This window comes from Apium graveolens, chromosome 7 (genome assembly GCF_009905375.1).
Source record: "Apium graveolens cultivar Ventura chromosome 7, ASM990537v1, whole genome shotgun sequence".
Classification (NCBI taxonomy): domain Eukaryota; kingdom Viridiplantae; phylum Streptophyta; class Magnoliopsida; order Apiales; family Apiaceae; genus Apium; species Apium graveolens.
In genome coordinates, this window is record NC_133653.1 from 90983263 (window position 1) to 91055351 (window position 72089).

The 72089-nt window shown below is 35.8% G+C and overlaps 2 protein-coding genes and 1 non-coding gene across 3 annotated transcripts; 2 read left to right on the forward strand and 1 right to left on the reverse strand.

Moving 5' to 3' along the window:
• Positions 1-31587: 31587 nt before the first annotated feature.
• Positions 31588-31694, forward strand: LOC141675695 (small nucleolar RNA R71). The gene has a single exon (XR_012556335.1). It is a non-coding gene; the product is annotated as a small nucleolar RNA R71 (small nucleolar RNA).
• Positions 31695-42013: 10319 nt separating this feature from the next.
• Positions 42014-43201, reverse strand: LOC141673860 (uncharacterized). Its single transcript, XM_074480589.1, has one exon. It carries the CDS (start codon positions 43199-43201, stop codon positions 42014-42016), a length of 1188 nt encoding a protein of 395 aa, XP_074336690.1.
• Positions 43202-45267: 2066 nt separating this feature from the next.
• On the forward strand, positions 45268-47166 carry LOC141673861 (protein JINGUBANG-like). The gene is made up of 2 exons (XM_074480590.1): positions 45268-45843; positions 46173-47166. The coding sequence occupies exons 1-2, from the start codon at positions 45268-45270 to the stop codon at positions 46917-46919; spliced, it is 1323 nt and encodes a 440-aa protein (XP_074336691.1). The 3' UTR covers positions 46920-47166.
• The last annotated feature ends 24923 nt before the right edge of the window (positions 47167-72089 follow it).

The window sequence follows — 72089 nt, forward strand, 5'->3', positions numbered from 1 at the left end:
GATCTTTTATTTCATAAGTTATATTGTGAAATTCAACTGTTGGATGAAACGTTAATTATAAAGTTAGCAAATGATGATCAAATTGCTGTAGACCGAGTGTGTCCAGGGTGCGATTCGAAATAACAGGACATTATTTCTCAGTTGACTTGATACCTTTCAAGTTAGGAGAATTTGATATTATTTTAGGAATGGATTGCTTAGCCGGTAATATTGCCCAGATCGATTGCGCAAACAAGAAAGAGAATTCGCAAATTGGAGAAAATGCAATGGTAACATTTAAAGGCGAGAAACAAAACAAAATTTTTTAACGATGATATAGATGAAACGATTATTACATTAAGGATGTAAAGCTTATCTAGCCTATGTGTTGGACATGAAAAAAGAAAGTATAAAGATCGAAGATATTCCTGTGGTATGTGAATTTCCCGATGTCTTTCCATATGAACTTCCAGGACTACCTCCGGATCGAGAAATCGAGTTTAACATTAATTTGGCATCAGGTACTGAATCAGTTTCGAAAGCTCCGTATCGGATGACACCTGTTGAGATGAAAAAGCTGGAAACGCAATTGCAAGATCTTCTCGATAGAGGAATCATAAGGCCTAGTGTATCCCCATGGGGTGCACCGGTATTGTTCGTGAAAAAGAAAGATGAAAGTATGCGACTATGTATCGATTATCGTAAACTGAACAAATTAACTATCAAGAATAAATACTCTTTGCCACGGTTCGATGATTTATTTGATCAACTGAAACGAGCGACATGGTTTTCAAAAATCGATTTGAGATCGGGATATCACCAGTTGAAGATCAAGACGGGAGATATTCCTAAGACTGCTTTTCGAATGAGATACAGACATTACGAATTTGTTGTGATGGCGTTTGGACTGACCAATGCACCAGCGGCGTTCATGGATTTAATGAACAGGGTGTTCAAAAAGTACTTAAATAAATTTATCATTGTATTTATTGATGACATCTGGATTTACTCAAAGACTGAAGAAGAGCATACAGAGCACCTGAGAATCACTTTAGAAACCTTGAGGAAGGAATAACTTTATGCGAAGTTTTCATAATGTGAATTCTGGCTAAATGAAGTGAAATTTCTAGGTCACATAATCAGTGTTGAGGGAATTCAAGTCGACCTAGCAAAGATATAAGCTTTTTTAAATTGGGAAAGACCAAAGACCCTGACGGAAGTTAGGAGTTTCTTGGGATTAGCTGGTTACTACAGAAAATTTATTAAAGACTTTATGAAAATAGTTACGCCATTACCAAGCTGACTCGGAAGAATGAAAAGTTTATATGGAAGGAAAAATGTGAAGAGAGTTTTCAGAAATTGAAGAATCGACTAGTAACCGCACATGTACTTGTATTACTAGATGATCAAGGAGACTTCATAATTTATAGCAACGCTTCCTATCGAGGACTTGGATGTGTTTTAATGCAGCACGACAATGTAATCGCATATGCTTCTAGACAACTAAAGCCTCATGAACAAAAATACCCGACGCATAATTTGGGACTAGCAGCTATTGTGTTCGCTGAAACTCTGGAGACAGTATCTTTATGGAAAAAAATATGAAATCTACACGGATCATAAGAATCTAAAATATATTTTCAAGGAGAAAGAACTCAACATGAGACAGCGGCGTTGGCTAGAGCTAATTAAAAACTACGACGTATCAATCAACTATCATCCGGGAAAAGCAAATGTTGTAGCAGACGCACTAAGTCGAAAGGAAAGACTGAATATGTTAACCTCTTCAAAAGAATTGATCAGTGAATTCGATAAATTGGAAATTGAAGTTCGTATTCCAGAAAGCTCTATCGAAATGAACTACGCAATGACATTCCAACTAGAATTGTTAGAAAAGATTAGTAGGTGTCAGGAGGAAATAATGGATCATGAAATTGACAATTTGACAGGAGACGAAATTACAAGCCAGAAAGTTGACAAGGGAATCTTATGAGTTGCTTCAAGAATCTGGATACCCAATGTACTGGAACTAAAAGCAGAAATTTTGTAAGACGCTCATAATTCAAGATATTCAATTCATCCCGGCAACACGAAGATGTACAGAGATTTGAAGGAAAACTTTTGGTGGCTAGACATGAAGAAAGAAATAGCGGAATGGGTCAGTAAATGTTATACGTACCAACGAGTGAAAGCAGAACATCAACGTCCGAGCAGATTACTACAACCACTCGATATTCCAGAATGGAAATGGGAGCATTTAGCATGGATTTCGTAGCAGGAATTCCGAGAACCAGAGCAAACCATAATGCGATTTGAGTCATTATAGATAGGTTGATAAAGTCAGCACATTTTCTCCCAATAAATGAGAGGTTTTCGCTTGACAAGTTAATAAACCTATATCTTAAGGAAATAGTGATGCGCCATAGAGTGCCTGTATCCATTGTATCTGATCGAGGTCCACGTTTTAATTCGAGATTCTGGAGACAATTTCAGGAATGCCTAGGTACTAAACTAAACATGAGCACCACTTATCATCCACAGACGGACGAGCAAAGCAAAAGGATGATTCAGACAATTGAAGACATGCTACGTGTATGTGCAATAGATTTTGAAGGCAGTTGGGACGAAATTTACCGCTAGTGGAATTCTCTTACAACAACAACTATCATGCTAGCATTGGAATGCCACCTTACGAAGCCTTATACGGAAGAAAGTGTAGATCACCTACATGTTGGGAGGAAGTTGGAGAACGCAAGATTCTAGGTCAGAATTGATCCAGCAGACCAAGGAAAAATAGAGCTTATCCAAAAGTGACTCGAAGCAGCACAAAATCGAAAACACAAATATGCAGATCCAACCAGGATGGATGTAGATTATCAAGAAGGAGAACATGTATTGCTAAAAATATCACCATGGAAAGGATTGACTAGGTTTGGTAAGAAGGGAAAGCTAAAGCCATGATACATTGGTCCATTTGAAATTTTGAAGAAAGTCGGAAAGGTTGCATACGAGTTAGCCTTACCGCCCTATATGCAGCATATCCTTAATGTGTTCCATGTATCAATGCTTAAGAAGTATAACCCTGATACGAGACATGTAATAGATTATGAGCCAATAGAGCTTCAGGCTGATTTATCATATATAAAATAACCAGTAAGGATTGTAGATCGGCAATACAGAGTATTGAGAAATAAGTCTGTATCATTAGTAAAAGTCTGATGGAAAAATTCCGTGGTTGAAGAGTCAACCTGGGAGCTTGAAAGTGAAATGATAGAAAAGTATCCCCAATTATTTTCCTAGCGAGATTCTGAGGACAAAATCCTAATAAGGGGGGAGGATGTAACGACCGAGAAATGATGCTTGTATTATATCTTAATAAAGATGATTTATATGTTTTATTATATCATTAATTGTGTTGAGTCATAAAACCCTAGCTGTTATGTGCTACGTGTATTCTGTTTCGGTCAGAATGTGTTCTGGATAATTACCGGGTGTTTTACTGTTAAGTAAATGTCTTTATATTAAAGGACATACGGCCCAAATAGTTTTTTAATAGCCTATAATTCAAACAAAATCATTGGCCTTATTTTTCCAAGTATGACCTACATCACATCGATATTCTAAACATCAAGGTATTTTACAAATTTTTTTTGTTTCGCGAAAAATGATTTTTCCGGGCCCCTTCGGGTGTCAAAAACCCCATAAAAATCACATTTTTATTTTTGTAGGATCATGAAATTATCAAATATCATGTATCTTTGCATTTTTGTAATATTCACATTTTTTGGAAATTTTTGGCATATATTTTGTATTTATTGGATATTTGATATTTAAAATTAATACCCAAAAATTATAAAAATTGGGGCCAATTAATTTTATTAGATGTATAAGTAAGGCCTTAATTTTATTTTGGGGTATTATCTGTACTAATATAAAAACCTAATTAGTTATTAATTAATAATTAAATAATCATAAAAAAATAAGAAAATTCAAGAAAATCCCCAATTTCTCTACAATTAGGGTTTGGAGTTCTTGGAATCAATCAACAATTTCATCGTGTTTCTGTACACCAAATCGAACATGTAAGTACTCGTTGTAAAGCTTATTGAATCTAGTTTTCATTTCTGTAATCAATTTCATCGTTTGAATAGTCGATTTTAAAGTCGATATTTCGGGTTTGATTCTTGAATTCGGGTTGCTCGATCCGTTATTTGCTAGATGATTTTGATAATATAAATGATTAGATCGTGTAATTCCCAGTCGATTCATGACAGTTCCGATAATTTTTTTTCTTCGATTTCGTGCTCGCCGGAAACCGCCACTATTGGCGGCGTTTCCCTGTTTTTCCAGCTTCAACGACGACGAGGAAGGAGGGGGAGTTGTCCCGGGAGTACCGTTGATCGAAAACACAGAAGAACGGGACCAAAACCACGTGTTTTTGCTGTGATTTCTCCCCGGAATGACCACCGGCAGCGGAGCCGCGGTTGTGTTCTTCGCGACCTGGGTTCGACCCGGTTCCAACCCGAAAATCGACCCGGGTTTGATCCAATAAACCCCCAATTTTGTTTCTAGATTGTGTTTCTGATTTTTGTAAATTAATTTAATATTATAAAATCAGAAAAACATTTTTTCTTAATTAGAAAATCAAATAATAAATTAATTAAAAATCTGAAGAATTTTGTAAATAATTTCTAAATTATTTTATTAGTTTAGAAATTCAAAAATCTATTTATTTATTTATTTATTTATCTATTTATTTATTTATTATTTAAGGATTAATTATGTAGATCGATTAGTTGTTTGATAATTGATTGGTTTAAGCGAATAACTCGTAATAATTCGAGTTGTGTTCCAATTTTAGGAAATCGGGATATAACTATTTATTTATTTATTTGATTACTCATTTCCAAATTACTTATTATTTATTTGAATTGATTAATTATTTATAGTTAATCAATTTAATTTGATAATTTGTAATAATTTGTAATTAATTCCAAAAATTAGGGAATAATTATTTTAAAATATGGAAATTCCTAAATAATTATTTAAAAATATGATTAAGGTTTAATTAATTGTGAATAATTAATTATAATTGATTAATTCTTGTTAGTGCGAAATAATTAGACTGTTTATCCGATTTAATCAAAACAAAAACCCTTAGACTCAGAAAAATGACTCGATTCTATTAATAATAATTATAAATCATAATTTCTTTCAAAAGCGAGTCAGCTTATGATACTTATTTGTTTGTAGACCCTATTATTAATAAATACGAGTCCAATAAATCCCAGAAAAATAGGAATCAAATCAGATACTGTTTATTATTGCGGATATAGGTCTAGTATCGATTCTAAAATTATTTATAAGCCTAAATAAATTATGTGCCCTACATGATATGTGATTTACGTGATTACTTGAGCTCTATGTGTTAGATAATTATATACGAGTCAGATAAAATCATATGGGTAGACGATGAGGGCTACGTGGTTTCAGTCTGAGATACGCGTACGATGTAAGTCAACTAAACAAGTATCTTTCCTTGATAGATTCAACTCCGACAAGGCAAATCAAGACGGAAATAGAGAGCCGTGAGCTACTCGAGGAAAAGCGCATACCATGCAAGTTTTTCCCCTATTCTAAGTTTAGAATTGTGAATCACTTCCAACTTTCCATGATAGCTATACCTTGATAATTCTTGTTCACAAACACTGATACACAATTGTTGTTCCTTTATTCCTTTTTCATTTCGATTCTTGATTTCTCCTAATTTAATGAATCCTTTATTCATGTTTCAGTTGTTACATATACACATATACATATACTCTGATATATTCCACTATTGGGATACATCGAAAGCATACCGATTGTTCTGGATGCTAAGCTATGGACTGGATGGTTACGATACGGTCTGGGTATGAACCGAACCCTTGATTATTAGGACATAGTGCCTTGGTACCTATATGTTGGTGGGTCTATACAGTTGGGTATAGATCCGCATTATATCCTGACTGATCAACAGGTTATAGTGCATATATTGGTTTTTGTGTCCAGTCTAATTCATTTGATACTCCCCAGTAATGGCTTTCATTGTTCATTACAGAAACATATGGTTGTTCAAACCGGCAGATTACCGAATCATTTATCTTTCTCTCTTTACACTATATATATATATATATGTCGCAGGCTTGCTGAGCAATTATGGCTTACCCCTATTATTATTATTCACCTTATTTTTCAGTGAAAGTTGAGAATGAAACCCATCCGAACCCGAGTAGTCAAGAAGCGGATCAAGCAGTGGGACCCTCTCGCACCGAGAGTGTTTATTCCAATTCGAGAAGAGAGTTTTGAAATACCAGAGCAGGTGTAGCAGGATAAGTTATAGTTATGGTTTAAATAAAAAGAAACTTAGTTTAAAATTATGTAGATAACTGGTTTGTAATAGAGAAAGGTTGTAAGATAGGTTATTTGAGTTGTTGTAATAAAGTTGGTAAGTTGTTCTTGTTTTCACCCCTTAACCTTGAAAAGATCCTGAGTAGTAGTAAGAATGAGTAATTATATATTTATATTACTGTTCTACATGTTCAATAAGGTAGTTGGTGTTAGTAATACCCCATCTCTATACCCCGGATTTCGAGGGTGTTATAATACGGACTTCTGGTTCGTATTGGAGGTGAAATCTATCACCCAAGAGAGACAATCATAGAATGAGTCTGGAACTGCATGTCTTCACCGGCAAAGTTCTTCTTAAAGAAGAACTACGTGCTGAAGTGGCAGAACGTTTCCGCCAGACAACTCTTTTTCTGCAAGAGAATATCATTTCTCTTGCAAGGACAATGAGTAGGATATATCATCGCAGGGAGATGAGGGCAGAGCAGGCTGCAAAAAGATAGAAGAAGTCCGAGTACTTAGATTAAGTTAAGTTTTTATGTTTAGAAATCTAAATCTTGTACTCTACTTCAGAAATATTAATGAAAATATCTTTTTCTTTCTTTGATTCCTTAAGTGAATAAATATTTACAGTCCTGTTTGTGCTTGAATGATTATGACTGTTAATATTCTAATTAGTACTGCATTCTTAATTTCAGAAATTTTTCGATAGTGCATGTGAGAAACTAATCTCTGTTTGAGTTCATATGATCGCTACAGTACAGATTGAGCACATGACAAGAAGAAACTGGTTTCACAGAAGAAATTTATGAAAGATTTAATTCTGATCTTATGAGAATTATAATCTTTGAGTGTTATGTTCTATCAAAATTCTTAGAAACTTTCTTTTTCTTACCAAGAAAGTTGTCCACCCTCAATCTCAACATCATAAATCTTATATCTTCAATTTCTTCTTACAACTGAAACACTTAAATTCATTTCTCAAATGTTACCAAAATCAAGTGACATAGTTTTTGAACTTATGCTCACCACTCAGAAACAACATTAAGTTGGTTAGAGACTACATGCTGAGGTAGATCTTAATGATACTAATAGAGACACAGGGGTTTCATCATTTTTTACTGAAGACCCTGTGAAAGCTTTCAATAAACACATTCAAGTGTTAGTTCTTTGCAAGAAGAAAAAGGTTTAAGGTCATGGTACATGACAGTAACCTGATCAAATCATCTCCAATTCAAATGAAGGTTCCCATAATTGGTGAACAACAACTGTCATAACCACAGTGTTAACTGTGAGTTCAATTGTGACTTCAGATTCATAAGGTATAAATATTATGATTACTTTATCAACATTTATTCTATACACTGATTTGGTATTTTCAGCATTTATTTTTCATGTTATAAATCCTGTTGGTATGATTATTTCTAGACCTTATTTAATGAACACCTCTAGTTGTATGACCACAGACCACCCTTCTTTAGCCACCTCTTATTTCTGTAGGACTAAATTTATGAGCTTTTCTATGAGTTGTGTGAAAAGATTAAGAGAAAAATAGAATTAAAGAGAGGCAGGATCCTTCCTGGAAAAAGAAGAGGTAGATAAGATATAGGATTCAGTAATCCTTGTGAGGAAACTCTGACTATTAAAAGTCATGAGATGTGTGGTGTGAGGAGCAGTGTGACTACTTTAAAAGAATAGAGAGATTAAGTGTTACTTGTTATATTTTTACAGGTGCACAAAGTACTAAAGAAACAGATACTGAACCACAGTCTGATGTACCAAGTGCTGTTAATCTCCCTGCAGGTCTAAGTATTGATACTTTCTTGTAGGCCATTCACTATACTATTCTACCACATGAAACAATCCCTATATTTGCTGAAAAATAGTCCATTCACTCTACTATTTCACCACATGAAGTAATCCATGTTGTTGCTGAAGATGTAGTAGCACAACAATCAATTCATAAAGTTTCATCCATTTCAGGGTCACCACAACAATCTACAGGAACTGAGGTTTTGGAAGTAAATTTAGAAGCTCTAGTTCATTTATCTACAATACTTGAAGATGTGGAGTTTACTACTGCTGGTAGTGAAGCTTCTAAAGCTGCTAGATCACATACTGCACCAATTTCTGATTTTATCTTAAATGTTGAAGCTGGTAATTAAGTTCAGCAGATAGTGCAAAATCCAGTTGCAAAGGGAGAACCTAATGATGGTGAAGAAGCTAATATTTCTAATGTTCTTATAGATCCTGAGGATGATCTTTTCTTCCCTGATGATATGCCTATACATGTAAGACAACAGAAATTGAAAGAGTTAAATTCCAAGAAAATGCAGGATTATTTTGATGCTATCTGGAATGCTAAATGGAAAGATGATACATATCTTATTTCCAGAGCAAATGTTGTTGAGCATCTGGAAATAGCTGAACATAAAATTCAAAATCCTGATATGTTGACTGATCTGAAAGCATCTACTCTGGTTGTCAGATTCTGGCATACAGCTCAAGAAGCAACTACTTCTCAAATCAATCAGATCAAAGAATCATTGATTGCTTCAAGGATGACTACTCATTAGGAAATTCGGAAACAAAATTGCACTAATAGTTTCCAGAAAAACTGCAATTCAAGTTAATCAAGCTAGATTGGAAGCTAAACAAGTTCGAATGTTTGATCGACTTATAGAGGTACATAATTTAATGGAGCCGATTCTTTCTCTGCTGCTTGCTGATGATGCCAAAAAGGGGGAGAAAATTATTAAATCTAAATACAAACAGCTGACATTGACAAATACTGATGATGAAAATCTTGATGGAGGTAATAAAGGGGGACATAAGGATAGTGAAAGGAGAAGTGATGAAGAGCTAGTTAGAATTAGTGTTTCATTAAAAGCAACCACTAGGTCTCAATCTAGACAAGGTGGAGAGATTAAGTAAGTGAAAGAAGAGTTAGAGAATTAACTGTGACTACAACAACTCAACAAACTTTACAAGTCACAACTGCTGATGAAGACCAAGGTATTTTGGAGATAGAAGCTGGTGCAGAAGCAAGTCAATATCTTCAAACTCTGAAAGTAAAAGGAATAAAGACAACTCTATTTTATAAGGATCCAAAGATTCAATCATTTGACTCTGAGGTGAGTAGAAGAATCTTTGAAAGAGAAAATCCTGGAGTTGATCTAGAACAGCTAAGGCAAATGGAGGAAGACTTCAAGAATTTCATGAAGACAACAAATGCTAATATTGCTATTATCTCTCAAGAACTTTATGAAGATGATCCTTCTAAGAGACCAACCAAAGGTGTAGTTATAAAGGAGGTAAGTCAGGCAGAGGATGAAAGATCTCTCAGATCTGGAGCTATCTTAACTGCTGACAGGAAGCATAAAGGGAAACAGAAGATAGGAGAAAAGTCGAAGTTTTCAAAGCCTAAAGCCAAAGCTGTTGCAAAGAAGAAATCAGTATCTAAAGCAACTAAATCACAAATACTGATAGATCCAATCTATACAGTTGCTAGATCTTTGATATTGATGAAATTACTGAAGAAGAACAAGTCAGTCAAGCTCACCAAAGAAGGAAGATTTATGGAGCTGACTGGGCTGAAAAATTGAAATTAACCTATGACATTGCTCAAGTTAAAGAAGTTGTTATTAATCCAATCAAAACCTCTGATTTTACTCATGTTGTTGATTTCTCAAACCCAATTCAAGCTGAATTATCAAATTCTGATTCTGAAAACATAGTCTCTAATAAGCCAGACTCTACTTTTGAAGAAAGAAAAAAGCTACTATGGGGAAGCAAGAAACCAGCACCTAGGAGATATTTTTCTGAAACATTAAAGACGATTTATAGTGGAAGTTCTCAATCTAGAAAACCTAGAATCACAAGTGGTCTTGGAAGATTAAATGTTGATGATCCATTTGTAGGATATGCTTTGACTTTAAGAAAGCATTCTAACTTGAAAAAAATTGGAGACAATGTGATGCTTGAAAACTTATAGAAGATTATATTAGTGCAAATTGTTACTGATCATAGTAAAGAGAAAATAATTTATTTTCTGGAGTCTGGGAGAAGCTTAAAGTTGAATCAAGAATAATTAAGAGACAAACCATGGCATGAATTGGAAGTTATTGCTGCAATTCTCAAGGTAACTAATTCCGTAACTGCCAGATGGTCTGCATTCATAAAGAATCTGATACAGTTAAAGCGGAAGGGAATGCCTGAAAAATCTAACTATATTCCAAAGTACATTGATCAAACTGGATATGTTGTTGATATGCCTATTGGAGGATCCAAGTTAGAAATGAGTCTAGGGACTAAATTTTTAACCTTTAATCCCGATGGAAGGAAAATTGGGTTTGTGGAGCTGGATGATCTATCTGTTGGAAATTCAAAGTTACATAATCTCAGGGATGCCATCTATTAAAATGATGAATCAGCAGATGAACTGAAGGAACAAAAATAGAGGATGCAATGGTATTTGGATGTAATGGAAGAAAATCTGCTGAGTAAGTTTCTTGAATTTTTTTTCAGACTGTGTTAGAGTTCAGAATGAAGAGTAAATTCTAATATTCACTGAAGTAAGAAAGAATATGCTTACTTGATTTTTGCATATAGATAGTTTTGACATCATCAATAGGAACTTTTACATATTGCCATAATGCACAAGTTTGGGGAGATTGTTAGATATAATTGATGATATCTGGATAGAAACTATCAAAAGTCCTTATCAGGACTTATATCAGCATTTACTGAAGAGTGACGTCATCAGTACTTATATCAGTACTTGATGATAAACATATGATGTCACCAGGATTCGTCACTTCAGTAGATATTCAAGGAGGAAAAGGAAATCAAGAATTTAAGGCGGTGAAGGACTCTATCTCAGAAGCAATCATACATGGATTGGTTTCCTTATTATAATAGAATATGATCCCTTATTTAATTGTGTGGATGTGCTCTCTATAAAGCACAGATTAGGTGCATGCTATATGCATTGCGAACATTGTTATATCATTCGCATAACCTAGCAACTCTCAAGGATATTTGTTCATCCTTTTGAGAGAGTACATTTGTAATCAGTTTTTATCTGTTATTATAAAAACTGTTGATTCTATAGAAGTTTTGTTGAATTGATTCAATAAACTGTATTCACCCCCCCCCCTCTATAGTTGATTACGGACCTAACAGTTCCAAATGGGAAACTCCACCTGAAGATGTTAGTGTTGAACCTAGGCATGTTGTAAGAAGTCTCGTAGGTGAACCATCTACACTTGACTCGATATTGCCTCGCTCCAATTTTGACAAAAGTACCCTAGAAGAGTATGGACTTGTTTCTTATGTCACTCATAGTGTTTTGAACCATGATCAAGTATCAAATATCTTCAATTTTCTTAAACAAAATGAATAAATCATAAGTTGGCTTAGGTAAAACATTAGTGATACTTTTCCAGTAGGTTGAATGATTGCACTTTGCTAGAGAAAGTCCTTTCTAATCGAAATTTTCAAAAATGTCTTGACTCTTTCTCGAAGCTTCATCACATCTTTCCTTCCGCTATTGGTTAATTAGTCTCGGTTTGTTACCCCCCCCCCCCCCGCGATATTTAGGTTTAGGAGAGGAAATATGTGTCTGAGTTGTGTTAGTTATTAGTTTTTTCAGTATGTCGCTTCTCTTTCGTCCCTTATCAGGTATCTTCTCACCTTTCTCCATTGCATATTTCTCTCTTTTACATACATTGAAGACAATACATGATTTAGGTATGAGGGTGGGTCTTAGTGTAATTATTAAAAAAATTCAAATCCAAAAAACTTGAAAAATTAAAAAATTCAATAATAGATATATTTTATCTAAGTTGTCTTACCCTCTCTTAAACTTTAGTAGTAGTTAGTGTTACTATGTAATCAAAAAACTTATATATATAGTGCCTTTTAAATAATTGAAACGTAGTTGAGTAATGTGTCTTTTTGAAACTTTTGTCGAACTGTTTTCACTTTAGATTTCAAGACGTCACTTTTGCACAACACCTTAGTTGGAGAGATTGTGTAGAAATGTTATTTGATACTTGAGCAAGAACCCACATGTTGAAACAATGTCGAATCAAGCCTTTTCCAAAAAAAAAGAAGAAAAAAATGATGAATAAACTATTCAACACCCATTGCTCTTATAAAAAATTATTTTAGATGATGGGCACAAGTATAATTGACTAGTTTTGTTTTGTGGCCTTTGTTACCCGAGTTATTAAGTTCGTCGGGGGATTTCAAAACCTAGTGCCCTAAAACCATCTGATTTGGGAGTCACTGACCTAAAACTCGCTACATAGGTAATATGGAAAGCTTAAGAAAATAGATATCGTAAAGTCAATTGAAAAAAAAAAGAAAAAAAAGAAGGAAAGAAAAGAATAATTTTGTGAAGTTCGGCTAGATACTTGTTTTGATAGAGATTGGGTCAGTTTAATATTAGTTGAAAAAGAGGAAATGTTCTTTGACAATCATATCCATCAAGGCCTTAAATTCACTACACATCTTGAGGTCTTTTGTAAAAATTCTAAGTCGATGTAAGCAGATTTAAGTCACCTACATCTTGGCTATTACTACAGGAGTCATTAAGGCACGTATTCTCCTTAGAATTTTTTTTCTTGATACCAATGAACATTAGAGTAAAATTGAGGTAAATGCTTATTAGAGTGTCTCAAAGATTTTATGGGTATATCTTCTATAAACCCTTAGGAGACAACAATCCTCCTATGGAGACCGTCTATGGGTTTAACGGGTTGGTAAACCAAATATTTCCCGTCACTCGTACAAAAATGAGCATAGGATATTTCTTAGTTAGCATTTTTATTTTTGATTTTACTCGAGGACGATTAAAATATAGGTATGGGGGCATATGATAATCACATATTTTTGCATAATTTTATACATATTTGTTGCTTGCTTTGTATTTTAAATAATTAATTTGTTTTATTCTCATCATTTTGTAGATATTTGGAAAACTGAGAAATATGGAGAAAATAATAGAAAAGGGCAAAAATGGAAGAAATATAATGTCACCAAGAAACTTGGAGAAAAATCCTAAAGAAGGAGTTGGTAGAAATCAAGGGTCAAGATCAACACAACACATCTCTCACTTGGATGGCCAAGATTCACCCAACTCTATCATAAACCCTACTTTTTAACTATAAATACCCAATTTCCCCCTTGTATTCAACACCTTAGTTTTATCTTAGTTTAACCTAAATTTTGTAGTAGCCCCTCTTTTGAATTTCTAGATCTAGTTTTTATTTTCTTTATAGTTGGTCTCTTGTAAACACTCTCTTCAATTAATGTCATTTAAGACCTTTTGTTACATCTTTACCTCTACTTTTATGTCCTTCTATTTTTATATTGGCTGCTAATATAATCTGATATCTCACAAGTTACAAATTTGGAGATTTGGAAGGAGCCTTATAGATTTAGTTTAATTGGTGATTTAATATTCTAGATTTACTTTTGCCTTGTGCTAAAATTGTTAGTTTAATTTCTAGATCTACTTTTAGTACTTGGTCTTGTTAAATTTTTCGGCAAAAATTAATTTTTCGGCGAGATTCATATTTTTCGGCAAAGGATTTATTTGGGTACAAACTTGTTTTGTATCTGGGTGTTCCTTTGCAATTTTCAGTTGAAGTTGTTAATCTGTAAAATACTAGTTGACTAGTTGTCTGCGCTTTCATATCTCGTTATTAACTTTTCTTCATTGTATATTTTTTAATGGTGTTGCGTACATGTTTCTGTAATTTCATTTTTAAAAGAGTAGTACAATATCTTATGGGCCAACCATGTTCTAGTATTTTGCATTAGTGTTAAGGTTTACCAGTAGTTTAAGTAAGTATGTTAGCCCATTTCCTTTCCGGGCCTATGTGCATTTTCTAGCCCATTTGAGTTCTCATTTTCTGGCCCGTGTGTTTCTATTTAATTATTAAGTAATCATGCTCATTTACATCATCTTGAGTTTACAATTTACATGTCTTAAATTCTGGTGTAAATTTATTTAGTGAGATTCATTTAGTGATAAGTCATTAAATCATCTTTATTTCTGTTCATGTATTACCTAGTTGTTACTCCAAGCTCCATATGCATTCATGTGTAGAGTAATATAAGTTCATACTATAAATCATGTTAATTACGTTAGCCATTTACATGTGTAGCCCATATTCTTTAGCTGGCCCATTTCATTTTTATAGCCCAAAGTAACTTCTGAATTCTTGTATACGTAACCTTCATTTTAAATTATCACCATTAGTTAATAACAATTAATCTCATCATTATTAGTTAGTCATTACACTAATCATTAGTCTATCTCCTTTATTACACTCATTTAGTTCCGATTTTCATATCTTAGTTTCTAATCCGCATCTTATACTCAAATAAATTTGTAGTTATTTTTGTTAAGATCAATCCTTTCCCTCAAAATTAATTGTTCTATTTCGCCTAAGTTAAAAATTAAGATTGCAGAAAATTTATAGTCCTTGTCGAACGAATCTCAAAATATTAAAACGAAAATTGTGCGCTTGCAATTAAAATGTTTCTTTTTGGAACATTAGTAGTACTTTGCTTTATAAACTAAACAAATGATAATCTTTATTAAAATTAAAATTAAAATCTTAGAGAATTTTCTCTTATCTTTCATGTGGATTCAAGGTAGGTCTTGTGGATTCAAGGTATTAAAATATTTCTCGTGTAAGAGTCCCTGCGAGGATTAACGCTTGCTTCTCCTATACTCTCGTGCTGTGTCAGTTGGTATCAAAGCAGGCTTTATTTTATCTTTTCATTAATTGATTCAAACTGGGAAAACCGGTTACAAAAAAGATCTTCTAGAGGTTATGTCAGCTTTTATCGCGACTCTCAAGTCTTTGACAAACGGGACGACTACGTTGACGGGGAAATTGAATAACAACAAGAACAACGTAAAGGTGAAAGAGAATATAGGAATCGAGTCCCTCGAGGCAAATATCACGTTAGTGAGAATTCTGGCTAAAAGTTGAATATTGTTAATCGGATCAATGATAGTGTAATGGCTAATATATCATTATTTTATGGGTCTCCTGGAGTTGATAAATTCAAAAATTGGTAGTTGATGTCGATAAATTCTTTGATGTTATGAGTGTTTCTGAAATAAGAAGTTAAGATGGTAGCAGTTCGATTGAAGAATGTTGCTTCTCTATGGTGAGATAAAATTGTTATACAGAGAGAGAAATAATTGAAAATACCAGTTAAAACATGGTGGAAGATGAAACAAGTGATGATGGAGATATTTTTACCAGAAGGCTATAAGGCTAGTATGCATATTGTGGTTAAAAATGATGATGATACTGTGGAAAATTGTGAACCTGATTATGTAGACAATATGTTTGATGATTGTTCTCAACCAAAATTGGATAGCTTGTTGGGTGAGGGAGAGATATAAGAGCCTGGTTAAGTATATACAAACCTTTCTTTGGAAGATTTGAAAGGAGTCAAGACAGTGAGAGAAGGGTGTGAGATAATGGCATCTAAAATTTGTATGTCTACTGATTCGGTAAGAGTGGATGCGGTCAACAAAGAAGATAAAGATATGGATAAAGCAATTATTGAGGATGTCTACGAAGATGAGAACAGTGACGACAATGAGCGTCGTGTTACAAGCGTGCAAAATTTATCATTAACTCCTTATAAGTCATTGGATGGTTCACATCATGAGAGCTTAATTCAGATATTATGCAAGGTGAGTCCCCAAATTTTTGAGATTGTGGTAGATTGTCAATATCATGATAGATTTAATTTTAGGGATATGGTTAATAGAATCAAGTTGTCTCCGCAAATTTATGTCACACCAAATATGTTATTTGGAGTAACCTAATGGTTGTCACTATCATAAGTAAAAAGTATGTGGCTGATATTGCAGGTTTGAAGTATAAAGATGTTGTGGTTTTTTACAATTCTCATGTGGATTTATATGAGTTGGTAATGGGTAGGCCAAATCTGTTTGATTTGAATTGGTGTCGGATGTGTTATTTATATATACCGCAAGTGCACGGTGTCTATTGTTAGCAGATACTAGCAAGTACGGGTTGAATCCACGAGGAGACGTGTTCTATCAATTTCGACTCAATTACTATAGATTGTTTCAAGAGAAAAATGATTGTGTGAATAATATTTTACTAGCTAAAAACTAAAACTAAATTAACACAAAATTAATATATTGTAAACAAAGAATTAAAAATTTAGGACAATTAGGTCCACCATCTCACACAATAATCGGCTTCTAAGCTAAAGTCACTAAAGTGGTCACATAACTAGAGTTTGTCAATCTCTCTTGAGTATTAACACTCTCGTAACATGCTTACACATTAACAACTTTTGGTAATTCAATTAATCAGGAAATTAAAGAAATATTAATCTCTCCTGAGCATTAACACTCTTAGAAATCCAATGATGCTTTCGCTCTTAGATTCAATTTTGCTAATCGTATGTGTGCCTCTAGTGAGTAAAATATCCCGATCTATTACTTCTATTGTATTCAATTAATTCATGATATTGGCCGATTACACAAATTCATAATAAAATATAATGAATTAGAATTAACCATAATAAATCGAACTATTGTGAAAATTATGCCAAATTATAGTGCAAACATGGCTTCCCCTTCTATGCCAAGAACATGACTACTTGCTAATAATTAAACAAGTAAAACAACTAAGAGAAGAAAGAAGAATAATTGAACTAATAAGAACACGTAAGAAAATTAGATAAGAAAACCTGTAACATTCAATCTTGTCACAAGAACAAAAAACATAGCTTTCATCTCTGTATATATATAACACTAACTATTTTATCTGTCTAGACTTTTATAATTTGTATCTACGTGTAAGGTAATAAAATCTGAAGTCTGTTCTAATAATACAGGTATTTTATTGTTCTAGAAAAATTACAAGTCATACATCTAAACCGGGTAGGATTCTTTAATAAAAAATTCGTAGCTATCTGTTCACTGCAGTTTCTAGACTACTCTAGTTGGATTCTCCTTAACGGACCATCTATGAATTAAATAAAATTTCATGGGCTTCTCGTGGACTGTAAGATCGTCAAAATAGGACTTTTGGAACTCAAGATAGGCCTGAACAGTGTTGGTAGCCCATGTAGCCCAATAATAAGAATTTTCTTTTGTTTTTACTCCAAAATAGAACTTTTTGCTCCAAATCCTTTCAAGTCTATAATTTCCTTGTAAACTACAATAAAACATCAAAATCTATTAAATAAATATTCAAATCAATGCAAAACAGAATAAATTTGAGGACAAAATCATCTAAAATATATATTAAAATATACTCTATCAAATATCCCCACACTAAGCATTTGCACATGCTCGGGAAAATAAGTGAAATAAAATCTAAGTTCTAACTAACTAATATTATTTTCGTAGATGATATGATTGCATTGAGCATATGCAACAAGTCGTTAAACCCCTAGACAGCCCCCAGTAGGACGAGTGTTATCTCGTGCCGGTTTATAGTGAATCTACCCACAAAATCCATTTATTTCTGCCAAGTCTCATGTATGCAACAAATCATAGCACTCCACAAATGTAAACCACAATTACACAATTTTGACAGTCTTTCTAATTCACACATCATTCGTACACATATATCCAAGTACGTACACATTGTCGAGATACACAAAATTAACAATAAATAGACATCGAAATCACCTTTAGTAAGTAACATGATATGGATAGAAAAAGTCATACAACTCTCAAATCACACAAGTGTCTAGGCTAAGTGTATTCACTTAAGTACAATCAATGAAGTAATGTGCTACCATAAGATTGGTTGTCTACCAAATCTCCACTACTTTGAATATAAGCATGCATAAATCAAAAGTTCTTTGTTAAAGGTTGTTGCAAGAGGTTAAGGTTAAGGGTAGAAATTAAGAAACAGGCTCACAAGTGGCTAACTTGACAAACTAATAGAGCAAAATGTCCATTCTTAATTAAATCACCAAATTTGAAACAAGATCATATAAAAAGTGATCAGTCTCTCAAAAAAATTAAACTCCAAGTACATATTACCATGTACTTTCCACTTCTTATTTTACATATCAATGAACACAGACTCTTTTTGATATTTTTTTTTCAAAGTTCAAGTATTTCTCCAGTAACCAAGGGCAGTGAAAAGTCACCAAAAAAATAAGAGATATTAATTTAATCCCTCATAATTTCTACTACAATATACTTAATACCAGCACATGCACATGGATCATCCCTTTCATATAAAATTACATTTACCACCCATTAGTCTCAAAAAAGTACTTAACCTTCTCTTTTCTTTTTTCTTTTTTTTTATTCAAGTTTATACCCACCAAATTATTCACACTTCAACAAATAAATCCCACACTATGTATCACCAACCCTCAAATGAATCAAAATGATCTACCAGTAAATCAAGACGAGAATAAAGAAGTAGGTTTCAAGCATTTAAATAGGTGTTATATCAAAAGAAAGGAAAAAAGCTCAAAGGGGTTCACTATGAATATAATTTATGGGTACTGTTTAAGATACAATGTGGTTAAATCCTAGTGCCTTTATCTTTTTTATGCAAACACATACCATGTAGTCTCAATAAGGTTTAAAATATGTTCTAGAACGCCATACTTAATGATGAATAACATACAACAATAAAAATTTAATTGACATAAAATATACCAATCACAAATTAGGTTCAAATTCTCACAAGGTGAAAGCATGCTTAGTATTTACTAACATTGACAAAGACGTATCTCAAGTTTTAAGATTTTGCAAGCACATACAAGGAATCATCATGCAACAAATGCTTTTTAGTAGATATGACATATAACTAATCATGCAAAAGAGGCTCACAAGATGTGCACTTATCCTTGTTAACACACTAAGAGACACGACAGTAGACAAGATTTTTAAATTTCCTATATTTTAAATATATATGATTTTTTTTTTGAATTTTTAATACTGAGAACTCATTCCTACACTTAAGTGGTTCATTGTCCCCAATGAATTAATTAAAAAAATATAAAAAAAACACAAAAATCTATGCTAAAAAAAAAAAGAAAACCCCCCTCAGATTAAGGTGTATTATGAACGCGATAAGTTGGAAGCAAGATTCTCGTGGTCACTGTGATGGAACCAGAAAGAAATAAAGAATAGTCTGGAACAGCGGGCTGTTAAAAACGGAGAGTTACACCCCGCCATGATACCCCTGGATAGTATATATATATATATACATATATATATATATATATTAACATACCTAATATGAATATTACAAATAAATTTTTTTGTTTCTTTTTTTTGGTACGACAAGAAAATACAAATTTACATATATGTTAGAAATTACACATCTCACATATATAATAATATAGGCTATATTTAAATATAGATAGAGTATTAAATATATTACATAAATAAATAATTTTAAACAAATTAAAAAGAAGCAAAAATATATTACGATTTTCAATAATTAAATAAAAAAATCAATTATAATAATATATTAAGTTTCACAATAATAAAGATAATATTAATTATAATAATAATATAATAATAATAATAATAATAATAATAATAATAATAATAATATGTACATAAGTAAGAATAATAATACAAATAAAAAGAGAATATAAATAATATGTACAAATAATAATCGTTATATAATACTAATTTTAATAATAATAACAATAATAACAATAACAATAATAATAATAATATGATATTAATAAAAAATAATAAGAATGATATAATTACAAAACAAGAATATTATAAAAAGAAGAATACAAAATTAACAAAAAAAAATAATACACAGTGGAGGGGTGTTGCTCGGGGGTTGGTTGATAACATGTGAGAGACATGTTACTTCAGGGGAATGGGTTTACTGTGGGTAGCTACACAACACTGCAGTCCCATTTTTTTTAACATGTTAGTTTAACAAGTCAAAAACAAGGAGTTTGCACACCGTAGTTCGTCAAAATTAATCCGCGGTCATTTTTCTTTTTCTTCTTCTAATGTAGGTAGTAAGGACGCTAGAAAATAAAGTAAAAAAATTTCTTTTTTTTAATAATCCTAAAACACTTCACACAATATTCATCAAAAAATTTTGAGAGAGTAAAAATTAAATATACAAAAACGCTACCCAAAAAAATTTAAAGAAAGAAAAAGAAAAAAATATAATTAATTAACCATGTCTAATATAACCTTGGATTGTCTCCCAATAAGCACTTTTTAAGAGTCATTAGCCTGATGTCTAACCTCGATTTAAAGCTCAGTAGCGAGATATTCATATTCTTGATCATAAACTCACCATCACGAAAAGTATCAAGTGCATTATTAGTAGTTGTTTTAATCCTGCAAAAAGTCTCCAAACAAGCACAAGTAAAATAAAATATGACATTAATAAGCAACAATCGATAAAATGCTTGTGCAGTTTTGGAAAATTTTGTGATAAAAAATGAAAAAAGTCAACACCACTAAAAGATCGAACTTCATTGATATTCACATGAGGTGGAGGCTTAGTTAGTGGTTTGTCTACACTCCTCACTTTCTCAGGAGCCATTCGATCATCTTGACTTATCACATCAATAATTAAAGAGATACATCCATCTTCTCCCTCATCTTCGGTTTGAAACTTAAGAGCCCTTATAAATGGATAATCGGTCAAAGTTTGAAAAACATCTTGGAAAATCGGTAAAATCATATTAACGATGTATAAAGTATTCTCAAGTATAGGAGCCTTGTAAGTTGAGGATAAAGTGAAATTTCTTTTAACAAAACCCAATTGTCGCTCCATAAAGGTTATGTCTCGATTTAGGAATGGTAGCTTAGGCTCAAGTTGCGGAAGAGAAACAACCACCATCTTAGTATTGCTTTCTCTGATTTCTTCCTCCTCACTCACAATGTCTTCAATAACAACATCATTGATCTCATAATCAGTGGCATGCTAATTCTTAGAAATAGTATTCATATTAGTACCGAACATCAACAAATTATCATCCTCCAAATAGTTATTAAGAATCGTAACATTCTCGTCCTCTTCTAGTTGGATAGGTTGTGATGGTAAAACGTCGAGTTGCCTTGTAGTTAAAGAGTTAACCAGCTCTGCAATTTGAGCCACCATTGATAAAGTTTGAGTTTTTAGCTCATTTATCTCATGCATCAATTATTTTAACATCTCGTTAGTTCGTTCAACTTCCACAACCATATCAGTTAGAGAAAATTGTGGCTCTTTCCGTAGAGAATATTCATAATGTTGCAATGGCTCATATTGCTCATCATAATATTGTTATTGGTATTGTTGTTCATATAAGATTGAAAATTCTGAACGCCATTATCCATGTAAGAGAAATCTGGCTGATCCACTCTTTATTGATCAAATGTATTAGCGTACTGGCTGTACCCATATCCATTTTCAAATGAATTCATTTGTCCACACTGAGCATTCTGAGAATTATAGACATTATACGACCATTCATAATCATAGTGACCTGAGGCAATATCCTTAGTATGTACCTCGACTAAGGAAGAAAGGTATGCAAACCTATCATCTTTATCAATTGCAAACCTGTAAAAATTCAACAAAGCCAAGAAAAGTAGTAGAACTTGCCTCAATCAGAACAAAGTCTAAAAGAGACAACATAAACAATGTAAACAACCAAAATTAAAATTAACGAAAACTAATTGTCTCCCCGGCAGCGGCGCCAAAAATTTGATGTGTTATTTTATATATACCGCAAGTGCACATTGTCTGTTGTTAGCAGACACTAGAAAGTACGGGTCGAATCCACAAGGAGACATGTTCTATCAATTTTGACTCAATTACTATTTATTATTTCAAGAGCAAAACAATAGTGTGAATAATATTTTGCTAGCTAAGAACTAAAACTAATTTAACATTAAACTAATATATTCTAAACAAAGGATTAAAAATCTAAGGCAATTAGGTCCACCATAGTTAGGGTTAGAGCACGCGCTAATATTCATGCAAGTATACGCGATCGCAAGTAATATAGAATAAATTCTAGTTCATTCCCAGAGGGACTGGTTTAGGTTAATTTCAATCAATGTATTTATGCAACAATTATATGGTTATTATCCAATGCTAAAACGAATAATAAATTGAGGTTGTTTTTAACTATAATTAACTAAGAGATTATTCTAAAGAACATTAACTAAGAGATTAAAGAGAGTTGAATAATATATGACACCAACATAGGATTTTAACTTCATTTAATACTTCATTCAATAGCCTTTTCGTTCTTAACCTTAGCATGTAATGGTGATGACACTAATCAGATAACACGAAACTGATAAACGCCAACTTTCATTGTACGAATACCATACTACCAGATATCCACAAAATAGATAGAATCTGAATAGACACCAATTATATTGAGACCCTGTATGTCTATAGAATTTTCCAATATAACGGTTTAATGCACAAGTTATCTATTGTGATTACATAGGGCAAGTAAGATGGTTAAAATTACCTACGAATCATGCATATCAAATACATGAACCTATGCTAGCATGACAAGTTCTAAAACCTTAAATTCACTTTCGCTTCATTAAAGATTAATACACTATCTTATAAGTTCGCGATGCTCGTAAGATGAATAAGCACAACCAATACTAGGTTATCATACAATCACCACACACTAAGGCATCGAAACAAATTAAATAAAATAATTCATAAATAAATCCGTTAGAACCCCACGATAATGATTAGCCCATAATCGGACTCATCATCAACGTGGGTTCCGATGAAAGCATGGTATAATAAACGTAGTGTTTATACTGAATAAATAATAAATCAAGTATGAAATAAGAGTATAGGTTCACAAGCAAGAAAACTAGCATCCAAAGTTACAACTTAAAACAAAGAATCACAAGAATAAACTAGATCATCTTCGCCTAGGTTGAATTGTGCTCTACGGTCTTCTTATGCCTTCTCCTTAAGCTCTGGTACGTCTTGTTATGAAAAATGACCTTAAGTAATGTTTATATAGCAGCCCATGCAGAGTAGAAGTCCATCAATTAGAATCACAAAAGAATCAGGAATCTTTTATCTCGACCTGCGTGCGGTCGCACGCTTGACCAACGTGGGCGCGCTGAGTTTTGTTCTTTGGGCGCGGCCGCGCGCTATCACAGCGCGGGTGCACTGACTCTCTGGAGAATTTTCTGACTTCTTCTTTTCTTGCTGATTTGAGTTGGTCTTTTCATGAGCTTTTATTCTGGACATTATCCTAACACCATATTAACATCAAGACAATGCCAATTCACCTGCATTCCTGTTAAATGCCTGAAATGCAAAAACACTACAAAACACGCTAAAAATACTAAGAACTCGAGTACAAAAGACCAAGTCAAAGCTTTACGGAGCGTTATAAAGTGACATAAATACCACTCAACATACCCCCAAACTTGAATCGATGTTTGTCCTCAAGAATAAACAGTCTCAAAGAATAAAAAATAAAAATGCATGAATGCAAACTATATGAATGCAACGATCCACATAGAATAACTAAACCGACCAACAAGCAACATCTCAACAAATGTAGTTATTCCCACAAAGATCAATCAAGCCCCACAAATCAACTTACAAGCCAGAAACGTGCGTGTGTGCAAATGCTTACAGATATACTATCATGACTAGATCAATAATCATGACTCACTACTCATCAAAGCAATCACAAGGTTATAAATAGAATAAAAGCTAAACTCAAATTAACTTATAACACTTCAATTCTTATATCGGAGTTTTACATGGATTCATGCTTTTATTCTCAACACAAAAACAACACATATATCCTTATTTGACCGTGCAATGAGTGAGGTCCACAAAAGACTTATACAATAATACCCATGTAGCAAGCGTTAGTTTAGTGGATCTCAGACTATAAAAAGCCATAGGTCACTAGGCACAAAGTCCCCTAAGAAATTAATAACTCGAGTATTAAAGAGCTCACTCGTGATAAATTATGCATAAACACATAGTTTTTTCTTTTTCTTTTTTTTTTCTTCTCTTGTTCTTCTTCTTTTTTTTCCACAAATTTTTGAATGAGTGCCTTTCGCTCCATCTCGTTCAACCCTAGACTACTCATATAAAATGAGCCGGCTACTAGCCATTTGATACCTAGCCACAAAAACTAGCAATGAAATCCAATTTTTTCCAATTTTTAAATATCCATGTTATTTTATCATTAAGAGAATATCCTAGATTCTAAATATAAACAAGCGATTAAACTTCGACAACCAAATAAAGCATGACCCAGATCTAGCCCTCAAGCAACCTATAAGACTTAGTCAATTATAATTGTCTCTATCATGCAAATCAACTCAATAAGTCTTAACATCACTAAGCTCGACATCACGACACTAGCATCAATATCACAAATCAATTAGCAAAATCATCTAAGGGATCATGTTATTATGCAAATGCATGAAACTATATGAAATAAACAAAAAATAAAAAAAACTACAAAAATAATAAAAAAACTACTACATGGCAAATATGCAACTATATGAACTAAATTATCATGAATATGCAAACTATATGCGACTCACACAAAACATATAATCCTTAACTACTACCCCCAAACTTAAAATATTCACTATCCCCGGTGAAGATAATAGCAAGGAATCAGACATACCTAATCAGAAATAGGGTCATCACCCTCAAGGGGTGGAGTGTCAGGAGTGTATGGAGGTGAATACACAGAGTCCTCACCAAATACTGGTTACTGGATGTCAACTCCTATGGCTCTGAATGCAGTCCCCAATGCCTGTGTGAGGTAATGTGCAAACCTTCTATGGATGTCATGCATCGCCTCCATCCTCCTAGCTAAATGCCTATACCGCGTCGTACTCAAACCAGCACTGCCCCGTGCTTCCTCCTGCTGCTGCTACTGTTGCGATCCTGAAGGACCAGCCTCCTCTCCCAACTGAGATCTCTAAGCTGCTCAACGAGCCTGCGAAGTCCCACCAGCATAAGTCTGATCCGCTGGCCTTCCACCTGGAAGATGATCATAAGAATATCCAAGCCCCTTAGGATCGGGCTTTCCACCATAAAATTCTGTCATATTCAACAATGTCGAACTATCAATCGGAACACTAGGGAGCTGCAGTTGCACATGTGTGGGCCAATAAACGCCTACCGCCACACACAACTTCGTCACAATAGACGCATAGTATTGAACCCATAGTACTCCCTCACAAGAACCTCAGAATACCCTGATGGATAACCATCCCAAGATCCACATAGTCTCCTTGAAAATCCCCCCACAACAAACGCGCACGCTCCACAGTAATCTCATGCACGTGAGAAGATGGCATGATGTTAGCACAAATAAGAGAATTTCATGCACGTGCAAACCTGTTCATGCATGAAGCAGGAAACGTGGCATACTCATTCGTTCCCTTCTTGAACTTCAAATGAATCTCAGGCACACACAGGGTAGCAACAATCAAATCCAAGTTAAACTCCTCCGGAGTCTTTTTTGTTCCAGTTCTCCTAATCAGGCCTCCTCTCGGGCTGCTCAATCTCCCTACGAATAACCTCAACACTGTACTCCACCGTCATCCCCCTAACCACCGTGAACCCGATCTTCTCCGCCTCAGCATTAAGATAAAACTCACGCACCACACTCATGGGCACAGTAGCGGGTGTCTCGCAAAAAGTAACCCAGCCTATCTCCAAGACCATCTCCAATAACTTACAATCTTTCCCCGGTGGCAGAAAACCATGCTCCTTGGCTATAGGCTTCGAAAGAAGCCTCACATACTCTACATTAGCCTCGGAAGTTGAAAGTCGAGGCCTCACACCACCTGCACTTGAAGAATCAGTGGCGCTACTTCTTACTTGAGTTCGCTGTCTTTTTGGTGCCTTTGAGATTGCATAAGTTTGAGAAAACAGAAGTTGTAAGAGAGATTTGTGTATTTGAGAGTTTGAGAAGTGATGGAGAAGTTTGTGTATAAGTGTATGTATATATAGGAGATTGGGAGAGAATTAGTTATGGACAAGGAGTGGGAATTGATTATGGGAATAATGGGAATAATGGGTTTGATTTGGAGAAGGAAATTTGGGATGTGGAAGAGTAAAAATCGGGTGGGAATTGATTTTGGAATAAAGTCCCCGAATTTTTCTTATTTTCTGCTATTTTTTTTTCAAACACAGGGACTCAGCGCCGCCGCGCGCTACCTTGGCATGAATGCACCGTGCTTCTGAATTTCAGTGCGGCCGCCCCGCCAGGCAGCGCGGACGCGCATAATTTCTAGAAAAATAGCGCGGCCGCCCCGCTCCACAGCGCGGGAGCGCTGTGCTACTGTAGTTGGCCCTGAAATTTTCTATTTTTTTTGATTTTTTTGTGTTTTCTCTTTTTTTCTGCTTCCTCTACCTACTAATGTACAACAAACTTGGGTTGCCTCCCAAGAAGCATTTGGTTTACATCATTAGCTTGACGTAGAATGTCGAGATCAAGTAGACAATAAAACGGAACTAACCACCTCACGGTTTGCCGTATCTCCATAATAGTGCTTCAACCTCTGACCATTTACTTTGAATGCTTGGCCTGGATCATTCTCAAAAATCTCCACAGCTCCATACGGAAACACATTTTTGATTATGAAAGACCCAGACCATCTCGACTTCAATTTTCTAGGAAAAAGACAGAGACGAGAGTTAAATATTAGAACTTGTTTTCCCTGCATAAATGACTGGAGCACTAGACCCCTATCGTGCCACCTCTTGACTTTCTCCTTGTACATTTTGTTATTTTCATATGCTTAAAGCTGAAATTCGTCGAGTTCATTCAATTGAAGCATTCTTTTCTTATCAGCTGCATCCAGATCAAGGTTCAACTTCTTCAAAGCCCAATATGCTTTATGTCAAGCTCCACAGGCAAATGACACCCCTTACCATAAACCAAGTGAAACGGCGACATTCCTAATGGAGTCTTGTATGCTTTTTATATGCCCAAAAATCTTCATCAAGCTTCAAAGACCAATCCTTCCTTGATGGACACACCAGTTTCTCTAGAATACGCTTGATCTCTCTATTAGACACCTCAGCTTGCCCATTATTCTGAGGATGGTAGGCTGTAGCAATGCGATGATTCACATTATACCTTTGAAACATGGAAGTGAAATTGCGATTGCAGAAATGTTATCCCTCGTCACTGATTATGACTCTTGGAGTCCCAAATCATGTGAATATCTGCTTATAAAGAAAATTAAGCACTACCTTCATATCATTTATTGGCAAAGCCTTGACTTCAACCCATTTTGACACATAATCGACCGCCAGCAAGATATACTGATTATTGTAAGATGAGACAAACGGCCCCATGAAGTCGATTCCCCAAACATCGAAGACCTCAACCTCGAGAAGCACATTAAGAGGCATCTCATCCCTCTTGGACATATTACCCACATGCTGGCATCGATCACACTTTAAATCAAAGTGATGTGCATCCTTAAACAATGTAGGCCAAAAGAATCTCGCTTGAAGGACACGAGTTGCTGTCTTCTCTCCACCATAGTGGCCTCCATAAATAGTCCAATGATAGTCTTGCAAGACCCCCCCCCCCCGTTTCACTGTACGGAATACATCTCCTGATAATTTGGTCAGCTCTTTGCCTAAATAGATATGGTTCATCCCACATGTACCACTTCACCTCATGAAGAAACTTCTTCCTTTAAGCGTACGACAAGCCTGGAGGCATGATATTACTCACAGGGTAGTTCATAATGTCTGCAAACCATAGTTCTTCCTTTTGCACTCCAAACAGCTGCTCATCACGAAAAGACTCATTTATTAATGTCTTATCCTGTGAAGTTGCACCTGGATCTTCCAAATGAGAGAGATGATCATCGACTTGATTCTCAGTACCCTTTCTGTCCTTGATCACTAATTCAAACTCCTGAAGCAAAAGAACCCATCTAATCAATCTAGGCTTCGAGTCCTTCTCTGAGATGAGATATCGAATTGCAGCGTGATCAGTGAAAACTGTCACCTTCGTCCCAAGCAAATAAGATCGAAACTTCTCAAAACCGTAGATGATGGCCAAAAGTTCTTTCTCAATAGTAGTATAATTCAGTTGAGCACCATTGAGGGTCTTACTAGCATAGTAAACCACATGAAATATGTTGTTCTTTCTCTGCTCAAGAACTGCTCCAACTGCATAGTCACTTACATCGCACATTATCTCAAAAGGTTCATTCCAATCAGGTACAGTTATGACAGGTGCCGTGATCAAACTCTTATTCAAGAACTCAAAAGTAGCTAGGCACTCGTCATCAAACTTGAACGGGACATCCTTCTCCAGAAGATTGCACAAAGGTTTAGATATTTTTGAGAAATCCTTGATGAACCGCCTATAGAAACCCGCATGACTAAGGAAGTTGTAAACTTCCCTAAAAGAAATTGGTGGAGAAAGATTTTCAATGACCCCCACCTTGGCTTTGTCCACCTCAAAACCCTTACTAGAGACCTTGTGACCAAGAATAATGCCCTGTTGCACCATAAAGTGACATTTCTCCCAGTTGAGAACCAGATTGGTCTCAACACACCTTTTAAGAACATCATCAAGATTTTGCAAGCATTCGTCAAATGAATCGCCAAACACAGAGAAGTCATCCATGAACACCTCCATATTCTGACCAATCATGTCAGAGAAGATATCCATCATGCATCTCTGAAATGTGGCTGGTGCCCCACACAGACCAAAAGAAACTCTTCTAAAGGCGAAAGTACCAAATGGACAAGTGAAAGTAGACTTTTCTTGATCTTCCGGAGAAATGCAAATCTAATTATAACCCGAATAGCCATCCAGAAGACAGTAGTAGTCATGCCCAACGAACCTGTCAATCATCTGATTAAAAAAAGGCAGAGGGAAGTGATCTTTTCTCGTAGCTTTGTTCAGCTTCCTATAATCCATGCAAACTCTCCATCCTATGACTGTTCGAGTAGGAATGAGCTTATTCTTCTCATTACCTATAACCGTGATACCTCCGTTCTTCGGCACACATTGAACTGGACTCACCCAAAAACTGTCAAAAATGGGATAGATGATCCCTGCATCCATCCATTTAAGAATTTCCTTCTTCACAACTTCTTTCATGATCAGATTGAGCCTTCTTTATTTCTCAACAGTAGGCTTGCTACCTTCCTCTAGCAGAATTTTATGCATGCAATAAGAAGGGCCGATTCCTTTGATATCTGATATAGTCCATCCTATTTCCATTTTGAACTCTCTTAAAATTCTTAGGAGTTTTTCCTCATCATTACCTGAAAGGTCAGATGCAATAATAACAGGAAAAGTAGATGCATCACCTAAAAATGCATACCTTAAGTGTTCAGGCAATGGTTTAAGCTCAAGTGTAGGAGCTTCCTCAATAGATGTCTTGAGGTGCTTTAAAGATTTTTTCAGCTCCTCCATTCCAAGAGATTCAAAAGGCATATCCATCTTCCACTTCCATGGAGAAGCATTCAGATATTGCAACTGCTCATCACCTTCATAATCTTCACTATCAGAATTCCCCAATAAGGCCTTTTCTAAGGCATCAGACCTTAGCAATTGATCAAGTTCTGAAGTAACCATAGAATCGACCAACTCCACCTTTAAGCACTTCTCATTTTCCGTAGGGAATTTCATGGCATTGAAAACATTAAAAGTTACATCCAACACTCGCATGATGAGCTCACCCTTCTACACATCTATCAAGGTTCGACCAGTAGCCAAGAAAGGTCTTCCCAATAGTATGGGAATCTTTTTATCCTCCTCGAAATCAAGAAATACAAAATCAGCAAGAAAGATGAGTTTATCCACCTTGACCAAGACATCCTCAACAATACCTCGTGGATATGTAATAAAACGATCGGCCAACTGCAAGGTCATATAAGTAGGCTTTGGATAAGGTAAGTCCAACTTCTTGAAGATTGACAAAGGCATCAGATTGATGCTGGCTCCCAAGTCACATAAACATTTTTCAAATGACATTTTTCCAATGGTGCAAGGAATAGTGAAACTTTTAGGATCTTTAAGCTTCGGAGGCAACTTCTGTTGCAGCACAAAACCGCATTCCTCCGTGAGAGCAACTGCCTCTAAGTCATCAAGCTTCACTTTCTGAGAAAGTATACCTTTCATAAACTTCGCATAACTAGGCATCCGTTTAAGAGTTTCAGCGAAAGGTATGTTGATATAAAGTTTTTTGAACACCTCTAGAAACTTCTCAAACTGCTTATCCAGCTTTTTCTTCTGCAGCCTCTTAGGAAAGGGAGGTGGAGGATAGATCTATTTCTCCCATGTAGTACCCTCAGGAGGAGTGTGTTCAACAGTAGTCTTCCTTGGTTTCACTTCTTCTTCCTTTTGTACTTCTTCTTTAGCTACAACTTCTTCATCCGAAACTTGAGAGTGTTCAGGATTTGCAACCTTCCCAGACCTCAATGTATTTGCCTTTACCTGCACCTTAGCTTCCCTCTTTCCTGGTATTTCAGTGTCACTAGGGAGTGTACCAGGTTGACGATCTAAGCAAGGCATTGGCAATTTGTCCAATTTGATTTTCCAAGGTCTTGATAGAAATCGCTTGGCTCTTGCACATGAGCCTCAACTCCTTCAATTCAGATTTTCTAATTAGACCGTTGTAGATGGAGTTGCTACCTTGGTGCATATTGCGGTTGCTAAAAACCAGGAGGGTTGTACTGTTTTGCTGGATAGTACTGATAAGGCTGCTGAACTGTATTTTGAGTATTGCTCCAGCTAAAGTTAGGATGATTTCAGTTGTTAGGATGATAGGTGGCTGGCACAGGTTGCTGCGACCTCTGAAAGTTGCTCACGAATTGAGATGATTCACTAGAAATAGCACACTGCTTCGTCTCATGGGCACCAACACAAAGCTCACAGACACTAGTGATCTGATTAACTCCATAATTAGCCAAAGAATCCACCTTCATCGTCAAAGCCTTAAGCTGAGCAACTATAGCAGTAGCTATATATAACTCCAGAATTCATGCTAACTTACCCTGAGATAGTCTCTGAGTAGGATTCTGGTATTCATTAGCAGCTATCAGTTTAATCAATTCATAAGCTTTATCGTAGCTTTTAGCCCATAAGGCTCCTCCTGATGATGCATCAAGCATGGATCTAGAAGTAGCACCCAATCCATTAAATAAATAATTAATGATCATCTAGTCAGGCATCCCATGGTAAGGGCACTCCCTAAGCATCTCCTTATAACGATCCTAAGCCTCACATAGAGATTCTCCAGAATGCAGAGCAAATTGAGTAAGTGCGTTTCTGATCGCAGCAGTCTTCGTCATAGGAAAGAATTCAGTTAAGAATTTTTGAGCAAGATCCTCCCATTTGGTGATAGATTCTGATGGTAGAGAATGTAACCAGCACTTCGCTTTATCCCGCAGGGAGAATGGGAAAAGCCTCAACTTAATAGCATCTTCAGAAACTCCATTGAACTTGAAAGTGTCGCAGATTTCGATGAAATCTCTGATGTGCATGTTGGGGTCTTATGTCGGAGAACCCCCAAACTGAACTAAGTTATGTATCATCTAAATCGTGCTCGACTTGATCTCAAAGGTTTTAGCCGAGATGGCTAGTCGAACAATGCTAGACTGAATATCATTGATCTTCGGTTGAGAGATGTATATCAAAATCTTTGGATTTGCATCTGGTTCTCCCATTGCAATAAGAACCTCTTTTTCTTTCTCAACTAAGATCCGTTCTTCAACTTTCTCCTCGACTACAACTTCTTCCTCAGCTTGATCCGGTGTTCTCTTACGAGACCGAGAACGCATATGCATACACGATCGCTAGAGTACCTGAAACACGACAAGGAATTTAGTAAGTAACAATGTCCGAGTCAGTGAACTTTAACGACCAATGATGAAAAACACATAAACTAAAAATTAATACTGAAGTCCTTGGTAGCGGTGCCAAAAACTTGTTAGGGCTAGAACACGCGCTAAAATTCACGCAAGTATACGCGATCACAAGTAATATAGAATAAATTCTAGTTCATTCCCACAGGGACTGGCTTAGGTTAATTTTAATCAATGTATTTATGCAACAATGGTATGGTTATTACCCAAAGCTAAGACGAATAACAAATTGAGGTTGTTTATAACTATAATTAACTAAGATATTATACTAAAGAACATTAACTAAGAGATTAAAGAGAGTTGAATACTATGTGACACAAACATGGGATTCTAACTTCATTAAATACTTCATTAAATACTTCATTCAATAGCCTTTTCGTTCTTAACCTTAGCATGTAATGGTGATGACACTAATCAAATAACACGAAACTGATAAACGCCAACTTTCATTGTACGAATACCATTCTACCAGACATCCATAAAAGAGATAGAAGCTGAATAAATACCAATTATATTGAGACCCTATATGTCTATAGAATTTGACAACATAACGGTTTAATGCACAAGTTATCTATCGTGATTACATAGGGAAAGTAAGATGGTTAAAATTACCTACGAATCATGCATATCAAATACATGAACCTATGATAGTATGGCAAGTTCTAAACCCTTAAATTCACTTTCGCTTTATTAAAGATTAACACACTATCCTATAAGTTCGCGACGCTCATAAGACGAATAAGCACAACCAATACTAGGTTATCATACAATAACCACACACTAAGGCATCAAAAAAAATTAACTAAAGTAATCCATAAATAAATCCGTTAGAACCCCACGATAACGATTAGCCCATAGTCGGACTCATCATCAACGTGGGTTCCGATGAAAGCATGGTATAACAAACGTAGACTTTATACTGAATAAATAATAAATCAAGCACGAAACAAGAGTATAGGTTCACAAGCAAGAAAACTAGCATCCAAACTTACAACTTAAAATAAAGAATCACAAAAATAAACTAAATCCTCTTCGCTTTAGTTGAATTATGCTCTAAGGTCTTCTTACGCCTTCTCTTTAAGCTCTGGTACATCTTGTTAGGAAAACGACCTTAAGTTATGTTTATATAGCAGCCCATGCAGAGTAGAAGTCCATCAATCAGAATCACAAGAGAATCAAGGTTCTTTTATCTCGACCTAGCGCGGCCGCGCGCTTGACCAGCCCGGGCGCGCTGAGTTTCTGTTCTTTGGGTGCGGGCGCGCGCTATCACAGTGCGGGCGCGTTGACCCTCTGGAGTATTTTCTGACTTCTTTTTTTCTTGCTGATTTGAGTTGGTCTTTTCACGAGCTTTTATTCTGGACATCATCCTAACATCATATTAGCATCAAGACAATGCTAATTCACCTGCATTCCTGTTAAATGCCTGAAATACAAAAACACTACAAAATACGTTAAAAATACTAACAACTCGAGTACAAAACACCAATTCAAAGTTTTACGGAGTGTTATAAAGTGGCATAAATGCCACTCAACAACCATTCTCATACAATAATCGGTCTTCAAGCTAAAGCCACTAAAGTTGTCACATAACTAGAGGTTTTCAATCTCTTTAGAGTATTAACACTTTCGAAATATGCTTACACATTAACAACTTTTGGTAATTTAATTAATTAGGATTTTAAAGAAATGGTAATCTCTCCCGAGTATTAATGCTCTAAAAAATTCAATGATGCTCCCGCTCTCAAATTCAATTCTGCTATTTGATGTGTTTATTTTATTCTAACAAACCGCAAGCGCACGGTGTCTATTGCTAGTACAATGTGGCAAATGGGTCATATCCACAAGGAGACATGTTTTATCAATTTTGATTCAGATACCATCAATTGTTTCAAGGATAAATCGATTATAAAGATTTTAACTAACTAATAAGTATGACTAAATTAACACAAATTAATTAGACGCTAAACAAGGAATTAAAAACCTAGGGCAATCAGGTCCACCATGCTTACAAATAACCGGCTTGTAAGCTGCAGCAATAAATGTGATCACATAACTAAAGTATGTTAATCTTTCCCGATCATTAACACTCTCAAAATCTTACATAATTTATCACTTCTAGTAATTTAATTAGTTAGGTAACTAGAGCAATTGTTAATCTCTCAAGAGCATTAATGCTCTCAGAAATCCAATGATGCTCCCGCTCTCACTTTCAATTCTGCTAATCGTATGTGTGCCTCTAGCGAGTAAAATATCCCGATCTATTACTCCTACTGCATATAATTAATTCATGATATCGGCCAATTACATAAATTAATAATAAAACATATTCAATTAGAATTAACCATAATAAATTGAACTACTGTGAAAATCATGCCAAGATTATAGTGCAAACATGGCTTCCCCCTAATGCCCTAGAAACAACTACTCGCTAATAATTACACAAGTAAAACAGCTAAGAAAGTAAAAAATCATAATTAAACTAATAAGAACACGTAAGAAAATCAGATAAGAAAACCTGTAACATTCAATCTTGTCACCCGACCAAAATCCTTGGTTTTCTTCTCTGTATATAAAACCCTAACTATTTCTATTCTACCATAATCCGTATCTAATAATATGTCTCAACTTTTAATAAAATCTGTTTTTTTCTAATAATAGAAGTGTTTCATTATTCAATTATATTATAAGTCAGAGTTCTAGACCAAATAGGATTATGTAATAAAAATTTGTAACTGTCTGTTCACTGCAGTTTATGGGCTGTTCCGGTTGTATTCTCCTTACTGGGCCATGTCTAAAATAAAGAGAATTCTGTGGGCTTCGCGTGGATTATAAAATCGTCAAAATCGGACTTCTGGAACTCAAGATACGGCTCAAACAGTATTTGCAGCCGGTGTAGCCCAATAATACGAATTTTCTTCTATTTTCACTCCAAAATAAGACTTTTTGCTCCAAATCTTTCAATGTCTAGAATTTTCTTGTAACCTACAATAAAATACCAAAACCTATCAAATAAATATCCAAATCAGTGCAAAACATAATAAATATGAGGACAAAATCATATAAAATATATATAAAAATATACTCCATCACTAATCGTATGTGTGCATCTAGTGAGTAAAATCCCCCGATATATTACTCATATTGCATTCAATTAATTCATGATATCGGCCCATTATACAAATTAATAATAAAACATAATCTATTAGAATTAACCATAAGAAACCAAACTATTGTGAAAATTATGCCAAGATTATAGTGGAAACATGGATTCCCCTACTATGCCCCGGATAACGACTACTCGCTAATAATTAAACAAGTAAAACAACTAAGACAAGAAAGAAGAATAATTGAACTAATAAGAAAACTTAAGAAAATCAGATAAGAAAACCTGTAACATCCAATCTTGTCACGAGAACAAAATCCATAGCTTTTTCTCTGTATATATATAACCCTTACTATTATATCTTTCTAAACTTTTATAATACGTATCTATGGGTAAAGTAATAAAATACGAAGTCTATTCTAATAATAGAAGTATATTATTATTCTAATATAATTACAAGTCAGACTTCTAAACCGAGTAGGATTCTCTAATAAGAAATCCTAGATGTATGTTCACTGCAGTTTCTGTGCTTCTCAGCTGGATTCTCCTTTGTGGACCATCTCTGAATTAAAGATAATTTCTCGGGATTCGCGTGAACTGTAAGATCGTCAAAAATGGACTTCTGGAACTCAAGATACAGCCCGAACAATGTTGGTAGCCCGTATATCCCAATAATATAAATTTTCTTTTCTTTTCACTCCAAAATAGGACTTTTTGCTCCAAATCCTTGCAAATCTAGAATTTTCTTGTATACTACAATAAAACATCAAAACCTATTAAATACATATCCAAATCAATGCAAAACGGAATAAATATGAGGACAAAATCGTTTAAAAAATATATAAACATATACTCTATCGGTGTCACAGAATTTGGGGTAAGAGAATTGACTTCAAAAATGATAACAAAGAGATGACTTGTATCCATTTGAGGATAAAGATGTTTTAAAGTTATCATATAACTACGCAGTGTGTCTTGGTACAACACATGAGTTATGCGATGTTGATTTCAAATTTGTGCTTACAAACGTTTATCATGGTTGATTCGAACGGGTTTTAGTGATACCTTTATACTTAAAAGTTATGTTGGATGAGGATGTGAAGTACAAAGTTTCAACAAGGCATTTCACTTTAAAAGTACCACCATGGCGAGATAAGGAGCGGATCGACACAATTGTTATTCTAGATGAGAACTCGAGGTCGTGTTCTTTTGAAGTGGAGGAGTCTGATGTAGGAGAATTTTTGGTGCAACGCGAAGATGTGATGAATGTGAGAAGAGCAAAAGTATGATTATGTTGAGAACTGCATGATCACGCTGTTGAGGATATATGATGGCGTTCTCACCTCGTTGAATTGCATGAACATGCCAAAACTAAAAAATACAACATTGACTTTTGAGGACAAGATGGGAGTTATTATATGCCCATGTTCAAAGCTGCATGATCACGCTGTTTTATTTATTATTTGTTTTTAATTAGGAATTATTTTTGTAGGTCGCACTTGCTTTTCGTATGCTTCCGTGTTGCGTCAGGTAAACAACTCTTCCATTTAATTTGACGACCCTGTAATGTGACAATCAGGGTTAAATCCAGAATCTTTTTCGAAAATCGGGTTAAATCCCTAATCCGAAATAAACCTAAATCTACCGGGCAACTTGAATAATTCACAAACTCACCACGTGCCCCAAAAAAATCATTTGTTAGTGTACTTAATAGTAATACTTTGGTTTATTAACTAAACAGAAGTCACAAATCTTCTGAAAGTTCGTGGTTAGCCCAATCTACAACAAATTGCACCGGATGAGGATAGGAAACTCCAATAACCTCTTATTGGAATGGTAACTCAGTTTAATCATATCTCAATCGTCCTCGGGAGAAAAAATCCAGTCAAGCAAGGACATATCTTTTTAGCTAACTTGTTCATATTGTAAGAAAAGAGGCTAGACCACGACCTTTGCATTGTAAGCACAAGAATAGAGGGGAAAATGAATAATTGACAACCAAAAACTTCAGCAAGTTCATGGTAACCTTATAAGTTATAAGTAACATGGCACAAAGCCATTCTCATCTATCTTGTGTATTAAGATGATCTAAAATATCATAAATTACTAGGATGATCCATGCAGTATGTAAAAGTTTATCATTTGTTTGAAAGGAAACTGGGTTTCGTTTATCAATTTTTGTTTGAAATAAAACAACTCGGTGTCTAAAATATATTATAAAACGAGTTTAAACTCTTTTAAGCTTTTGTAATATGCCTTGTGTATATATACGAAAATGACATTAATTTTACACACTTGGAAACTAGAAAAGGAACAAATTTTGGACAAGTTAAAAGTAAAACGAACCAAAACAAAACAAATTAACAGGTACATGTAAAATGTTTTCCAAAAATTAAATAATGAACCAACAAATTTACTGAACAATTCCAAGAAATAATGAACATTTGAAATTAACGAAGTAATTGTAATCGGAATTTGATGACCGCTCTATTGATTTGGAGCATGCAAGCAACTTTAATTGTCACTGAAATGACTAGTAAGAACTGTTGGATCCCAATAAATTCAAATGTCACCGTGATTAGAAATCTTTTAAAATTTGGACTGGGTTTTGGAGATGACACTCTTGTCCACCTGAAGGGCCTTGACAAGTATATCGGTCGATATGTCTGGTTTATACCAAACACTGCATTTGCAATAGTAATGACTTCAGGATTTTGGCTGCTAAGACCTTCAATTGCCATTGCATTACCATTTCCAACATTTCTCTGGTAGTGAACAAGACCGATGGGGAACACAAATACGTCACCCTTGTTTAGTATATTTGAGATCAGACGATTCTCAGGATTGGAGGTGACGAATCCAACTTCAAGGCTTCCTTCAATGACGGTTAAGATTTCAGTGGCACGAGGATGAGTATGAGGAGGGTTGATTTCCCATGGTGTATAGTCGATGCGGACTAGAGAGATTCCAAGTGTGTTGAGTCCTGGAATTTGAGTAGTGGCAACTGGAGTTACCCTTGTGCCGGTTGCATTGCTTGTATTGCCTGCTATGTGAAGACCACTGAAATAGAAGTCACTGTTGGAAATGTAGATGTGCTTTATATCGAAAATTTCAATAATATAAATACACCAGCACAATAATAGGATATTACTTTTATTTCTTAATAATAAAAATATAACTTATACATATAAGTGTTTACACACTGCAGTTTTTTTTTTCTCTCACAAGAGCTTCTGCTCTTTTCTTTCTCTGTAAATTTCACTCTTGGTGTACAACATTACATGCAGCTGGGTGGCCTTATTTATAGGCTCAAATAACCACATACATCACTGCTTACATAAGCTTACTATCTATTTTCTATGCAGCCTACCTTATTAGTAGGATTCAAAGCTTGACCCTTACACCCAACAGCTGTTGTAATCTTTTTCTTTATAAGCATCTAGTTTTTCACATCCAGCCACCATATATTGAAGAGATGATAAGGTTCTACTAGCAGGTTCAAATGCACACATAGCTGCTTCTTTAATGTCACAGAAGACCTGGAATTTTCTCTGCTTCATTATTAGTGCATGCATGAAAACTGCCACTATTGCCTACCATATTTTCAGGAGCTTTATTTCTGAGTGTATAGCTGCTTTATTATCTACTATTCATACTAGTTGTAATTTATTACACACTGTTATGTAGATAAAAATAAACTTCTGGAAGGGTTTGAATTTTAACACTCCCCCTCAAACCCGACTTTGCATTCCGAGCTTGTTTTTCATTTTGTAAAACATATCCGGCTTCAACGGCTTTGTAAAAATATCCGCTAAATTTTCTTCAGTCCTGCAGTGCACCAACTCTATTATTTTCTCGTTCACCTGTTCTCGAATAAAATGATATTTTATATTGATGTGCTTGCTCCGACTGTATGACACTGGATTTTTCGCAAGTGAAATTGCGGATTTGTTATCCACGTAAATTTTAACCGGACCTTCATCTGCAAGATTTAACTCGCCCAATATGTAGCCTAGCCACATAGCTTGACATGCACACGTTGCTGCTGCGATGTATTCTGCTTCACATGTTGATAGTGCCACTGTTGGCTGCTTTTTTGATGACCACGAGAATATTGCAGAACCAATATGAAAAGCATATCCCGAAGTGCTTTTCCCGTCATTCAAATCACCACCATAATCACTATCTGAATAGCCAACTAATTTTGAATTTTGAGAATGCGCGTAAAACAGACCATGATCAAGTGTACCTTTTATGTACCTCAAGATTCTTTTAGCTGCCATGAAGTGATCTTGCTTCAGTTTTTCCATGTACCTACTAACCAATCCAACTGCGTACATAATATCTGGACGAGTAAAAATTAGATACCTCAGACTTCCAACCAGACTTTTGAACAACGTCGAATTTACTGACTCCCTTGTTGAATCAACTCTGAGCTTTATGCTCGGTTCTGCTGGCGTGCTTACTGGCTTGCATTCCTCCATTCTGAACTTCTTTAAAATATGCTCCGCATATTTTTTCTGAGACATAAAAATCCCGTCTTTGTTTTGCTTCACCTCGACTCCAAGAAAGTATGACATTTGACCAATATCTGTCATCTCAAATTCGTTAGTCATAACTTTCTTAAAATCATCGAACATACCAGGGTTATTTCCTGTAAAGATCATGTCATCCACGTACAAGCACACGATAATAATATCTTCCCCTGAATTTGTCTTTGTATAGAGGGCATGCTCGTATGGACTCTTCACAAAACCATTTTTCTGAAAGTATTCATCAACCCTTGTGTTCCATGCTCGCGGAGCTTGCTTCAAACCATATAAGGCTTTCTTCATTCTGTACACTTTGTTTTCCCAGCCTTTCTGAACATATCCGGGAGGCTGCTCAATATAGACTTTTTCTTCAAGATAACCGTTTAGGAATGCTAACTTCACGTCCATCTGAAAAATCTTCCATTGATTTTGAGCGGCAATTGCTGTAAGAAGTCTGATGGTGTCAACTCGTGCAACTGGAGCAAACACCTTATCATAGTCAATGCCATATCGCTACTTGTAGCCTTTAGCCACTAGCCTCGCCTTGTATTTCTCCACTTCTCCATCCTGATTCGTCTTGGTCTTGTAGACCCATTTGACACCAATTGCTTTGTGTCCTTCTGGAAGATCTGTGAGCTCCCAAGTATCATTCTTCTTGATTGCGCCAATTTCTTCATCCATGGCTTTGTTCCATTTGCTTTCTTCAGAAGCTTCTTCAAATGTAACTGGATCACATTCAGCCATTAAACAAAATAGAGAATAATCAAAGGTTGTTTGTACCGGACTTGTTGCTTCATAAATATTATCCAGACTCCGCATCTTTCTCGGTGCTTCCCCTGAACTGCTGCTTCCTCCCGTGGATGGTGTCGATCTAGGTGTTTGTTGATTTGGACTTGGTGGAGGAGTTTGATAATCGTCATCTTCAATGTTCTGGTTATCACCGTCATCGTCATCACCATTGAAAAATAAACCAGCAACTTTTCTTTCATCCTCGCTCCATCTCCAGTAATCAGATTCATCAAACTCAACATCTCGAGAAATGATTAATTTCTTCGTTATGGGATTATAGAGTCTATACGCCTTGCTCTTTTTGTCATATCCGGTAAAGATGCATTTATCGCCTTTATCATCCAACTTCTTTCTTTTCTGATCGGGAACGTGGACATAAGAGATACACCCAAAAATTCTGAGATGTCCAACTGATGGTTTGCTTCCGCTCCATGCTTCATTTGGAGTTTTATTTCTGACACTTTTTGTTGGACAGCGATTCAACAAATAAACTGCACATAAAATGGCTTCGGCCCAAAAAGTTCTCGGCAAGTGCTTTGCTTTCACCATGCTCCTTGCCATGTCAAGAATAGTGCGATTCTTTCTTTCTGCAACGCCATTTTGTTGAGGAGTATAGGCCGTTGTCAACTGATGATTGATTCCATGTGCTCTACAAAAGCTTCTAAACAGATTAGAAGTATATTCGCCTCCTCTGTCTGATCTGAGTACCTTCAAATAATGACCACTTTGCTTTTCTACCAGTGCTTTGAACTCCTTGAATTTATCAAGAGCCTCCGACTTTTCTTTGATGATATACATCCAACTTTTCCTGCTAAAATCATCAATAAAAGTTAGGTAATACCTATTACCTCCAAGTGATGAGATATCAAATGGACCAGCAATATCTGTGTGAACAATCTCCAATGGCCTCCTGGCTCTCCAAGATTTTTCAACGGGAAAACTTTGTCGATGTTGCTTCCCCTTTACACATGCTTCACACAAATTTTTTGGTTCGTTGATTTCCGGCAAACCGTCCACCATTTTTTTCTTTGACAATAATTTCAGGCCAGAAAATCCAAGATGACCATATCTCAAATGCCACAATCACGAGTCATTTTTAATGACCGACTTTAAGCACTTCTGCACATTTGTTTGCATATCAAGCGTAAACAAACGATTCTTTGACATCTCAACATTTGCAATCAATTCCCGAGCTTGATTTCTGATAATGAGGGAATTGTCCTGCATTTGTATATTATATCCTTTCTCCACAAGCTGGCCAAGACTGATAATATTATTTTTCAATACAAGAATATAATAAACATCATTTATATATATTTCTTTTCACCTTTCTTTGACATGATTGTGACGGTACCTTTTTCTTTCACCGGAATCTTTGACGAGTCACCAAAAGTAACTTCTCCGCTGATGGTGTCGTCTATCTCCGTGAATAATTCCTTGTGACCAGTCATGTGATTATTGGCCCCTAAGTCAAGATACCAAACATTCTTCTTACTTTCCTCGTCTGCTTTGTAAGTGAGGAACATAGCAGTGCCAACATCTTTGTCTTCTTTTGCTGCTGCAAAATGACTTCTTTCTTCCACCTTTGGTGATCTACACTCGTAACTGAAATGGCCATATTTATTACAGTTATAACACTGATATTGAGACTTATCACCTCGTTGTTGATATCCGCCTCGTCCTCGGCCTCTGAAATTTTGACCACGACCAGATGGCTGATACCCTTCAGAATTCTGGCATCTATTGAAGGACTTCCTTCCTCGTCCTCGTCCTCGTCCACCACGGTAGCCACCTCTAAAACCACCTCTGCTACTGCCAGAACTGTCACCAATGGACACCTTACTTTGCAACGCCTTTTCTAAATGGCTTACATCATCATACTGGTTCATTCGCTGCTCGTGGGCTTGAAGTGAACCAACCAACTCATCAATGGAAATTGTGGACAAGTCTTTTGACTCTTTGATAGAAGTAATAACATAATCAAATTTTCTTGTTAATGAACGGAGCAACTTTTCCATGACCAGAACATCATCGAGATTTTCCCCGTTTCTTTTCATCTCATTTGTCACCGTTTTCAAACGCGTAACAAATTCACCAATATTTTCGGAACTCTTCATCTTCAAATTTTCGAACTCCCCACGTAGCACTTGGAGCCGAACCTTTTTGACTTTCTCGACACCCTGGAATGATTTCTGCAGAATCTCCCACGCGTCCTTCGCCGTTTTTGCATTTGAAATTTTTTCAAAGGTTGATTCGTCAACTCCTTGAATAATTGTATATAACGCTTTTTTATCTTTTTTCCGGGTCTCTTTCAAAATCATCTTCTCCGCATTTGAAAGGGCTGTTTCGGCGGCTGTATCTGTGGGCTCGTCATACCCGTTTTCAACAATATCCCAATTGTCGTAGGAACCGAGTAACACCTTCATTTGTATGCTCCAGTTCCCGTAATTTGTCGCCGTCAACTTTGGAATTTGCGGTTGTATCATGCTCGCCATTTTTCAGAAACGTGACCTTGGCTCGGATACCAGTTGTTGGAAACGTAGATGTGCTTTATATCGAAAATTTCAATAATATAAATACACCAGCACAATAATAGGAGATTACTTTTATTTCTTAATAATAAAAATACAACTTATACATATAAGTGTTTACACACACTGCAGTTTTTTTTTCTCTCACAAGAGCTTCTGCTCTTTTCTTTCTCTGTAAATTTCACTCTTGGTGTACAACATTACATGCAGCTGGGTGGCCTTATTTATAGGCTCAAATAACCACATACATCACTGCTTACATAAGCTTACTATCTATTTTCTATGCAGCCTACCTTATTAGTGGGATTCAAAGCTTGACCCTTACACCCAACAGCTGTTGCAATCTTTTTCTTTATAAGCATCTAGTTTTGCAATCTTTTTCTTTATAAGCATCTAGTTTTTCACATCCAGCCACCATATATTGAGGAGATGATAAGGTTCTACTAGCTGGTTCAAATACACACATAGCTGCTTCTATTTAATGTCACAGAAGACCTGGAATTTTCTCTACTTCATTATTAGTGCATGCATGAAAACTGCCACTATTGCATACCATATTTTCAGGAGCTTTATTTCCGAGTGTATAGCTGCTTTATTATATACTATTCATACTAGTTGTAATTTATTACACACTGTTACGTAGATAAAAATAAACTTCTGGAAGGGTTTGAATTTTAACAGTCACCGGCTTGAACCATGCTTGGATTCTTACAAGCAAAACCATTTAAAAGCACTGCAGTTTGCATTTGTAAAATGAGAATTTAGTCAAGGACGTCATACACATATAAAGAGCTGGCCAGACGTAAATATTACTAATTTAGTATTCTGATGCGTAACTTGGCTATTTGATTCAGCAACACAGAAATCTTGAAGAGTACTAGGTCAGCAGCCATGGCCAATGAGGAAGAGAGGGCTACAAGCGCAATGAAGAAAAGTAAACTTGCCATATCTACCCTTCAAATCGAGCTACGGAAAGTCTTGAGTATATATGGAGATGTTAATTTACGAGTGATAGATAAAGAAGATGAATCTGTAATGTTTGTATATTCGGTAATGAATTTTGAGTGAATTATCTATACACAGCAGCCAGACATATCAAGGGCCGGGGCAGGGTGATTTCCAGCTATAATTTTGCATGCACGCCGACTGCCGTCCTGTGAGAATCTCATGAAAGAGTCAAACACAGTTTTCTTTACATTTGCCTAAAAAGAAAATTTCAAAAAAATGATTTTAATTATACAATCTTTGTAAATAGTCGGATGTCATAGACAGAGAAAGTATTAGAATCAGCTTGTGCAAGGCACCTGTTAACCAGCTAGTGTGTACCCATATCAGATACTGAAGAATAGGTTTTTTTGAAGTATGTTAGCAGAGAGATGTTGAAGTTGCATATATTATTTATACTGTGCCTACAAGTATGTAACGTGCTTTCTATATCCAATCATGCTAATCGTTTAAAACGTTCTCATACTCGCAATGGAGTCCGAAAAATCATTCAACTGCAAGCCTTTAATTTGCCATCAACTAAGTTACACATTAAACTGACCTTATTAATTTTCACATAACAGCAATCAGCTATATCACAAACAAGGTTGTTAGATTGCAGTAAGTATAGGGAAGTTTCGTCTACGACATGCCCAATCAGTATCAGCAATCATTATTGGCTAGCTTATTTAACAGATTGTTCACACACGAGCTTCTTTTTTAGCTGTGCATCAACTTAGCACTAATTTCTGCATCTACCCCTCCATCCGATTCTATATTATTTTTATGATTTATGGGTACATATTTATTGTAGCTAGCTGAATTAATCAACTGTTTTATAAACAAGTGCAATAATTATCAATGAAGGCAAATAGTATTCATTTATCATCAACCACAATCAAATTTATAAATTTTTACAAGTACAGTATTGGGAAATTTGTTACATAATTGAAGCTCATGCAACATACATCTACATACAACCTTCTTTCCTAAATTCCTAATTATTAGCCATCCTTACTTAATAGCTAACTTCTTAATTTATTTACATGGAAATCACCGAGGAGCCTGCAATTATGAAAGTTCCAACTTTAGCAATTCCAGAAAATCATCATATTATGAATTTAGTAAGAAGCATTTCTCTTAAAAACCACTCAAATTCATCCGAGAGCATATCATTCGCACCACCCTGTTATTCCTCACATTGTTCTCCACGGAGATTGTTCGATGATGAGCAACACTGGACTCCCCTTGTTCCACCCCCAAAACACGAAAACTCGCTCGCTGCAGTCACTTACAAATGCATGTCTTCCGTCCTTACACAGGGTCAGATCTTGTGCATTGCGGTGTTGAATGGTGCTATGGCATACACAGGGTCGGAGAGCAATGTGATCCGAATCTGGAAGCTTCCGGAGTTTACTGAAGTTGGTCAGTTAAAAAGCAAAGAAAAGATGGTTGTAGCTATTCAAGTTTCCAATGACAGGGTTTTTGCAGCCTATTCCGATTGCAAGGTTCGGGTTTGGAGTCGTAAAAGTTGCGGAGAAGTCACGAAACACGTTAGATTAGCAACTATTCCAAAAACAGCAAGTTATGTTCAGAGCTACATGTTCAGAAAAGATAAAATGGTAATTAATTACTACATGGACTACTCTATTGAATAAGTTTTTGATTAATTGTTATAAATTGAATGATATCTGTACAATCTCTTCCTAGTCTTCTACTTCTATTAATTTGAATCTAGGAGTAACTGATTGCATGTTCAATTAAATTTCAAGAAGAAAAAGACGAGGGCATACTACCTAAAAAACTCGGCTTTCAATACTACTGTACACAGTGTCACCGTGAAATTTTACACTAGTATAATTGTGTAAATGATCTTTATGCTTATGTCATGCTATAAATAATATGTATGGTGACCAACTATTAACTCTACTGTTTAAATGTATATTAACAGATGAAACACCTGGCTCCAATATCATCAATCGATATCAGTCTTTCAGATGACATAATTTACACTGCTTCGCTTGATAAAACTGTCAAAGTATGGAGAGTCTCGGATCTTAAATGCATTGAGACCATCAAAGCTCATTCAGCTCCCGTAAATGCCATAGTCGTAGATGACACTGGTGTCGTATACACCGCATCAGATGATGCCAGCGTGAAAGTCTGGCACCGCAATTTTGGTAGTGACGCCTCATGTCCCCACGCTCTCATTGTGACATTACAATCAAAATCGTCACCCGTAAAGACCCTGACCCTGAATACTGATGCCGGGATTTTGTACGGGGGATGCACGGATGGGTGCATCCACTATTGGCTAAAGGGTTGGTTTTCAGGACAGTTGCAATATGGTGGGATGCTTCAGGGTCATACACATGCAGTTTTGTGCTTGACTAGTTTTGGTAAATTTGTGGTAAGCGGGTCAGCAGATTCTACGATTCGAATTTGGGTTAGGCAACAAGATGGGGAGCACAACCATGTTGCAGTTCTGAAGGGTCATAGGGGTCCTATCAGGAGCCTGGTGGCTTTTCCTGGTCGGGGTTTGGAGGATAGTGATGAATATGGTTGCGTTGTTTGCACCGGAAGTATGGATGGAGTTATTAAATTATGGCGGGTTAGGTGCTCTAGCAAACAGGGCTTTAATGGTATTGGGTTAGACAAGTTCATAAAAGTATATACCCAAGTGTTGCTGAATGAATGAGTTCAGTGGAATCTGGCTGGTAGACGCGCGTGGTTGATGAAATTAAACTCTTTCAAAACTAAGCGAAAAAGTTGGGGCCGTTCACCAACCAAGTCGTTCGTGAACAAAGTCGAGTTTGGTATGTTAAGGGTTCGGTTTTGTTAAGAGAGCTCGAATTCGAACTATCAGAAATTTGTTCATTAAAAAAAATAGCTCTGGCCGAACTTTGTAAGTTCAGCTCATTAAAACTCGAAAAAATACAATAGTTTCCGACTTTTTTTTATTATATTTACGATGCTTGCCAACATTTTAAGATTAAAATTGTAATATTGTTGTGCAGCAATCCATTTTCCCCACCAAAATAACAAAAAGTATTAATCATATTGTCAAGACAAAAATAATCACAAATTTTAATATATATGTAAAGTTCTAAATCGATTGTCATTCTTCAAGTGCCAACATATATACTATTTGAATGATTTTGGATTACATCTCAAAAGTTTAGAACTAAAACAGATTTCATAGCAAGCAGCAGCAGCTTGACATTCCCAACTTCCAACTCCCCAAGTGGAACTTGAACGCCCGGTACATCGTCACAAAATAAAACAAACAAAGCTCACATTATATTGTAAAAATAAATATGTGTGTTGTACGGAGAATTTGGTATAACACTTTTTTGGAGGTTTATTTCCAGAAGGAATATATAGGGGGGGTGTAGCCACTGAGCAAGGTTGTTTATCGTGGTGTCTGACTTGTATGATAACTTATCAAAAAATAGACAATACACTATACCATAAGTGCATATAGTTGTGTAAGGTCAAAATAGTGTTGTATAACGTAATAGGCAACCAGGAAGGGTTTCCAATGTGGGCAATGGTCGTAGACAACTAATGGAACACTTTGTGCAACACTAAAAAGTATTACATTATGTTGATTTTGTAACAGTAAAGACCTATAATGGCAACAACAGTTAACGTTTCATAAGGCGTGAAGCCACATCATAGTTTGTCCTTTGTCGCAAGTGACATGTGAGTTTGCCAGGTCAGCATTGACATGTCATTGTTGGCCCCCACATTGCCACGTCAGTAAAGGGGCCCCACCTTGTCACATCAACATCAACAGTGAGCCCACCTTGCCACGTCAACAGTTGGCCCATATGGGTTCTTTTTTATTACTCTTTCTCGAGTGTCAATTCACATTATCATACTGAGAATAAGAGGATACCCTGATAAAGCAAAGAAGGTGCCTACATACCCTGTTTATAGGGATCAAGTCTCACGTAGTTTTTCGGGACAAAGTCACACAATTTGGATTAGGATTAGGGTTAGGGTTATGGTTCCCGTAAATCTCGACTAGCTTTAGACATTTTTTTATAATTTCACGGTATCTCTGCACTTTTTCCTACGATCATAGGAAAATCATGTGTCAACCCCAAGATTCACGTTAAAATCTGTAATCTATGGGTCATTGTCCATATCATAAACAAAAAAGGGTTATACAAGCCGACATGGTCTATCGGCTCACATTAATCTTCCTGGTGGGGTCATTCTCACCTCCCACGGGGAATCATGAAGTGAGCCGCCATGGCCTCGCTTCGTTCACTTTTTCGCATCTTCTTTATGTATTTGTATACATAATGCGAGCCGGCTATCGTCTCACCTCACTTCAAGTCTTCTCAATAGTCCTGGTGGGTTCCCTTCACCTCCTAAATCCCGCCGAGAGCCGGAGCTCTTGCTAGGAAGTAAGGCCTCGAGATCATCTAACGAAGTGAGGTCGAGCTCCTTTTAGGAAAGTGAGGTCGAGCCCCTGTTGGCGAGAAGAGTCCAAATATCTTAAAAAGGAGAGCCTGAATTCAAGAGAGATGAGAGCATGAATCCGTGAGATAGAGGTGAGCCTGAATTTTTGCTGGAGAAGCCGAATGTTTGCTAGAAAGGAGAGTCTGAATCTCTTCTGGGGAGGAAATCCCCAATCCCTTAGAGATGTGAGCCAAAATCCCTTGGAGAGAGGAATCAGCCTAAATATCGGTCTGATTTGGTCTATTTCCTCTACCGACATAGAAAAGAAAACTAGGATCTGAAGTCAAGTCTCCTCCAGTTTGGGCCGTCCCTTTCATTCTATAGAGAGGTGAGCCCAAATCCTTTAGAGAGGTGAGAGCCTGAATCTCAGCTAGAAAGGAGAACCTAAATCTATGTTATAGAGGAGAGCCCAGATCCCTTGGAGAGGTAAACTTGAATCCCTTGGAGAATGAAAAGCCCGAACCTCTTAAAGAGTATAGTTGATAATTCATTTAGCAAAGTGGACATGAGCTCCTATAATGCTTGCCTTGAGTTCATGTCTGTTGTTGAATTTTCTTCCATCTTAAATGTCTTCATTATGCTTTATCTCATCATTCTATACTTGGTGAGGGGGGTCGGAACCCCGGGCGGCTTGGCCCAATTTTCAAAAAACTTAAGGGGGCTATTTAGAGCCCCATGTCCAGATTTGGGCATATCAACATGTTAAAATATGAAACTTGAACTCCATCGTAAGGACATGTAGGACCTTGACTAATATTCTAGTTACTAACTTCTGAACATTGTTATCCACTAACACTTAACATGCATATGAATATCTCTGCAAGTACTGTCACTCAATGCCTCTGCTAACATTTGTTATAACTAAGAGCAGAGGTCTATCAAGTAGGATAAAACATATTTGTTACCTTACTCGATTTTTAGATATGCAATTTGTTGATACCCTGCATAATTAATTCAATAACCTCTAATAGTTATTATGCTTCATTAGCAATCTGTCCATAAGTAGATCATTTCAATCTCCCAATTCTCTTCCATTTCCATAATGAGCCTGTATACCATGACACTTGGCAAGAAAATGAAAACAATTTCTTGCACTTTGGCCACTTAAATTTTCCAAACAATTTCTAGCAAACGTATTTAAGATGAAAACGAAGAACTTACTTGTAATAACTCGAATTTTTGAGACTTTGTAAAATACTTAATGAATAGTAACCCTGACAGACGAGAATGTTTTTTTAGCCCACACTATGTTGTGCATGAGAAATTGAGTTTCGGAGTTGATAACATAATTATGCGTACCAAATGAGCGTATGTAAACGCTATTAGTTTTTGAAGAAAATGAACTTTGAAAAATGACCGTATTCACGAACCATCAAGGATTACGGGAATCACAATATAATTAATAATTTAAAACTCTACGGATTTATATTTAAGAAGGATACTTCAAAACATAAAGAATGTACATAAAAGGATATACACCGTGAACCGTTTACGAGAAATTATTACAAAAATGATTAAGCGACCGAACAAACACGTAAACGAATAAATAAACGTATCGAACTAAACTAATTAACCGATTCAAGGAAGTAATCATGGCTAGGTTACCAAATAGTAACCTAAGCTAGGTAGGGATGATCACCTAGGCTAGTAAATAGTAACCATGAATAGTATAATGGAGTACTTAGCTAGTAACCTAGCTTTGAATTTGTGCAAGCTAGCAAAGATATGTATTAGATATGCATATTTAGGATGATATATACACACAAACAAAATCTTTAAAGAGAATCAACAAGAAGCATCAAAGCAAACTCTCTCTCCCTCACCTTCTTCTATTCGGCCCAAGCAAGAAAGAGCAAGAAATCAAAATCAAAACCCTAAGTTCCAGGTATGGAAAAAATCCTCCATTAATTCTAAAGCTTCATACATCATAAACTAAGGTAGGATAAATTTTTAAACTCATTTTATCAAGGTTTGATGGGTGAAATAAATTCAAAAAATATGATAATGAATAGTATGAATAGTAACTTTTTTTGGTTCTTGATTTTAATGGTTGATCTAGGTTTCAAAAACCCTACCAAGCACTCCCAAGACTTCACCATCATCAAGAAAACATCTCAAGCTTTCAAGAAAGGTATAAATCTTTGACCCATCTTGATTTAAGGTTTAAGTTCAATAATCTTTTGAAACCTAGTTATAAACTTAGTTTTAGTGGTTGATTTATTGTAATCTTGATGTTTAGTTAATTAGTTCTAAGATTGATGATTGTTGTCTCAAGAACATGATGTTATTGAGAGGAGATATTATTGGGATGTTGATTTGATTATTGTTGGTGGTAGTATAGATATTTAAGACGTAAACGAAACTCGGATCATAATCGTAATCTCTCTGAAACGAACAAAACTCAACATTAAGTTTTGCAGAATTTCCCGAATGTATAAACTGTAGTTTCTTAAAAAGTAACACTTGATTATAATATAAAATGTTATAAGAATCATTTAGGTGCTTGAATCGCTTGATTCCTATTTACAAATCAAAAGTTATGACCGTTTTAGTAAAATTGAATTATGCGACAAAAACTGCTACGAATTACGAACTTTGGAAATAGAAATGATCGACTTAAAAATATTCACAAATCATGAAATTTTAAAGAGAGTAGTATATACAGTTCCTTAACTACTATAAAAATTTCAAACGAAAATAATGATTTGTCAGTTTTATAAAAATATCGGAACCAAGACCGCGCGATTAGAATACCGTTAGAAATCATAAGCGAAGCCGACGATGAAAATGTAAACGGACATAAGGTACTTCAAAAAGGAAGCGATCGTGACATGAATAAGTACTTAAAGGAATAATAAGGGTAAAATAAGTTGAGATAATGAATAATAAGTAGCATATGAGTACGAGTCGCCGTAAATTAGAACGGGATTTAACGAAACGGTTTATGTTTATGGTTATAAATTTCCGAGCCGACCCTAGAGCATCCTCCACCTCGAAATACCTAGGAAAGTTTACGAACCCAACTCCATATACTGTTGTGTTGTGAAAGGATTGTTTTACTATCTTTTGCATAAATGCCATACTTGCCATGATACTAAGTATTTGAGTTTTCGCATATATAGCGATAGTGTTACGATATATATGTCGTAGAATATTTTAACACCGTCATGAGCGTGATGTATGATTATAAGACCGAGAGACGGTCAAAGTTTTAAAATGAAAACCCGGGAATCATTCCGGAGATGTTTGGACGATTAAAGTCCGCACTTATTTTATTCCAAGGGACTCGATGTCCACTTGCGAAACATTAAATACCTCGAACTTTTATTAAAATGATCTACAAAGATCGTATTCCCTAAACTATATTTAATTACTCGAGTAATGGATATTATTTCATTTATTAATTTAATATAAAAGAACTATTCTCCAACGATTATTTATTTCGAACTCGATTAATTATTAAAGATTACTTTAATTACTTAAACATAAATTAGTTGAGGAATATTATTTTAAATATTCTTTTAAAATATAATTATTCGAGGTTTAATTATTTAATAATTATTATTTAAATATTAGTTATTTATTAAATGATTTAATATAATTTAAATATTATAAAACCTGATTAAAAATACTTTCTGAAATTTCAGAAAATCATTCGAATAATTTCAGATCGTCGAAGAATATTATCTCGACTTATTTTAAATATTTTGAATATAGTTTCAAAAGAAACTCCCCCTTATTTAATTATCTATTAACAACGGTCAACTCACATCCTTAGTACTTCCTTCGTAAATTCTCGGAAGTACATATATATATATATATATAAATACACGGATAAGATAAGTTGTTTTTATCAACAAGCAAAATGCTTAGGGAACTTCGATGTGGCTCGAGTTCTCGAGATATGATATGATTCTTTTGAGGACTTGGAGGGGTACACTCTAGTACTATGTGTACTAGGGAGACTACCAAAGGTACCGCAGGCGAAGGTACTCTGTGTACTCAGGAACTTGTGAAGTATGTGTATACCCAAAATGGGACACGTAGCCCGAATGCGGCAAGGGTGATAACCGGGGTACGAAGGTGTCGTCCTTCTACTAGTTATAAAGGTTACTATTTCCGTAGTACGACTGATCATCGTTTGCGGTGGCTCCAGTGAATGTCCTAAATTCTTGCAATTGGAATTGTGATGCAATACCGTAACCCAAGCCTAGGTGCTGGGTTTACCATCAAGGTATTCGCTAGATAATAAATCCACTAAAGAATTGTTTTCAAAAAAGGGTGTGTATCACCAAAGAAAACTATTTTTTAATAAAACATATTTATCATATATGGTATCATACTTGAGTTTATCATACAATCATTTCATACTGTACATTATTATGTCGGGCATTATAGCACACACTTGTTTTCTTAAATTGACACGACACAACACAACAATGAATCAAGATTGTAACACCCCCAAATCCGGGGTCGGGGATCCGGGTTGTCACGAGTTCCATTTCCCTTAATAACACTTAATCTAAAAAAACAACCAACTACTACGTACTGTGACCCCACAATAAACACACACTACAAGTTATAGTCTCAGAGATGAATACCAAATAACACAAGTCATTTTATTCCAAAATTATAAACCATTACACCTTAAAAAGGGTTTCTGAATAAATTTACATTTTCCTTGCCATTATTACAGTTCATAAATATACATCAACAGTTGAAAACCTAGCCTACTGGTAGTTCCTACCTCAGCTACAGCGTCATCCATGCCTACAAGAAAATGTGGGACGTTTCCTATCCGCTTGCGAATTGGGAGCTTAGTCATGTTCATTTTGTCTATCTGTTGTTGTGTGATGAAAAAAGAAAGCAAGGGTGAGTAACAACAAGCCCACCAAAATAATATGTACAATGATTAACAATATATGAGCATTCTCATCATAATACTCATGAAAGTCTTGGTCAAGCAGATATGAACCAAGTTTGATATCTTAACGCGACCAAGTCGCAAAATATTCAGTATATACATATATATACTTTTCAAAATTTTGGAAATCCTCTTCCATGCATAATATACACAGAGTTCCAGTCTATAACTGTATAAAGATATCGTTGCAAGGTGATCTCATATATCTAACCTTGTCTCAACGTTTTTCTGAAAATATTTGTCATACATAAGATAATCATTTACTAGATATAATTTAAAAAGATGAAGTTACAAGATACTCCAATATACTTATATCTTTTCTGAATACTACTTGAACTACCACCATTCAAGGTATAATCAGTTTCAAAAGTTAATCACATAGATGAGACTACGAGATAAGACTTGAATAAATTCAATTTTTAAAATATCATTCAAAAGAAATGAAGTTACGAGATACTTCATTAAGTCCCGATATATATAGACCTATATATATATATCTCATACATTCCCTGAAAACCTCTGTCATGACAAGTATAAACAGAGTTGTTATATCCAATGAATTTGGAAAGAAGAGAATTTTGGCATAAACCTGATATCTTGCTGATCAGGCAAAGATACCAGTAAGTAACCTTTTCTACTAGTAGATGGATGAATTCCTCACTGGTTATCACCCTAGCCGTATTAGGACCTATACTGGACTGCCACTCAGCCATTTACGCATTGATGGACTCCCACTGAGCCACTTACACTTTCATGGACGCCCACTGAGCCCATGTTGCTTATGCCGACTCAAATAGATGGACTACTTCCCGAACGTTGGGCAAGTAATCAAAATATTTTCTCAAAACAGCAACCTCGTTGCGAATATAAAATACACCACAGAGCCGGATCCTTCGGGTTTTGAGCGAGCATTTAAATCCCCTTTGGAAGGAAGATCTTAAATCTTAAAATGAGTTTTGGGATCCGCTCTAGCTTTTAAAATCATTTTGAAGACTCGAAAACATTTTAAAGAATGTTTAGAGTAATGATGATTTAATAAAATAAATCATTTCCGATATGTTAGAAAATATCTGAATATTATTATTTAAATAATATTCCAATACAGGATAATCTTTATAAAAATAATTGAAGTAGAAGTTTGAAAACTCATACTTGAAATGAATAATAAATAATCAAAGATATACTTATACGAAAGTTCGATCTTTATTTGAATAATTGAAAATAAGTTTGATTATTATTCAAAACTATCGAATATACCTTATTCGATTAGTAGTTATAGAAACTATATATATATATATATATATTATACTCTGGAACATCGACTCCCGGTTTAGAAAAATGTTCACCTTCGGGTCCCCTATACTAAGGGTATACGCAACTACTGCTTATCTCTAGCATAGGTATTATGCAGTTTATAAGCATTTGGAATTGATAATAGAATATCAAGATTACGAAACAGGCATGCATATATATCATATCAACATGCTCCAATATATCGCAAGATTTGCTAATAACAATCATGCACTTATCACAAGATAATGCATATACACATATACATCACAACAACAATTATACGGGTAGAAAACTTGCCTGAGTGTTCCGGGGTAGACTTATGCTTAGAGTGGGACCGGTAACCTATGAACAACAACATAATCCGAAATTAGACCACGGTCGTTTAAGAAACTAGTCAAAACTCACTCATACCCTAACAGTCGCTTATACGCTTAATGATTTGCGTTAACCGCTCGCGTACCTTCGGCTCCACTAATTTTAATAAATTAACCGTTACGAATTTTAAGGAGACTCTTTCGCGAGTACTTTACCAACTACCTAATCCACCTTACATAATTATTTCATACTCCAATTAGTCATTTAAGGACCTTAACCAAGGTTTAAAAGTAAGGTGAGGGGTAATGGTTCGTTCGCGAAACGCCGTTACTTAAAACGGTCGTTTCTCCTAAACCGTACATCGGATTCAAGCGAACCACATACCAAAATGAAGATTACGACACGATCTAGCTAAACATGGCAAAGTTACAGATTGGTCAGTGAGCTTTCTGTCCCTAGCACTAAGTACAAGCAGTTGAATGAAAATGGACATTACGACGGCTATGTTTACGAGATTACCAATATTTATACTACTCCAATTCCTTACCAATTCACTAAAAACCACCCAACCATCAACAATACATCAAACACAACGTAGATCAAGGAAAAGTCAGCCCATAATCTCAAGGTTTTCCAACTCATTCAACCACAAACATGAACTACTAACCATAACTTAAGATTCATTAACCATTACCAAGATTCATCTCCAAAATCACCACAAATCCAACCAAACTATCTAACATACATGGATCTTGCTATATATACATGGATATTTCTATATATACATTAATACATCCATAAACTCATTAAAACTCAAAGTTCAAACTATAAGTTAAAGGTGAAAGTTCTTTATACCTCCTTGAAGCTTCCTAACACAACCCAAGAGCTTTGAATGCCTAAAAGAACCTTGATCCTTGCCTGTATAACCTTAACATTTCATAAAAATGAAGAAAACTAACATTAGTTCTTGAAAGTTACTATTCATCATCACTTTTGATGATTTGTTTTCCTAGGTTAAGAATGGAATTTGGCTTCCAAACTTCTACCATGCATCACTAGTAGGTAAGGAAGCTATGGTAATTACCTTGTGATTTTAGAGAAAGAGAAGCTAAGATTTGGTTTTTGAAAAAAACCAACCGAGAGTTTAGGTGGGGAAGAAGAAGAGAGCTTGCTTGATTCTTGAATTCTAAAGTTTGTGAAATGATTTGCTTGGCTAGGATTAATCCTTGGTAAATATCTTCCTTTAACTTTAATAAAGTGATGACATCACCTCCATTACATCAACACAAGGACACTTGTCCAAACCTTATGGTTGGATGATGTCACAACCCACTAATCCCATCTGATTAGTGCTTAATTACTTGGCTAATGGTCGTTATCTATTTTACGGTTCACTTAACTTCCGTTCTCGTTTGTCGTTTGAGGGATCATATCCGGGATCTTATTACTTGGGTTCCCCTAAACCTTGCTCAACATTTTATATTCCTTTTATGATCCTTTCTTATAATCCTTGAATTTAAATCATTTTAATCATGTTACCTTATACTCAATTCTTTCGGTATCTGGTGGATTTCCGGGAAAAATCAAAGTGTTCAAATTTGGATTCTGATGATCTTTACATACACTTATATACCACATGGAGTACTAATAAGATCTCAGAATATCAATAAAAGAACTCCTACATAGTGTGGCATGAAAAGTTTTCTTAATCAGCATAATCAGTAAAATCACTATTCATAAGGATTACAAAAAGTCCAAAATTTTTGGGGTTATTATAGTCTTCCCTCCTTAAAGGGATTCCGTCCCGGAATCAGATAGAAAATGAATAGGGATACTTTCTTAGCAGTGACTTTCTAACTCTCAAGTCAATTTTCCATATTATGGTTCTACCACCAAACTCTGACTAGTTTGATAACCCTTCTCCTAAGCACTTGTTCCTTTTCGATCTATAATATTTCCTGGTTGCTCCATATAGGTTATATCTGGTTGCATGTCTATGCGCTCGTATGCCCCTATTTGTCTGGCATCCGGATTACACTTCCTTAACATTGATACGTGGAACACGTTATGAACTTGCTACAGGTTCGGGGGTAGGGCTAGCTCATATGCTAACTTCCCAATACGTCTTAATATCTCCAAGGGTCCAATAAATCATGGACTTAAACTTTCCTTTCTTTCCAACCCTCATCAATTCTTTGCAAGGGAATACTTTTAACAATATAAGGTTCCCTCTTTCATACTCTTTGTCCTTTCGGGCCATACCGGCGTACTCCTCCAGTCGATTTTGGGCTTCTACTAGCCGTCCTCTGATTAGATCTACTATGTCCTTGGTTAATTAGACTAGTTTGGACCTGAGCATCTTGCGTTCTCCAACTTCATTCCAATACAAGGGACATCGACATCTCTTTCTGTATAGGGCCTCGTAAGGCGACATTCCGACACTGTCATATCATCCATTGTCGTAAGAAAACTCGATACGTGCTAAGTGATTATTCCAAATTCTTTCAAGTCTATCACATAGACTCTCATCATAGCTTCTTGCGCTATAGGTTTTGCTTCTCAATACCCACTCTTTTCCCGTCCGTAATCGTTACTTTCTTTCGTACCTAATATTATATTGGCTACACTTTTGCTCGTTAGCGTTCTATAACCTTTTAATAACCGCGTCAACCTTAGTATCACGAACGCGTTAGATTCGGAATACCACCATACTAATACCACTTCATCTCTAGCTGCTTCCATCTTCTAAAGTTTGATCAATCATATGGAAGTAAAAGAATTTATTGAGAGATCACTATGATCCTGAACAATTGTTCTATTGCATAGTTAGTACAGAAGGTGGCCAGCCTTTAGTACTTGACAAGCAATTAAACAACATGTGGTATTCTACTAGGCTTCTATCACACAGATAGATAGTCATTCGGCAATACCTCCCCTTCTGGAAGGGTTGTTCTTCTCAGTTTACACGAAAATGAAAAGAAAAGAAAAGAAAGAATTTAAGAGAATTATATAAAAATATTGCCACAAACATCTGGCTTGGAGTCTACCCCTGAACTATAGAGATTTATCACAGGTGAATAAAACATATATATGCTTATATCTCAACATCAAGTATTATCGCATCGTATTTCACATGCCTAAATATTTTTGCTATTCCGCCCATCATTCTATGGACCCATTCTCTTGCTCGAGCTTGTAAACTATCATCTTTGAAACTCCCTCGAAATCAAAAATCGAATATGGGATTTCATTCTAGACATCATCGTTACTAGAATTCTATGCTTGCACTACAACCTTCCTCGTATAGTAATACGACTCTCTATTAATAAGAAGGAAAAAAAATATTCAATAGGTAAATAATCGACCTAGTTTTTCTATCAAAGATAACTTATACTTCTACACGACCCGATTAGTGGTACTCAATCTCAACATCCATACAATACAACTCTCACGGTTGTTATCGTCTCATTATTCAAGGAATCGTTGATTCATTACTATAGTCCAGCGCTGACCTACTATAGTCATTCATTTTCCTTGGAACCTTAATAGTTAACCATACGGAGTCCATACCTACCGTATCAAATTCCTCTAAGGAGGTAACATAATCACCATTCATGATACATAAAGAACACTCCTGAACTTGACGTATATATGACATGAAGCAGATAAAATTGCAGAAGAGTTTCAATAAAAGCAACGATAGCAGGTTAATACCATTATTAACCATATGTCTTTATTGGGAGACATGAAGCTCAAAGGTTCATTTAGTCCTTTCGTAACATGGTCCTGGCTAATCTCAAGATAGGACCTTCTAAGATAGATAGCCCGCTCACGGCGATTACATAAAATAAATCTTTACCAAACTACTATTACGGTTGAGTATCGCACAATCATCAGAAGGAATATCAATATTTCACACCATAATACAACCTTCACGGCTTTAACCATCATTACTGTAATCCTCTGGCACGAGCGCCTATAATTGCTCTCTTACACTTAGAGTGTCGGCCACCTCATTGGCCTTTCCTGATAGTAATAGTTTCTTATAATCAATGTCTTTTGAACGATCTCTAACTAAATTTTCTACCTCATTTCCAATCACTCCTTGTGCGAAAATGCTCTTCCTTACGCTTTGGTGAGAAAAAAAATATCACCATTTTTCCAAAAGTTATTGCCTCTGTCTTTAGAGGTTAACATTGTCACGACTGACTCTCAGTCATACTTAGGACATCTTTTATCTTAGGTCCTAATTGCCTTAAACAATTTCGACCTTTACTGGTTCGATCCATACTTTCTCATGGTTTAATACGTGCCCCACTTGGCATTATTATAGTTACGTCATGTTTCCTTTATCACAATTTCTATTCTTGAGAACTTTGAATGTTACCTTTCTCCTTGTAAAACCTCTAAGGTTATCCTTAATTCCTTCCTCAGGTACACCCTTGGTACAGGGTATATCAAGATACCATTTACTAATACTAGATTCATTGTCTATATAGTTCTGAAAACTTTCTTCACTGATCTTTGAAGGTTGTTGTTACCTTAGTCCTTCTAATTTGTACTGTCAAAACTCATATTGTCCCTATTAAGGGTGAAATGCCAACCCTTATACATTCCCCTAGGGTTCATCTCAAGTTATCGGGGTTTTATCCTTAATTCCACCTTTAAAAAGGTACTTGCATCCTTACATGGATAAATCAAGTCATATATCCCTGATAAGGGTATCTTATTCAATCACTCCCACCTCGATAGTTTATACCTAATTTCACAATAGCATCCTTATTCAAACTGAGGTCAGTCCATATGACCTCCAAAAGATAACAACGGTTATCCACTTTTCTTGCTCGATTTGGTAATGAAAGCAGGGATGTTCTGGAAGATATTGGTCATGTTCAACGTGAAATTTTTAGTTCTAATTACTCATTTAACTCTGTTATTTATCTTAACAGTCATCTCAATGTTGGGATATCTTTTGTACTTGGTGTCTCCTTTTGGGTATCAAGTCACTGGTGTTACATACACCTCGTATTCTTGAAGGTCACTTCCTTCATCCAGTTTCCTAATTTCTTGCTTTCATGACCCCTCAGTCCATCCGTGTTTTCTTATTAGCCCATCGATCTATCTTGAAGTGTCTTCGAATACTCCCAACTTAAAGGGGATAATATATATGTATATATCATTTATGCCATCAACCACCAACTTTAACTCATGGTCAATTACCATCACCCTGATGATTACATACTTTTCTATTTCTATTGCTACGAGTCTTTAGGGTTTCCTCATACCCAACTCCCTTATCATTCCTCAAACTCTATTGCCTTTATATTCCCCTCCTTTTCAGTCTTCTTATTTTCATTACTATTACAATCCTTTCATGGACCAACGTAGTGTAATTCTTGATTTCAAACATCCTGTCACTCTGGATTCGTGTCCTTTAAACCAACCTTGACGAATATCACAACCTAGATTCATAATTCATTCTGCCTTTGGTCTGGCTCTTAATTCTCTATACTATCTTCATTATTTATAAGCCTCTCACCAGCGTTAGCCTTTCTCTTCAAAATGTAAGTGGAAAAACAATAGTTTTTTGCGTTTTATCAATCATTTAGATCTCAAATGATTCCTCTATTTCCTTTAACCATGCTCCCGCCTTGACTAAGTCAGCTTGTTCCTTGGAACTCTGAGAGCTTAGCGACTTAAAGGTCCTGAAAGAATTTCACACCACATTGTTTCCTCAGGGTGGTGTTTCGGGGGTAAAAGTATTAGTTTTGTTTAGGCAGGTCCATGAATTTCCTCATAGGAGTACCGTCTTGGTGCTCCCTTCCTTGCTCGAGTTCTGTTTTCTCAGTCTAAATATTTCTTCCTACTCCCCTTAATCGGGGTCATCTTATATGTTAAAATCTTCATTTTCCACTTCATTATGTTCTGGGTTCCTTATATCTTGATTGCAACCTCCCTGATTATCACATTCAGGGTTTGCCCCAAATTCTATTCCTCATGGGGGCATAATGCTTGGAAAAAAAATATTTGAGAATCTCTTTATATTTGTCTTACTTACTTTACTTAAGTTTTTCCCTCGTTCAGTCCTTACATGATCGTAAATTATGAATTCTAAAGTTCTATAAACTTCATGACACTCTTAAGTGTTAATAGTGCAATTAACTATATGAACTTATCACAAACAAACTGATCTGAACTGAAAGGAATGAATATATACATAACCATTTATTCGAGGATACAACAACTAAACACATGAAAGAGAATTACATCATTTGATCTGATCGCTTCTATCCCAAAAAAACTACCACAGATAATCATCTAGTCATTAAAAACTAATCATTCAAAACTTAGGCTAATCCTCCAAAAGCGGTGTTGCATGAAATCCTTATCTGATGACTTCGACTCTGCACACTATTATGGATCAAGAAATGCGGGCACGCACGACATCCCTAACTTGCTCCATTAAAGCGGTGATGAGGTCTAAGATAGTCGCAAGTAGAGATGGATCAGTCTGACCCTCAAGATGGCCTCTAGCTGTAATTCGGGTGGTTGCCTCAATCCTGTCCATGCTATAAGCTAATCTTGCCGGAAGTACCCCGCCCTCAATCCTTGGTGCAGTAAGTCGATCCAACATATCACTCCTAACATTACGGGCCTCAGACAGGCCACCCAAAGTCATATGATAATCAACGATAAGAGAAGCCTGAATGGTAGCATCTAGCATTCCATGGGGTGCAGGTGTTGCAGACCCAGGAGATCCAAATAGGTAACCAAGCACAGTATCGGGTGAAAATGGTGCAAGAGATAAATATGGCATTTCGTCAGTAGGTGCTGGGCTCAGTACAGGTGTGACGCCCTCAATCTCGGGGTTAGGAAATGAGGACGCACACACCTTTAATCTAATAATTAAATAAGCATAAACCCTGATTAACTACTAACAGGATCAACAGGATAAAGTATGAGACAAGATTATAACTACCAATCATAAGATATAACTTACAACCCAAAAATATTATTAAATAAACAATATCGATTCCGGATGGGAACCGACAGATAACCCATTGTATCTTTAAATATTTCCTTCTAGGTGCGTGCTCACTCAAAAATACCACTACCTGCTCTGGTAACCGGAAGCCCTCAACACGGTAGGGACCACCAGGTACGCTCTTACGAGAAGTGCGCCTAAGCCTCGCCATCTTCTTGCTTAACTGCCATGGTTAGATTAAAACAAAACATATGAGTATAAAACTCAGCAAGTAACTATAAAGCAGTTCTACGATATCAAATCACAATATACTTTACCAAACTCAGGGCATTCTACTTTATTAGTTCTAGGTGGCAGATTTCCAGCTTTTGGGTTAAGGAAAGGTTTTGAAGGATAATGTGGGGCTTTCAAGAAACAAGGCTCAATGCAGGATGAAAGCCGACAATCATCACAAATCATTAAAGGATCAAAATAGATCTTTCAAGAAGGAGGAAAGCAACAGTATTTCATTATATGGAATCAATCATACGATCAACAGATTTAAGAATCAGGGTTCTCGAGCTTTAAGCTTCACATGAACATAATCAACTCTTTTCAAAACAATATAAACCATTTTCATTTTCAAGAATCAATTTACTGAACAGAAAATTTTAGTTCCCTTTTAAATAATCATTTAGAACCCTTGATTGGATCACTTTATCTTTCTATTTTATTATAATACGGGTGATCAGCCCGTACCGACCTCCATCCGGTCTTTAAGATACCAATCGGCATAATCTCAGCCTTAAGTTGGACTAGCCCCGCTAGCCTCTTACCATGACTGGACTAGTCCCACTAGCCTCTTATGTACCAATCCAATCCATCAGGAATTCATTTGGAAAACCTTGAGTTGGAAAAACAAATAGGTTTTCAAAAATCCATTTTATCATTACCAAGAATATGAAATCATTCAGACTCTTTCGAGTCGAAACTCATTCTTAAGTCAGATTTTAAGAAAAACAAAGTTCAGGGAGTGATTCAAGGATAAACAAGGAACAATTCTTAAGGATTCTGAATCAAGGATAACAAGGCATTTAAGTTAAAAGGATCAACATCTGTCCAGGGATCAATAGGGTGATCAGGAAATAAAGTATCATTAAATAGGGTTCACAAGGATAATTATAGGGTTCAATACGATTCATGGCTTAATAAATAACTTGAACAGAAAGGACAAATTATCAAAGGGTTGAATCAGTAAGCTTATCAATAATAGTTTATCAAGATCAAGGGCAAGGTATCTCAAATCAATATCAGGGTTTCACAAGTGAAACAGTTCAATACTCTACATGGTATGAACAACATTCTCTTTATAATCATTTACACAAGTAATCAGAGTTACTTGCCTGAATTTGCTTTCCTGAAGGTTAAACTACTGCCACCTAGTATATCATTTCCTTTCCTAGCCTGAATGCCCTCACACTCCGAATCTACAATAAAACCAAAACCTTAATCAGTTTCTCAACTCTCGTTCCCAGAACGATCACTCAATACGATAACTCGATTATATCCTTGACTCGGGTATACGAATATAGCTTATACACATAAGCACATAGCACATTCTTTACTCATAGCCTTATATCACTTTGCATATACTCGCTAATCCTTGACTATTTTCCCAGATCAAATATTTATAACTCGTACAAACACACAATGACATGCACGGCTATTACTTATAGCTTTTAACCTTAATTAACTCAATTCCCTTTTCTTTTATCCATAATTCGAACCAAAAACATAATCCAACAAGCAAAATTCAAAGATTTTCACATATAAACACTCAATCATTCTATCATCTACCAAAAATCAGATTTTTTGACTTTGAATTTCTTTGGCCTATTCGGCCTTAACCACAAACATAATCTAACCAAAGCATGCATTAACAATTCCTCTTTTAAGTCAACATGCAATCTTATTGCTTTCTAGTTAAACCTTAATTATACCAAAATCAAGTCACAAAAATCAATTTCTTCTTTTTATTAACACAAGGTCTAACCATAACCTTCACCATGCATTCCCAAATTTCGCATCTAAACAAATGTACAAGTCCAATTATCATAGAATCTTAGTTAGCATACTTAATTCACAAAAGAACTTAGCCCTTTTTGATACATGCAAACATTAAGAAATTTTATCACCCAATCTTTACTAATTTCCAAGAATGAACATTAACACGTCATGATCATTACTAAAAATCATTTTTGAACTTTTAAAACCAAGACCCCATTTGGGGTTTTCAAAAAAAACAACACATGCAAATGATCTTCTTAATCCTTAATTCACAAATCAACCTATAATCATATATCAAATCAAAAACTCATTCATTTTTGAAAAAATCAACTTGGTTTTCTAAAAATGGCAAGGGCCATTCGGCCTTCCTCAAGAAAACACACATGCAAACTCAACTTCTAAACTTTTGCATCTTTAATCCTACTAATCTCTTAACATCAAACTAAATTATCATTACAACCAACAAGAATCAATTTATCAACTTATAATCCACAAAATCATTCGGCCTTTTCATCAAAATACCACATGCAAACACAAATATTTGATTTAAAGATTCTAGAGCTTAGTTTTTAACATCATGGCTCACCACCGGTTCACCGGAGTTCATCACCGGTGGCGGTGGCATCTCGGTGGTGCCCCCATTCGGGGGTTTCCAACCATCAACCACCCATTTTCACAAGTAATACACACATGCAAACACATATCCTCATTCAAAACACAAACCTTTTGTTTTCATGAAAACCGAACTCAAAAACCACCAAACCCAACTTTGATTTTTCTCAAGAACTTGAAAATAGCTACATGCATGAATGACTACAAGTAGATATCTCTATTTCTCACATAATCAAGGTTTTATACCCGAAAATGAATGTAGAACAAGTGAGAGAGAGTGAAGAGAGAGTGTACCGAGAGAGAGAAAATCCGAGAGAGAGAGAGAGGAAGAAATGAGAGAAAAGAGAGAAAGAAGGGAGGGCTCGAGACAAAAAAAAGAAAGAAGAAGGAGGTGGGGTGGTTTTATATTACCAAGGGAGGGTAATATAGTAATTAGGTTATTCTATGTTTTGATTCTCTTTTTATTCTTAAAACAAAATAGAGTTGATCTGCAAATACTTCTCTCGGAAAGATGAATTTGTTTTGACTAAAAATCTTTAACACGTAGATCTCGAAATTAGCTTTCCAACCATTACTCATAATAGATTTTTGAGCGAACGGTTGATTTTATATGATTTTTACAAGTTTGTGCTAGTAATAACACTTTTCCATATAAAAATCAATTTAAAATGCAACGATCACCAAATAAATCCGTCCATCATTTTTAGAAAGTCTACAGGATTATTACGAAGATAAAAAAACAATTCCCATGTTTTTATCTTACTCAGATAATTTTATAAAAATGCGTGAAGGTTAAATAAACCTTTATTTAAATCACATAATTCCATTAAATTCATAAAAATGTCATAGAGCACATAGTCATGCACACAGACAAACAATCACACATATACAATCACATAACGACTCAGGTCTGATCACATAATTTATTCTTCTTTAATCTTTATCATTTTCTACGCGTACAGGGTCACGTTCAGCCTGACGGCTAGACGCTCAGCGTTTCGATTACGCTTCTCATTAACATTACCAATCGACACGTCACTTAGGACGAAATACTTTATTTAAACACTCATTTCATTAAATCACACATAATACACATTTTATATTCTTTAACTCCTTATTAGGATGGGTTCCGTTCTACCTGACGGCCCGACGACACAGCTTAACTCCTAAGCTGACTCTTTAAATTGGAACGTTTTTATTTACGCTCCTATATTCTAATATACAGAAAAGGCAATTAATCAGCACTTAGTCACATAATTATAATCACATCACATAAAGCATACTTTATTGACTTAATCACGTCATAAAATTCTCAGTCATCTCAACAGGGGAGGGAACAGGAATTGGTGGAACCTCATGGATGTCTACAGGAACCTCTAGGAGAGGGTCTGATACTTATATAATTGGTGCTGTGAAAGGCCCCACTCCTTCTTCCCTCATTATCCTCTATGCCCTTGGTAACTCTTCATCCTCTAGTGCCACCCTCACGACCATTCTATCTCTGGTAGTCGCCCTGACTACGGTCATCAATTCCTCAGCGGTCCTCTCTTTATTCTCGTCAGGATCCTCCACGAGATCCTCCTCAACAATAATCCCTTCTGGGATAACATCCTCAACCGTAACATTCTCAATATGAATCTCATCCCGTCCCTCGTTAGGGTACTCTATCGGATTCACAATTTGATCTCCAACATGTACTAAAACATCCTCATGCTGATGCTCCTGAACCTCAGGGTTCGGTGCCCCGCTGCCCTATACGATAATGAACTATGTTACTATCATGATATTAATAAGGGTTCCCGTAAGGGTTTTAATTGTCAGTACTACGTTAAGTAGTCCAACTATGGACTTGGCAAGAGTTCTTATTACCTTAGTGAACTTATCATTTTAACAACGCATCATCTCTAAGGTTTATAACTCTTAGCTCTGATATCATTTCTGTAACACCCCCAAATTCGGGATCGGGGATCCGGGTTGTCATGAGTTCCATTTCCCTTAATAATACTTCATCTAAAAAAAAACCAACTACTGCGTACTGTGACCCCACAATAAACACACACCACAAGTTATAGTCTCAGAGATGAATACCAAATAACACAAGTCATTTTATTCCACAATTATAAACCATTACACCTTAAAAAGGGTTTCTGAATAAGTTTACATTTTCCTTGCCATTATTACAGTTCATATATATACATCAACAGTTGAAAACCTAGCCTACTGGTAGTTCCTACCTCAACTACAGTGTCATCCACGCCTACAGGAAACTGCGGAACGTTTTCTATCCGCTTGTGAATTGGGAGCTTAGTCTTGTTCATTTTGTCTATCTGTTGTTGTGTGATGAAAGAAGAAAGCAAGAATGAGTAACAACAAGCCCACCAAAATAATATGTAGAATGATTAATGTTAGGTCTCAATATGTTTGTAGAAGGGGGGTTGAATACAAACAATACCGTTTAATCGAATAAAATGCGGAATAAAAAAAGGTGAAACAAAATTCAAGTTAAATAAAATTATTATTAAACTTGAAAGGTGTTACAACAACGGTATCGTTTACAAGGGATTAATCTCAAATCAATTATTACAAATCTAGAATAAATTCGACATGAACTTTTTCTATTTTTGCAATAAAAAGATCAAATGCTAAAAGCGATTTGAGATTAAGTTCTAGGGATTTCGATCCGCTAGATAGTTACACAAGAACAAGAAAAGTATTTCTAGTGGATTGGATTTAACAATAAATACTAGAAATAAATGATCTGTGAATTTGCAATAATTTCTCTGCAGGTTTCTTTTGTTTTGTGTTCTGCTGAAAGATATTCAATGCTATGCTCTGATAATGAATTATGTTGCTTCTGCTTCTTTTTATCAAACAGCCGAATAGAATGAACTGCAATGACAATCCAATTAGCTCAGAAAGATAATCCATTTGAACTAGAAAGACTTTCGGTAGGACTATCAAATTTCTAGTAGAACTTTCGGCAAGACCATTATTTGTACTAGCATGACTTTCGGTAGGACTATCAATTGTCATACCGATTGTCATATTAGTACAATCAGATTGTCTTGTTGAATTTAAATAGATTTTAATCCAATTTAAATTCTGAAAATCCTTAATATTAATTCTGAATTAATTAATCAATTAATTCAATTAATCAATAAATTAATCTTTGCAGATATAATTTATTTTCTTAATTAAATTATATGACTTAATTAAATAATAGAGAATTAATACTGATCTTGAGCAGCAACCATTCTTCTGAATATCTTCTGAAAATCACTGAAAATTATGAATCAATTCCACCACTTCAATGTTGACACTCGATGTACTGTCTGGTTCATGAGTGACTAACTTCCGTGACGTTTCTTCATGCCTTGACCTTGATACTCTTGATTTTCTTCAGACTAAATCCTTGTAATTAATTGATACCCTGACGAGATCTCTGTCACTTGATTAAATCCACAATCTTGATTTATATCACTGAGGCTTGATCAATAGTTTGAGCTTCTTCCAGTGAATTAAGTCATCAAGTCTGTTGAAGAACAATGTTACTTAATCCTTTGACATATGTTACTCTGTGAGATCTCTCTGACGATAGATCCACTGTTTACTTATTACATTCTTATTTGAGTTGAGTTAAATCCTCGAATAAACAAATAGGCTATGACATATGCCTTTCAATCTCCCCCTATTTATTTGTTAGACAATAACAACAAATACCTAGAGGATAACTCAACTAAAAAATAAGAAAAAGATATAAACAGTAATGCAAAGTAAATAGTAGAAAAGTTTTGGATTATATTTAACATTTTCCAGATTCCAAACGAAATTTACAAGTGAATACAAGATAGATGTTCCTCTAGCCTGAACATTTAACTACATTAGTCTATCTTGATTCGTAAAGCTCTAATCATATTACATTGAGTTTTGAGCTAATTGAATTCAGTTGTCTTCTCTTCCGACTTCACCTTCTTCCAACTCATCACCTTCTTCCAAATCTTGAAGCAACTCCTTGTCAAAGACACGATCCTTTTCTGAAGTGAAGATGTCTGGCCTGACTGGTTGAACTCCAACTATCGTTAGTTTATTCTTGAGTTGATTGTACCTTTTAATATTCTTTTCATAATAAGCTTGAATCAAATCAAATGCTTGAGTTTTCAACATGGATGAATATCCAGCAGTTCTTAGGTGATGTTCCATCCAGACCAGATGCTTAGCTGAGTAGTCTTTAAGAGATTGTGAATCGAGCTGGCAGATTTGAAGACAGTCAGACTTAAAGAATCTTACCTGATGAGGATTGTTGACCACTTGAGGACTAGCCCTGCTGGCAAACTCTTTGAGTCTTTCTCTAAGAACTTCATTCAATTCTGAGCTTCTTTTGACTTTGTTGAGAAGAACCCAAATCTCTGACAAATAACGATTCTCAAATAGATGAAGTGACACCTTGAAAGATCCTTCGCTCTGACAATATACAAATATGCTCATCTCATTTAGTAATCTGTCAAAGGCAGCTGTGATCCTTGAGACTTCAGTCTTTATAGCATTCATGTACATGTCATTGTTTGGATTAGAGATCTCCAGCTTGTCCAGATGATGTAGAAACTGTCTATCATTATTTGTGCTCAGCTGAGGCATATCAAGTACTCTCCTAGCTTCATCCCATTTTTCACCCATCTTCAGTCTAACATCTCTTCTCCTTTCTTGAGCCTTAATGTCATGAAGACGTTGCTTTTGAAGAGTTTCTGTTCTTTGTATATCTTTCCTCATGGCAATGATCTGGGATACCTTTTTGAGTTCAGCTTCTTTTTTTTCATCTCTGACTGCTGCTGCTGTAACTCTTTCTCAAACAGAGGATCCACTTGAGCTTCCTCTTCCCATTCTCCAAAATCACTTTCCTCCTCAGCTTCAAAGAAACCATCTTTATCTTCCAAGACTGGTTCAGTGGGAACGTCACAAATATCAAAGTCATCCCGTTCTCCACTATAGTAGATATCATCAGGCTTCCCTGTGCCTCCAGCAGACGACTATTTTTCTTTTCCCTTTTCACTTCTCCCTTTCTTCTCCCCCTTAGTTGAAGAATCCTCTACAGACTTTCCCTTAGATCCTTCATGACCTCCATCACCTCCCGAGCCTGAGCCTCCACCAGACGGCCCTTCAAAGGAAGTCCTTTGTTCTTCATTGGGACAGTGAGAATTTTTGATCATGTAGTACAGGTGCTTCATCCCTTCATTCAGATGTTCCATACCCGTCTCTATCTTCAGAAATCTGGAGGAATCCAGTGAATGAGTCATTTCAACCAAGTCTTTAAGAGAAGTCATTCTTGTATGTAGAGAGCAGAAGTTTGAAATGTCGTCAGCTGATAACGTTGGAGATGCCTGGATTGAGTTTAGCTTCGGTACAACAGATGTCTTCAAATCTGATATTTCAGTCCTGATAAGAGCCAGCTGATTATTGACAGAGATGGAAGAAGAAGACCGTTCAACCACTTGTGCTTTGAATGATTGAGCTTCAGCCTGACTTTTTGCAAGTTGTTTCTTGAGATCAGCAATTTGAGCTAACAGATTTTCAGTGTTTGTGTCTGTGTGTGCACTCACCTGAATATCTCTCCTGTTTAATTCACTCAACTCACGTGCATGTGTATCTCTCAATATAATTGCTCGTGAGGAGTCTTTCTGAGGCTGATCTTCTGTACCTGCATTTGAAATCACCCTAGCCTCTTCAAGAGAGGTCAGTGGTGGTGTAATGGGAATTCGCGACTCCCGATCCTCAGTCAAACCTATCATTTCATGTGAAATAGATGTCTGAATTGCTTCAGGGATAGATTGACCGAGTTGCCCGCCACTTTCTCCAGATAAATCTGCGAATGGAGAATCCCGTGAGGGAGCCAGAGGTGTTGGATCTGGGAGGGGAGAAAATGACTCTATTAAAGGTGGCTGAGAGTCAGATTTTCCCTCAGAAGCATGTGACTGCTCTTCTGCCATAACTATGGCAGACACTGTAACCGACTCTATGTGCACTCCTCGCTCCGTGTCTTGAGTATCATCTACTGGTCTGTATGCTTCCATTGTGAGTAATGGAATTGTGCTTGACTCAGTACAGGATGCCATGGCCCTATGGCGAATTTCAATAGATTCATCCTGTTGAGAGAATGTTTCTAGTAACTGTTCAATGGCCATTTCAAAGTCCATGTCCTGTTGGGAGGACAAGGATGGGCTTTCAGATGCCTCAGTAAATGTTCTTCTTTTCTTCGGAGGAGGCAGAGCTGAGGGTTCATTCACATCCACCAACAAACTACTTCATATTAACCTTCTAGGCAACATTTTAGACAGTGGGGGAGAGGTTGAAATAGGTTGTGACTCTGTGTTTGGCTCAATACCTGGGATTGAAGCTGTGGTTCTACAACTTCATGGTCAGTCCTATCAACCACTGGGGGTCTTTCAACAGAAGTAGGAATAGGTTGAGTTTGAGGAACTATTACCTGTAGAGGAAGAGCATCTGATGCTTGAGCCTGGGTGGTTTGAACCACTGGAGGTTGAGCTTGTTGTTTATGACCGGGAAGATTGAAGATATGTAAGGGAATATAAGTGGCCATGAAAGCAGATACAAGTACTGGAACTTGCATGAATTTGAAAGTTGTGTCTTGGCGGGTGTAAATCTTTTTGCTTACAGGAGGAGGTTTGGTTACTGCGGAGTTAGCAAAAAGGGCTTTATGCTCAGGTGAGAGAATATGTTCTGCTATGAGCATGAGAAAACGAGCATAGTAACACGAGCCCCTACGATTTGTAGAATGATCACGTAAAGCAGTAGTGAGACGTCTCAAAAGAATGGGTAAAAGTAGTTTGCCAAAATTGATTCTTTGATTGAAAACAACCGCAATACCAATATACTGCAGAGTGGAAGTGATGTTGTGAAAGTTGGATTTAGTGCAGTTGGCAAACACTTTAGAAAGTGTATCGAAGAAAATGTCCCATTCAGACACCAAATTGGATTTTGATAACTTGGTTAAATTAATTACCCCCTGATAGTGAATAGCAAGGAAAAAGTTTGAAATATCATTTTCAGAGGGCAAATTACAGAAATTGTCCATAGGAAAATTTAAAGCTCGATTGACGACTGTTTCATCAACCACATACTGTGTGTTTGCCACGGTGAATGAAAAAGATTTAAAATCATCGGCCACAGTAGAGGTTGTGCAAATCAGTCTTAGCAGATCAACATTT

Coding starts and splice junctions, on each gene's coding strand:
- LOC141673860 (XM_074480589.1), bottom strand. CDS start 43,201: ATGGCGAGCATGATACAACCGCAAATTCCAAAGTTGACGGCGACAAAT.
- LOC141673861 (XM_074480590.1), top strand. CDS start 45,268: ATGGAAATCACCGAGGAGCCTGCAATTATGAAAGTTCCAACTTTAGCA. Junction 45,844..46,172: donor TGTTCAGAAAAGATAAAATG/GTAATTAATTAC, acceptor GTATATTAACAG/ATGAAACACCTGGCTCCAAT.